The sequence below is a fragment of the Pinus tabuliformis genome, chromosome 2_2 (assembly GCF_031772625.1).
Source record: "Pinus tabuliformis cultivar Carrire ecotype Pingquan chromosome 2_2, CPIR1, whole genome shotgun sequence".
Taxonomy (NCBI): domain Eukaryota; kingdom Viridiplantae; phylum Streptophyta; class Pinopsida; order Pinales; family Pinaceae; genus Pinus; species Pinus tabuliformis.
The window spans coordinates 278,287,128-278,359,216 of NC_142300.1; the positions used below are offsets into that span (position 1 = coordinate 278,287,128).

Below are 72,089 nucleotides of genomic sequence, written 5' to 3' on the forward strand. Positions count from 1 at the left end.
TCTTGAGAATGTTAAGACGAAAAAAAGTAGAGTTGAAGATCTTGAAGTAGTCATTACCAGCAGTCAAGAACCTAGTGAAACTTCAAAAGAAAGCAGAGAAATCATTACACCAGGAGCTGATTTAGGTGATGGCATTATCAAAACAAAACAAAATGCCATTCGACAGAATTTGACAAAGAGAAACTTAGTTGATGGTGGTCGTACATTTCAGTTAAATGTCACACAAACCTATAAGGCAAGTGAAGGACAATGCCAATATCAAGTCAGAAAGCCACATCATCTGTATGTTCACAACTTGAAGACATTGATGAGGTACAATCCATATGCTCATGTGGTTAGTTATGTGCTTCTTGTTGATCCACTTCAAGTTCCCAACAAAGAAGCATTTGATAAGTCAAAATGTTTTGAATACAATTATTATGTGCTTGGGGGGAACCATTCTGTTGAAGCTCAAAGGCAATTGATGGAGGAATATCCTAATAACCCACGTTTTGAAACGATGAAATGTATCATTTATGCTGGTTTAAATGAAACAGAAGCAAAGTTAGTGGCATGGGATCATAATTCAGATAATGAATATAGGATGTCTATGACTTTGATCCAAAAGGTTAGATTTATTCATAGTGAATTCCTAGAAAAATGTGGTGGGGATAAGATCAATATTACTACAGATTTCCGAAAGGAATGTTGTATGGAAATAGGCTATCAAATTGAAGATAAAGCCAATTCAAAAAATGGAAAAGACAACAGATCTAGCGATTTATTCAGAGGTGTTGATAACATTTTCCAATTGGCATTTAGAACTGGAGATATTTGGAATTTGATTGATGACATTTTTAGCATGTGGGAAGACATTCGCATTAAAAACCAGAGGGTCAGAAAGTCTAAGCCATTGATATGTAGCAACAATAAATCAGCGCCTGAACTGAAGCAACTTCCAGACGATATGACCATCACGCCTTGGAGGGCGATGCAAGGAGTGAAAGATGAAAAAATTGTCAAAACAATATTATCTCGTGTGAAGTCGGGGGAATTATCATTGGAAGAAATGTCTGAAGAATTTCAAAAGTAAGTTTGCTGAATTATTTTTACTTATTTCCAGGATTATAGTTATCTTTTAACTAAAACATGTTGTTATTGGTAGTATTTGTTATACATATCAGTATATTAACTTTTTCTTACTTTATCTATGCAGTCACAAAGTTTACATGAAAATTCAGGAACAAATGGTTAAATTGTTGAATGAAGATAGTTGGGATGATGTTGTACGCAACTATCCAGATTCAAGTTCTACATCAACATTGAAAGCTTTTTATCTTGCATTTAAAAAGGTAACTTGATTTATACATTCAGTTTTAATCATCTGTGTACTATTTTTAATTTAAAACTTACACATACATTTGTTTGTTTGGTAAAAGATGAAGAAAGAAGATAATGGAGCACCAGACAGTTTCAAGACTTTTATTGAAAAAATAAAGATTGAAAGACTGAGAAAGCAACGTATTAAGAATGTTGAACTTGATCCAACACTTAATCATTTCATTTGGAATGGGCTAGACACTATTCAATATCAAGTAATACAAGGCGACTGTGAAGACATTGCGAAACTCGTACCAAAAAGGGATTATGCCCTGGTTATTGCAGATATTCCCCATGGTTTCAATATTCCAAACATTTGCTATGATATTGACCCTTATACTTATCAAGCTTTTAATAAAGTGGTGGCGGGATTTAAGGAAGTGACGTCATCACCATTATGGAGATTTGTGACATTTCATTCAGACACACAATTGGCAGTGTTATTGTCAAGCTTCAAGGGGAAAACAAATTCAAGGATGCAGCTTACATGGTAAGATGTTTAAAGGTATATTTGATTAATGTTGAAAAATTAATTTATGTACAAGTTAATTGAACTTTTACTATTTTATGTTACAGGCAAAAGTCAAATCTTCTTGACAATGAAGATCAACAATTTATAAATGACTGTGAGTTCATTCATATTGATAGTTGGGCAAAAGATGATAGCCATATGTCTATGATTTTTAATCGGGTGGACAGAAAGAGTCATAGCCAAATACTGACTTATGATGCTGTTGTGAGAAAACTAACATATGAAGACAAAGAAATGAAAGGAGAGATAGTTAACATTTATCAGAAACCACAATTATTGATTAACTATCTTATAGACATATGTTCAAATGAAGGAGATTGGGTTTTGGATTTATTTTTTGGCTCAGGTACGTTTTGCCACATGGAATTGAATTTCAATATGTTATTTTTTTTAATTAATATGTCATTGTACTAATTTACTTCATTATTTTTTTGTGCTTGATAATTAGGTACAACACTAGCATGCTGCCTTCAAAAAGGAAGAAATTGCATTGCAATTGAGAAAGATCCATTACAATGCAATTTCATTCAGCAAAGAATTAATGCTCTTCAATTTCTTACAGATGCAATGCAAGAAATTGGGTTGAAGAAAGGGGACTTTAGTGAATCACGTGTGGCAAAAAAGGCAAAGGAACCCCAACCACCATTACATGGAATGTATGGAAAGACACATATTGGGGGATTTGCAGACATGAAAGACCCATTAGAAGAGGAAAATGAGCAAAATGAAACAGAAAATATTGTGGAAGAGGACAATGATGAAACTCTAGAGGACGAAGAGTTTGGATTACGTGACATTCTTGATTAAATTTAAGTTATGCTTGTAACTCAAGCTTTGCAATGTTTTGACTTTGACATTTTATGAGAAGAATAAACACTCAATTAGGGTTGTTATACGTTCAATATTGGTAATATGTGATTTTTGCATTGATTTTTAAGTTAATCATTTTTTTTGAAAAAAAAGTAGTTATTATTATCTTTTTGACATGAAATTCATAAAAAAAACTATTATTTGACCATTTTTAGTTAATATTTTTGTATAAAAATTGTGATTTTGACATGTTAATTCTAGCAAAAAATTATCAAAACGTTTAGTTTTTTTGTTATATTTATGTTAAAAATGGTTATTTTTTATGTCCATTGTTAAAAAATGTTGTTTTTTAGAAACAATTATTTCATGTGGATTGAAAAATTAATTAAGGATGTCTAAATATGTAGATTATCTAAAATTCAAACTATCGACTTTCTAATTTAAAAACGCAAAACAATAAAAACCCCACTTAAAAAAAAAAAAAAATTAAGATAGAGAACAAGAAAATATGAATACAATGACGACTTCAAAAACTATCAAATTTAGAAAATAATTTTTTACATTTCACACACTAGAAAATTTAAAGTCAAAAAATAGGTCTTTTAAAAAAAGGGTGTGATGCAGAATACTCACTTTTTAAAATCAGGATGAAAATCACTACCATTCACTACCATTCTAAAACTTAATGCACATGAAAAAAATTAAAGTTCCAAAAACCATGTCCTTAAAAAAACATGTGTATTCTGCATCAACACTTTTGAAAATCGGGTCATTTTTTTGCCACCTCTACAAAACGGGTAACAGTATCAGTTCCTGTTTCAAAGTTTACATTGTTGAGGAAACAAAGTGATGGCAAAATAATTTACATGAGGTAACTACATTGAATTGTAATATGATGACAAGGTCGTTGCGCTGCGTATCGACAGAAGTAAGAGACCTGCCTACTTATGATGGTCTAAGTGAGGTAGATACCTTCTTGAATAAATTTGAAAGGGAGGTGCCGAAAACGCAACCCTTCTAGGCCTTGGACTGGGTACTGCGTGCTACACCCATGAGGTGGTTGGGTACACACAAAGGGAGCTTTGAAGACTGATGTGAGTGTAGGGGAATGATGCGATTACGATTTGGGAAGCCTAGGGTGCGACTGATATATAATTACAATTGGCAGGATGATCCGCGCACGCATCTGGCCAGGTGGGCGCAGGCATGTGGAAAATAACCTACGCGGATGCACATGAACTCTGCACTGAAATGTATGATCAATAAGCATGTGTTGGGGGGACCGATGTGCAAATGGTTCTTAATGTTGGAAAGACATTATGTAGAAAAAACAATCGCGCAGATGGTTCTCCGCACATAAGCGTTCAATAAGGTATGCCACACGCTGAACAAAGTATGCAACGTGCAACAAAGTGATTGGGACCTGCACATACCTACAGTATTATGGGCTTATAGGACGACATGCAAGAAACTGACAGGATAGACACCTTTCAGGCTTGTTTATGGAGTGGAAGCTGTAATGCTTATGGAATACATTGTGCCTAGTCTGCGCATAGCAACGCTCATAGGTATGACGGACTGCAGAGCCCTAGAGGAGAGGCTCGCGCAGTTGGAGGAGCTCGAGGAAGAACAGTTTTTCGCTGGATTTCACTAGCAGGTCCAAAAGCAGCATGAAAAGGCTTGTCACAATTGACATATTAATTTGTGCACATTGAAGGCGAATGATTTGGTGTTGTTGTATGATAGTAAGTTCGATAAATTCCTAGGGAAGCTTAGAATGCATTGGTTGGGACCGTATGTTACTAAGGAGATCACAAATGGTGGCGCAGTGCAGTTGGTAAAGTTAAATGGAGAACTCTTCCCAGGAAAAGTCAGTGGCAGTAGTTTGAAGGCGTACACAGGGGGCCCGATCATCTGACTAGCCGATAGAAGCACAGTCTTAGCACTCCAGGAAGCTGAAAGGAGGCGCGAGACTATAAACTACTCTGCCCAGGAGCTGTGCGATGTTAGGACTGTGCGCAGTAGTGAAGTGTCACAGGGTTCGCGAAAGCATGAGGGTAGCTGTGCTGCCGTGTGGTCGGCTAGAAAGTGACCGTTACAGTTACTATTCACGATGTGATGATTGGTTTGAGACCAAATGGAGCGGGTGGCAGGCATTTAAGGCAAACTTTATGGGTTAGATTCTTGAAAATCTGCCGCCAATCGAGCATTAATGGACCAAATGTGGGGGGAACAGTCGAATTCAAATTCAAAAGGCGCTATAAATTTCAAAGGGTTGTCCAGCAATAACACTTGGAAATTTGAGGACTGAGTTGTTGCGCGCATAGACATTCATGAACCCATATATGTTCGATCTTCTGAAGGCGAATTCGTTGTTTGAGAATTTAACCGAGTTGTTAAGAGAATTGTGGAATAACACTATGGCAACAACTGAGGAAGCCATGGATACCAGAGTAATGACTGCTGAGGAAGCCGCATAGGCCATGACGGAAGTGGAAGTCCCAGAAAGTGCTAGGATAGTCGCAGAAATCCTTAAATTACCGCGCACGGAAAGACCCAAGAAATACAAGCAAGCTATGGTACCAATGCGCGCATCCCCTAGAAACTCATTAAGGACTAAGTTTACCATGGAAGGAAAGGGGAAGGCTATTAATTTGAAGGCTGGTGAGGAGGAAGAATATGAAGAAATCCTGGTATAGGAGGAGGAGGGTGTAGAAATGGAGGTTGACACCTAGGGTGCAGACCCTCTTACTAGGCTTCCCGCATATGTTCCTCCGCTGAAGGGTAAAGCAAAGGTGCCCAAAGACATAGATGAGAGCAAGAGCTCTCTACAGACTCTGTTGCTCCTCGACGACATTATTTTTTAAGGAGCGCACTTGGGGCGAATGCCTGTACTGAAATTTGAATACAGGAATCTCATGGACCACGAGAAGTTCCCACATTTGGCAATCGCGCAGCTAATGCGCCAAAAGAAAGACGCGTCAACTGGAGTCGTAGAGTTGGAGCCACGTAAGTGGATGAGAGGCATAGAAAAGGTAGGATTGTTAAACCTGCTCTGGATGCCGCATTACCATCGTGCCCTAGTGACCATTTTTTTCATTAGGCAGCTGCTCTGCTTGGTGCATGATGGGTGCTTGTGGCTGGAGGAGCCCATCCCCATCACAGACCACTTGATTCACATAATTACTCGGCTCCCTTGCAAAGGGGAGGACCCAACGAACATCTCAGAGTGTAAGAGTGATGATTTGGCCATCACAGAGGCCATGAAGAAGAAGTTCAAGCTGGAGAAGAAGAAGAGAGGGTACACAATTTCCAGCATCAATAACCCTGCGGTCAAATTTCGCGATGCAAATATTGGCAAGGAAGGTTATGTGGAAGTGTTGCATGGATGAGGTGCCTGCGCCGATGGTTTCACTTGTAGTGAAATGCACAGAAGGGGTCCAGTTCAACTGGGTGAACTACTTATGAGGAGAGTTTCTTGAGAACAGTGCGAGGCACAGGAGCAAGGGAAGACTTTTCACTATGCCTAGCTTCTGTTATCCAAAGTACTAGTGGCATGGGAACTGCCTGAAGACAACCAGTTCCTGATGATCGCGCATAACGTTCCGGAGGCAGCGAAGTACGTTTCGTTGTGGGCAACCCGAGATGCGCAGAGGATAAGGGAGAGTAAAATCTTCTGGGTGTTCATGGAGATGAACATCAAAATGGGGTTTAATTGCAAGTTGCAGTTATCGCCCATGGTCTACAATAGTCTGCAGAGCTTCGTGGAGTTTAAGGCAAATTTCCATCAGGGTGTGGAAGGACCCCGTGAAGGCATGGAACAAGCTACCCTACCTGGAGATAGACGATGAAATATTTGCAGTCCTTGGGTCGTGGCTGCCGGAGTGGTGCGCTCCAGCTAGCTTCGCGGTGGAAGTAGAAAAGTTTGGCACACAACATAAAAAGGACGAGGCGAAACTACGAATGGCACAGTTGGTAGAAAAATGCAGGAACAAAGCGGCATTAGCTAAGGCCCAGGCGGCGCGCGACGCTAGTGGAAGAACAACAAAAGGCAATTGAGGAAGAGCGCGAGGGAGAAAAATCGCCTTTACCCGAACAAGAGACAGATACAAAGCAAGGTGGCATGGACCCGCATACAGCATCCACCCAGCTGAAATGACCACGCCCAAGAGAACAGGTAAGGCCATGGAAGAAGTCGAAGGTTTCAAAGACTTCTTTTGACCCGATCACCCTCACTAAGGGGGATCTGCATGACATGAGGGAGACGGTGAGGGACGTCAACGCAGAGACCCTACAATAGTTCGCAGAGGAACACCATATGGTGTTGGGGGCTCTCTAAGCGCAGATACAGGAGTTGGAGGTGCACACCCCACAGGCTGGCACTATGTCAACTAGCCTCATACTAGGCACAGCTGCGGTTGAGGAGATGTTGCACGCACAGATGACTAACACAATAGTGCTACTAGAGGGAGCATTGGTTACAGAAAATGAGGTCGACAAGCTTATGGTCAGCGGGCTGAAGGGAATCGGGATAAATGTGGCTGCGCTCCCTCGGGAAATGCTCTATGTTTTGCAGGATGTATTTACTACAGAACTACGAGCCATGGAGGGTCGCGCGCTCCAAGTAATGAGCGAGCAGCGCATCAACATTGAACGGTTGAGCCTGCAACGCGACGAGGTAGTGGCGCAGAACAGACAACTCATACAGGTGGTGGATGAAGCCTATCAGATGGTCCTGGAGTTGGCCATCCAAGTAGAGGAACTAGTGGAGGCGCGCGTCTGGAAACTAGAAGCAGAGGTGCGTGAGGCAAAGGAAGAAATGGCCAGGGTTCAACTCGAACTGAACCTTCATATAGCCGAACTGCAATTGAAGGTGCAACCCTCGACCCCACCAGAAGTTAGGGAACAGTGCACCAGTGCTATTACAATAGCCATAATCGAGGTTAACAGTGCAGTGACAGACTGCACAAAGCTATTCGTGCAGTCGTTTGAGGTTCTCACCACCCTGCAGGAGGACTCTAACATACAACACCTAGAAACAAAGGTGCGTGAGCTATAGCAGAAATATGACGAAGTAAAAGGGACCACGCAGATGGTTGCCCTTACAGAGAGGCTCGCAAGGATGCAGCAAGCAAAAGCACTCAAGGAACAAGTAGATGTTGCTCGACATAAGGAAGTCATTTTTAAGGCGCGCTTATAGTCGTGGATTGATGAGGCATACATCGTTACCACCTTCATTGAAGCAAAGCTCGAGCAGCTGCATACAATGCAGGAAAAGGTTTAGGGCAATAGTTCAGCTACAACGGTCTCTGCACAACAAGTTGAGGAAGTACAACAGGCAGCCGCTAAGTGTGTTTCCAATCTTACAGTGATTTAGGTAGAATTGGGAGGTCTTCACGCAAATATATCTGCACAGAGAGAGTGACTGGAGGGTGAGTCACAATGTTTGTGTTGGGGGCCTGTTGGGTGCGGGATCCCCCAAGGGAAGTTTTGGAGCTTAGAGCCTAGATTTTGGTAAAAAATTGTAACTCCGATGTAAAGACTCTGCATTTTGTGGGCACGGAGCGCGTAGCTTGTAAAAGACTCATAGGGTTGTCCACCCTCAAATTTGTTAATGTAATATCGACTATAGAGATCTATCCATGGTTCGCGGACCATGGGATTGTATAAATAGAGCGAGGCTCTCAGGAGACAGAATTGAATGGATCAAAGAATAATCTAATCTAATCATGGAATAGAAGCATAGTGGAAGAACAAAAGTCTAAAGTATAGTTTGGGTCGTAGGGTAGGAGAAGGCTCTGCAGCTGAGTGCGCAGAGGCCTAGTAGTCCGCAGTTGAGTGTGCGGACTCCTGCGGCTGAGCGCGCATGGCGAGTCGAGTCTGTAATAGTTGGAAGTATTAATAAAGAGAAGTTTCATATCTATTATGTGTATTTATTTCATATTTTATGCATTGAATATATTGGGTATAAATTGCACTTCTATTGTTTATATGATGCGCGAATATATATGATTGTATTGATTAAGTGAATACATGATATAATATTTGTTTACGTGAAGTTGAATAAGATCTGTAGGAAGATAAGTAAGATTCACGATGTAGATTGGGGAAATAGTGCATTTCGCTGCCATAGCAGTGTGAAAGCTTCTCAGCCCCTAGTTAGGGCTGCACGAAAGGCGATTATAACATATCGTGAGCGTGTTGAAAGTTAGAATAGTGTGTGAAGTAACCTACGCGAAGATAGGCACAGTTGGACTAAAATTGGCGCCACAGACATCTCAAGGGTGCGAAAACTTGGTTCTAGCATCCTGCCATACTACTTCAGGTGAGACTTGAGCTTGCGCTCCGCGGGCTAATGCCAAAAGGGCCAGTAGTGTACGGATTTGTTTGGCTAAATAACTCTGAACCTGGGTTAGGCCCCATCAGGCCAACAAAGGATGGGAGGAGATTTTTTTGGGTGTTAATGTGGGAATCCAATTTTCACTAATATTCCATCTTCCATCTCTGTTAAGGTTATTAGGATGAAAATAATGATAAATTTTGGCAAGGATGTGTGTGTTTTCAATGCAAATTTAATATTTGGTGTTATTGGAGTGTTCAACTAGAGCAAATTTTTTGGAGTGATTGTGTTTTATGTCAGCAGAGTGTTCTTGGATTCTAGATTTAATTGATCGCCTAGTTTCTCCCACATATGACTTACCACAAGAGCAAGGTATTAGATAAACCCCTTTTTGGCATTTAGGGTCAAGGGGATCTTTTATAGATTTTAGGTAACTATGGATGGTATTCATGGGTTTGAAGGTGGCCATAATGTTATTCTTTCTTAAGATATAGACAATCTTATCAGTAGTCCCTGAAATGTATGGTACTTTAACTTTGCCAACAGTATTATCCATGTTTTTGTTATTTTTACTTTTACTCTTAGGTCCTTTGTTAGCATTACAGAAGGCCTTAATGGCTTGATGTTTATTGTATCCATTCTTTAGGAACACATTTATCAAATGGGCCTTTTCCATTTCCACATGCTCTTTATCAAATATTCTTATAGCTCCAGTTGCTAAGGTGTTAAGAACTCCAACTTTCTGGGAAGGATGATGGTGGGAGGTGGCATGGAGATATTGCCCAGTATGAGTCTTTTTCCGGTATACTTGGTGGGATACGGATCCATCAGGATTCTGGGTGATGAGAATGTTGAAAAGGCAGGCTAGAATTCACTTCAATTTCCATGGTGAATTCTATGGAGTTTGATAGACTATTGAGGTGTTTTTTGAACATTTCTAATGTATCATGACCATGAGGCCATATTATGAAGGTATCATCAACAAATCTTTTCCATAATTTAGGTTTTAGGGGTGAAGAATTCAAGGCTTTGGTTTCAAAGTCTTCCATGAACAAATTGGCAATAATGGGGATAAAGGAGAGCCCATAGCTACACCGCAAGCTTTTTCATAAATATCACCCATGAAACTAAAAAATGTAGACTTTAGGTGTTATAGATCTAATCTGAAAATATAAGATAATAGAAATAAACCCAAGAAATAACAAGATCTTAATATAGATAGAAATGATTCACTTTATCAATCAAACCCTTAAGGTAGGGCAACACCATACATTCACTCCTTAAGGAAGGAGAACACTCCACAAGCCATATGCCTGTTCATACAATATTCCTTGACATCTTTCAATGGGGAGTCTTTAGCCTCTATATAGGCCTCATACATACAATACCATGGGTCATTACCATGGTTCCCTCAATATCATCTATCTAATACCATGGGCTTATTACATTATTGCTAACTACTTGTGGTCCCTTACATGATATGGGTTAACCACCTTATTTATTACTATGGTCCATCCCATTATTAATTATTCCCTTGGGTATCTCCCTCTGTACCCTATATTATCCCCCTAGGTATACTACATTAGGCATAACTCAAGAAATTTAGATGTTTTAGGATCAATTATCTTTCAAACTACATTCATGGCTTCTTTAATCGAGATATTGGTATAAAGTGAAGTAACATCAAAACTGACCAATATATTGTTTTGATCAAGTTTGATATTTTAAATTTCATTGATAAAATGTATAAAGTCTTTAACAAAAGAATCAATCTTTCTAACAAGGGGTTTCAGTTTTTTGGCGAGGTGTTTTGCAAGATGATATGTAGGACCACCAATAGCATGCACTATAGGTCTAAGAGGGATACCATCTTTGTGGATTTTGGGAGAACCATAAATCGTGGGAGTATATGGATTACTTTCTATAAGGTTTTTATTATCACATTCATTGCTAGCTTTGATTGAGTTGCATACTTCTTTAGTGATTTTCTTTAAAGGATTCTTATTTAACTTTTTGTAGCATCCACTATTATTAAGAAGATCAAGCATTTTTTCATTATAGTCTTTTTTATTCATTATAATTTTAGTTGCTCCCTTGTCTTCTTTTAATACAACAATGCTGGGGTTAGCGTTTAAGGATTTTAGTGCAAGGTATTCATGTTTACTGATGTTACTTCGGGGGGGTTTTGAGTTTCTAATAATAATGGAGCAATCCTATCTAATAAGTTCTTTGATACTGTCTGGAAAGTATTTAATGCCATATTCTATATGACAAAGGGTATTTTCAATGGGGATGTGACGAGGAGTAATGGAAAAATTCAGTCCTCTTTTTAAAAGTTTCAATGTATGTTCATCCAATTGGATGTCAGAGAGATTGATAACCAAGTTGTTAATTATCTTAGAAGGGTTAATGCCATGGGTGAGGGGGTTATTAATTAATGTTTCATTTGGAGGATGGAGATCCATATTTGAAGGGTGACTTGAACTGGTTGTGTTGTGACTGTTATCAATGTTGGGAGATGGTGATAAAAATGGATTCTCAATGGGCGAAGAATCATTAATAATTGAATATGGTGTGTTATCATGATGCCACAGAGTGTTGTTTTATATTGGACAGGAGAAATATTGGCTGAGAGCGAGGAACCTTGGTTTGGAGATTGTAAGGTTGTATTGTATTAGACAGGAAAATTTAAGGCCGAGAGCGAATAGTCTTGTTGCGGAGAGAGAAGGGTTGGGAGTGGTGAATATATGGACGAGAGTGCCTGTGAGTTGACAGATTCAAATAGTTTATGGTTAGGAGTTTCAACATAGAGTTGTGAAATGGGAGCTATGCCACTTTGGAAGGTTTTGTATTGAGAATATAGCGTTAAGTTAAAGTTGCCATTATTTCTATCCGTTGAAGTGAGAGAAGGTTGTATGTTTTTATTGAATTCGTCATCCATCACAGAGAAAAAGGCTACACTGTTATTGAATTCATCATTTACTACAGAGAAAGATGCTATGCGTATTTCAGAATCAGAGATTGAGTTAATTTTAGGAAGATTGTTATGGATGCTAGAAGTTAAATTGAGGTTTTTGATGATAGATTGTTATTGATAATTGATTTTAACGCTATAACCTGTGAGGGTTGGAGTTTAGAGTTAGAGATTTGGGAATTAGGGGACAAAGAACTCAAAGTGAGGGGCCGTGGGAGTTTTTATTATAACATCTCATCTTCACATACACATCTTCTAATGATCAAATCAGGTCCCATATGGAAGATATCTCCATCAATTTAAGAATAATTGGCATTGAGTTTTATGATCCATTATTTCTCGCATGAGGAAATATGTTGTGGAAACTTCCTTTTAGCCAAGTAGTTTTCTATATATGCAAACCAAGGAGTATAAGTGGAGACAACAAACAAATTTTCATCAGGGAAGCTATCATCAACATGATCACTATCTTTATTATTAGAAATCCAAGAAAGAAAATCGACAACTAAATTCTCTTTATTGTGCATGTCTACGATAGTGATATCAAATTCCTTCAACAACAATAACCATCTTTTAATAAATCTATAAGTAATAGATTTATTCATCAAGAATTTAATAGTTGAATGATATGTATGTACAAAAACTTCGTAGCCTGTGATATAGTGCCTGAATTTGCTTATAACATGAACTACTGCTAAATATTCTTTCTCAATAACAATGTAATTCAATTCTGTCGGAGCTAAATTATTACTGACAAATTAAATCACATAAGATGACACATTATCTCCTTGTCCCAAGACAACTCCCATAGTTGTATCCAATGCGCCTATGCATATGCTAAAATGAAGATACCAATTAGGCCCCCTCAATACTGGTGTAGTAGTCACTTCTTCTTCAAGGTCTCAAAAGCTAGCTGAGAATGCAAATCCCATATAATATCTGCATCTTTAGTCATAAATCTATACATAGGTGTAGAAATTTTTGTAAAGCTCTCTATGAACCTTCTATAATATCCTGCATGGCCAATAAAGCTTCTCTCTTCCTTCTATGAGCATGGTACTTGGAGGTACATGATGGCCTTAACCTTGCCTGGGTCTACCTGAATCCCTGCAAAAGAAACATGATGCCCAAGAACAATTCCTTTTGTTGTCATAATTTCACATTTTATATTGCTTAGGGCTAGATGGGCTTCTCTACAATGGATTGGGACCTTCTCAAGATTGTATAAGGCTTCTATAAAGGTTTTTCCATAGGTTGAAAATTCATCAATGTACACTTCAACACATTCATGAATTAAATCGAAAAAAAAAATAAAAAAAAATTCCAATACCACACGTTAGAAGGTTGTGGGAGCATTACATAACCCAAATGGTAGAACCTTATAAGTGGATATTTCCTAGGGATAGGTGAAAGTGGTTTTTTTCTGGATCTTCAAGTGCAATTTGGATTTGATTGTATCCACTAAAACCGTCCAAGAAGGAGAAGTATCATTTTCCTACTACAGTATTAAGTACCTGATCGAAAAAGGGGAGTGGAAAATAGTCTTTTAATATAGCCTTATTCAATTCTTGGTAATAGACAAAAATTCTCCATTTTCTAGATTTCTTAGGCATGATGACAAGTGGGGAGACCCACCTGTTGTCATATATGGGGTAAATGAAGTTTGCACCTAGCATTTTTTGCAATTCTTCTTTCACTGCATCTTTCAGGGCAAGGTTCAATCTATGTTGGGATTGTCGGAGCAGCCTGACATTCTCTTGTAGATAGATATGATATACGCATGTACTAGGAGGAATGCCATGCATGTACTTGTGTTTCCATGCAAATGCTTCTGATTTCTCTCTTAAGAATCGCATAAACTGTTCTTGTTGAGTCTGGATGAGATTGGGTTTGATGTTTAATGTCTTTCCAGGGCTTATTTCGATAGGAGTACTATAAGAATATTTCTCGTCGTTGATGGTTGACAAAGGATATGTGGGGTGAAAAATTTGTTGAAACTTAGCACTCAAAATATGGGCATAATTTGAAAGAAATTCAAAGAATTGAGTGTTATCTGAAATATAAAGGAATTGGTCTAACATATTGCCTTTAGTAGGTTCTCTCAGTTCTCTTGACTGTTCAATAATAAAGAGAGGTTGTATGATCTCTTATTCCTCATATGGATCACCCACTCAAGGAAGTTCTTATATTATAGGTTGAGTAGGTGGGTAAAGGATCAACATTTTCATGGCTACTCCATCGGATATAGTCATTTCCCCAAATCTACAACTAATAAAAGCTTCGGTCGTGGCCAACCAAGTCCTCCTAAGGATAATTGGGTGCCCATCTATGGTGTTCTTGGGCTGAATGATCAATAAATACATGGGGTTATCCCATAAATTCATGATAAATATGATATCATCCAAAACCCCCATGGGCTTAACCCAAGATCTATCAGCAAGTTCTGAAACAATGGGAGTCAGTCGAAGATTCTATAGTTGTAGTTTCTCCATAACTGGAGTAGTTGTGATGTTAATAGTAACCCCTAAGTCGATAAGGGTTGGATATAGAAATGTTATTGATGAAGACAGTGACCACATGTTGAAAATAACAACAAGAAAAGTTAAAAATAACATCAAGCAAAATCCGAGTTTAATTTGTCCTTGAATTAAATTGGGAATAAAATTGTAACTCCACATCTCATGACAACTTGTAATAGTTAACTAAGTTAATTTGATTTATTTAGCTCAGTTAATTCAAGTTGAGGGTTTAACTAGAGTCATGTAGAGTGTCTCCTACAATTAGGAGCATTAGTTTAGTTGATTTTGAGTTGTAATTATTTAATTCAGTCTAACTGAGTTAAAGGCAGTTAACTAGTTCCAATTGATGGAGGAATTAGTGGGAGCAAGGAAAATTTTAAGAGGATCCCTAAATTTATATGTATAATAAATGGGCGAATATCCATGATAAATAGGAAAAATGGAAGGTGATATTATTAATAATATAATATGTATATATAATTTTTTTGGCGAATCTCTCACTAGATTATATTATCTTGTAAAATCATGGCGAATCACTAGTACAAAATGGCGAATCACTAAGAAATCTAAGGGTTGTTGCAGTCGCTCTTTAGAAAATATCTACAATAAGCCTCTATAAAAGGAATAAGTCACAACCATATTCAAAGCCTAACAATTTGGTGTGGTTGAGAGTAAAAATGCTCTCAAGCCGCCTAGATATTAGAAACATTGCAAATGAAAATGAAAATAATAATAATAATAATAATAATAATAATATATCCAAGTGGAAACCTCATTAATGCACTTGAGATAGACCTTTGGCTGAAAACCACCATGGAGGAAACCTTAAGTCTACTATAAAGGAATTCATCCTCATGAAAACCCTATTAGGATAAATGGGGAAAGGAAATAGTGAAAACCGAAAATGGAAACAATAGTTTGACAGGAAAAATGAAAAAAAAAAGAAAAAAAAGGAGGGAAAAAAACTTTTGGTTCATAAGTGTTTTCAAGTACACAAGCACTAAATATGAATAGCAATAGGTGAATGAAGATCTCAAACTATATTGAGAAAGAAAGAATTCTAAGATACCTACACCAATAAAACAATTGGAAGGATTAATGTATCTATACAAAAATCATCACAACAAATAAACATTATACATCCTATTGCAAGTTCTATTTGCAAGAATCATCATCATAATCTTCATACTCCATGTATTATACTCCATTTCACACTTTCTCTATATACTCCATTTCATCATCCTCTTTATTATTGATGCACCGTACTAATTGTAGCAAGCACCATTTCCAAGTACCCTTAGAATTTTACATATTCACCATATTTCTTGCAAAACAATTGTATGTTTCCATTACAAAACAAAGTGCTCTTACTATTGTCATGGAAAATGATATAGTGCAATTGCTGCCATTTTTGAAGGTTATACATCATACAAATCATCGTGGATGAAAACCTTCTTCAACTATATTCGACATACACAACCCCATGTGGTTTTCTAAGAACAACATTGATACCACCAACTATATATCAAATGGACTATATTTAGTAATTTCAAGTCTTCGTGAAAGTATTTAGCCTTGTACATCAGATTCTTAGATTGCTGATACAATTGGAGCATTACCTTCAGCCCTTATGGTTGTTGAGGGCAGTGCAAAAAACTTAAGTGTGGTAAATCCGATATTTACTAAACAAGTATTGAGTCTTGACTCTTAACTAAGCAATTCAAGGCTCAATCATCTTTTCATTTTCAAGAACATACAATAGAAACCTTTACTAGCTTGTATAGTAATAGTCACTTAAGTAGTGAGCTCCAAAATGGAGAAACAAAGTGTTTGCTTGTGGGATTAATCACAGTGGCTGTAAATGAAGTTCAAGAGGAGCTCATAGGGTCTTATCAAATTATATGCAATGGTGCAAGTAAATTTTTGAATGAAATGATAGGGAGAGGATTGGAACTCACTACATTTCCTACATTGCTATTATCACATGTCACTTTAACACTCTGATTATGCATGAGGCATATAGGATTAAGAAGGAAAGGATAGAAATAATATCACAAAGTAAACAAAGGATTTTAGGAATAAAAAGATGGTGAGTAGCATCCAAGAGTGGAGGTGCAATATTCATCATCCTTCTCCTTAGAGCTATGAGTCTATATCAACAAAGCAGGAAAATAGGGAGAAGACAACTTTGGATAGATCGAATGCACCAAAGTAGGCGCAGGAAATTGAAGAAAAAATGGAAAAGATAGGGATTTAGTAGAACAAATCATCACTCATTTGGAGTCAAATAGTTGCCAATGGCTACTTATTTTGAGGGATCCTTGCTACAACAAAATTTTGGGCATTTTGGGCATTACAAGTGAAATCCATTGCAAGGATGTATCATGTGGCTTAAAGAATGGGTCGAGGGATTTGAAGCCATTGTTGATCTCCAAGTGACTTTAGATGGTGGATTCTTAATAAAATAAAAGCAAGAGTAAATTTATTTCAATTAAAGGTGGAAGCATTGGACCTATTCTTTGAATTTACGAACAAGGAAAAAAAATTCAACACCACCTCAGTTTGACCATCAATCTCAATGTGGAACAAAGTCAATATTGAATTTTTTTTCCAAACTACTTCCATGAGCAAGCCAAAAGTTGTTGAGAAACCTGGGATCCCTAGAGGACATCATTATGGTTGGGTGGCCATTTTTTTCAGAGAAGATAAAAGAAGAGTGAATCAATAGTTTCACTATAGGAATGAAAATAACTATTTTTGGTAACCATCACACTGCCAAAAATATACATTGATTTTGTAACTAAGTGATGGGTAAATCATTGATCAAATTTGGGGTGTGTTGCAACATCAGTTGCTCTCGATTACTGATCACCATTTCAAAAATATTACTGACTAGGTTATCTAATATTAGCATATGCTTCCTAACTGCTTTAAATCCCAATATTGTCTTTATTGTCTTATGTTGGGATATCCATGCCTTGGTATCTTCATTACTTCGACTAAGACATAACGAAGATGAAGTGCTCACTAAACCACACAGATATGCATAAATGGGTTATGTTTTCCATTGCTTAGAAACAATAAGAGGAAGGAATAATATCCATGTGCTCATTTCAGTTTGTAAATGCATCAAGATAATGCTCAAGTATGAAAAATATTATATGTTGTGGTCTACATAGTTCATCTGTAACACTGTCAAAACAAGATTGAGATCATTAACCATTGAGTTGTTGTTGAGTATTATCTTGTACTTACCTCAAAATTTTCAACAAAAAGAAGCAAAATGTATTTGTAAGCCTCAGGGCACCCATATTACTCATGTATTTATATTGTATATAGATAGTATATATCATGAGTTGTCAATGGAACAACAATAATGTTACATATGTTGTTCAACATAAAGATAGTAAAATTTCCCCAAGTTGTAGGTAGTTCTTGAAATCCTACTCTTTACATTTACTACACATTCCTCTAAGGCATTGCGATGGCTTCATGCATGAGTCCTGACACAGTTATTGGGATAACATATGCCCACAAAACAACAAGGAACTTCATTACTAAGGTGACAGTGGTGGTGGATCCCTTTTTGGTTGGGGGCTCTAGTGTGGCCTAACACTAGGGTACTAAATTTTGTGGTAATAGGACTAAACAAAGATAATTGATGTGATGCCCTTTACCTTTCATGTTACATACTTTGCATGTAGCTCTATATAGAGTCCATGAAATAGAGGATGTTTTTGGGGTTTGGGAGTGTGGTCTGGAGGTTGTTCTTGTTGCTTTGCAGAAAGATTTAATCCCTAACATATATAACAAAGTAGAAATATAATACAACTATGATGCTATGTATCAAGTGATATTTGTAGCTATAATGTTCATTCACAATTTTTATTTGCTAAAAGTGGTGGAGCTGATTTAGTTATTGTAGCTTTGGTTTGCTATGGTGATGATGAATAGACATATGCAAGATGAATATATGTTCCTCTCCTGACATGTAATGCCCAAAGGAACCTGTCATCAACCCAGGCTCACACACCACATTTATGTTATTATCCTTGATTTTCCATTTAGATAAAGACACTTGTCCCTTCCATTATTACTATTCACTTTGATGCATCATGTACTAGAATTTTGGTATTTAATATTCTCCCTAGTTCTTGTAAAAGGGGATTCCTTGAGAAAAGAAAGAGATAAATTGTTTTGACTTTTGAGCAATCTGAATAGGTGCAAAAGTGGAAAAATTTCTCTTTTCTTTACTTTCTCGCAATTATAGGGCTTACTGATATCCTTTAGGCAAAGTTTTCCATATATTTATACTACTATATAACTTGTACTAGATGCCTAAGCTACTAATTATTTTAGAAAACATATACTAACTAACAATGAGATGTCTTGTTGCTTCCTCCAGTCCTGTTTCATTGCATGCTAGCTCCTGTTATCTAATGCCCATGGATTTTATCATCTGAATCATTGTGTTCTTGTCCTTATTTTCACATTGATCTAACATCATCAGATTAGAAGCCACCGAAAATGCATCTCTGTTCATTGGTCTAACATCCTTTTATTAGAGGCCACTGAAAGTGCATCTCTATTCATTGGTCTAACATCCTTTTATTAGAGGCAAATTAAAGTGCATATCTATTCAGATTTTCAACTAAATTATTTAAGAAATTGCATTATCTAAAGGAGGACCAATTGTTGTTTGATTTGCACTAGAGTGCTTATAATTTCTGCAATTTGAGCTACTCATTTATGCTCATATCCATTAAATATGGAAATGGGAGTGAGAATGGAAGCTCTGTTACCATCTACCATGTCTTCATGTTTCCATTAAATCCTCCTTAATTCTAATAAATTTGACCTGTTGTGAGACATAGATGACAAGGCTCCAGATATGGGTGAAGATTGTATAGAGAGAGATTGAAAAGGCTCCAAATATGTCTTTATCAATGAGCAGGTGTGACTCAAAACTACAACTTGCAAATAGGTTGAGGAGTAAAACTCTCTCTGTACCACTTCATAGGGGCTTAGAAACAAATCCATACTCCTAGAAATAGAGTATGAACGTTGGGAAAACATGTATTACTTGACTAAAAACCAAAAATCAATAGACAAAGTGTGAACTAAATGTTAATAAGAACAACTACCTTTCTAAGAATAAAGATTGGTTGTTGAGGCCAAATAAACATATAATCCCACTTGCAGGGAGTAAAGTACAATGCTTTAAACTCAAATGTCCAATCCTCAGAATTTCAAATTCATAACTAGTATGCCCATATCCAGAGAGATTCGACATATGAGAAGTCAAACTCTAACCACAAACTATCATATAAACCCACTTCTAGGGAGTAAAGTACAACGCCATAAACTCAAATGTAAAATTCTCAGAATTTCAAATTCAAGAGTGATTGCAAATTCTTAAAAGGCCCAAACACACTTCTAGGGGTTGCAACTTATGAGTAATGTCTAAGCAATGCCAACACTATGTATGCCTATCGTGTTTGACATAGTTGTATCTATTTAGGATTTCAATTGTTCATACTGCCAGCTCTTGATATATTTCTTAACTCCTGCACACCCTGATTTCCCAAAAATCCATCTTTGAAGGGACTCAAAGTGGAGCAACATTAGCCTTAAGTTGTGTCAACTCTAGGTCATGGCCAATTTCAAGTATCTCCTTACACCAATCAACTATTTCCTCATTTTTTTCAATTAACACTGTAACAACCCCTTTCTTCTTCTTCCTTGCATGAGGTATTTAGCCAATAATGTATTGATGTTGGTGAGTTCCATATTTTCTCACTACAACTCTTATTAAGCATCCATTGAAGTCAACATCATCAATTGTCTTCAGCATATCCTCTTTAGTTCGGCCTCTGTTAACACTAATATTCTTGGTTAAACTTGCACCTTGCACTATAATTCATGCAGAAGCACTAGATTCAACATCTACATCATATGCTCTTCAAAACCTACCTGATTTAACTCCTATTTGAGGCATAGTGTTGTAGATGATCGACCTTGACACTTGCATTCTTACCCTCACATGAGCAACACTATTTCCTCATGCATGACAGAAAAACATTAAACGAACAAATATTGTATAATAATGGAGGTTGATGCAGTGCATAGCAACAAGGAAATGAAAAAATTTAAGGTAAACATAAGTGACAAGAAACAAAACTTTAAAAGGAGAGAGTTTATGAAATAATGTTGATCCCTAACTAAATATTCGTGGTGAGAGAAATGTTTGCAGTGACCTATAGAACAGTATTGTAAACTGAGTTGAAGAAATGGTGCTTCCATTAATGATGGTTTAGATTTATAATGCTCCACTGGAAATCTTGATTGATGAGTCCCAAGAATAAAGATACATTGTACGAAATTTTGATAGTGATCTAGAGATTAGTATTGTAAACTGAGTTGCCGCAATGGTGCTTCCATGAATTATAGATTAAATGTATAACATTCCATTGGAAAGTTGAGCGGTGAATGGTCATTGACATGGATTGCATATGCATAATGATGATATTGGTGTCTAGGATTGATTTGATTATGATCTAGGGGCTCTTAGTTGCTCCTAGCTAATGTTGGTGCTTCTAAAATGTTTAATGGCCCTCAGAGATTGATTTGATTAATGGTCATTTTGAACATAGTTGAATAAGTTACTCCTTTACATTATAGATTGCAAACTTAGGAGTGGGTCATGGAAAGCATTGAAAGATAAGCATTACCTATTCATGTCTGATCAAATACATAAGGGGAAAGAAGCATTGGGATCTATATGGACTTGAGGTTATGCACATTGGAACATCATTTAATGCAAATGAAAGTTCACCAACGTATAGAAGTAGTTACTCATATGTTTCACAATCCCAGTTTGGAAAACTCCCATTATTATTTTCAGTGCTTGCAATTGAAAACAACCTCTAGCAATGTGGGACTGCACTCACTATAGTTTGCACTACTTTGAACATCTAGTTGGTTGAAAGGCCTTGCATTTGGTGGTCACACAAAAATTTGAGCATTCAAGAGTCAAATATTTTGAAACAACACTTAACCCACGTTCATCATTTAGATACTATGATTCCATTGAATAATATCCTCTCCCGTTAAGACAATTAAGACTAGAAGACTATTAAATCAAAAGCTAAACAATGTTGTCAATAGGGTATATCTGATCAGTGAAAGAGGGGTGTTGTTATCACGAAAAATGGGGTTCAACTCCCCCAAGTGATATGTTCACCTCTCATGGACTGGAATGCCTCCACAAGGGGCTGCTTATTGTGTATGGGACCAGTTACAAGGCCTATGCAATTTTGGCAAAATAGATACCACCCAGTCATGGTATATTTTATAGTCCTCAGGCACATCACATCACATCTCACTGCCTTAATCCAACAATCCTTGCACTTGTTTCTTCACCCCATAAAACTCCATAACAAATTATCTATACACTTGTTTGGAATAAGTGAATCTAATAGTAATTGGATCAAATACTCCACTTATTTTTTTTGTGTTTTTGGCTCTCAAATTTGTCTCTATATACTTTGCATTCCTCTGTCCTATAGACTAAATGAGAGCCTCATTCTATAGACTCAATAAACTCAGGATGTAGATTCCTAATAGTGTAAGTCCCAATCGATCTAATATACTGACTAATACTAATATAATTCAAAACAGTAAGAGTAGTCAACTAGTCAAATGAAACACATAAAGGGTGTGTAAAGTGGTAAACTCAGTAATCAAACCCTGTGTAAATGCCTACTCAAGCTACACCAATTCTATCTATAAACCATGGATAGGGTAGTAAATTCATTCTTAAAGGGTGTGTACAATAAATTTAATAGTAGTACTTTATTTCTATTTATTCCTACCTAAGTCTTTATGCCTACTATTCCTATTACTTAGTCCTAACTGATAGAAGAGAGTCTAAATAACTGCTCAGGAAAATGAAGGATTGAAAGGGTGTACCATACAAATTATGTAGACTATTTTTTTCCAATAAATAAAATAGAAAACTCAACATCCATCACACCAAAATAGAATATGCTTCTACTGGTAAAACACATAAATTCAAGCAAAATACAGATCTCAACATGGTTCATTGCTATAATCTACAAATGGGACCAATTCTTGCCAACCTATGTGAGATGATGAATGTAACAATCAAATCTTAGAAGCCCAATTGATTGCAAATGTGTTATGTATACATGGAATCTGTGCATGTGTGGAAGTATCTTAGTGAACACACTTTATGAAACTGTGTAATTGGCCCAATACCTGGGCCCTTGAGAAGTATGGAATATTGCTTTCCAGGCTATATAGAATATCCATAGTCACATCACATAAATAAGTGCTATAAATGTTGGGAAAGCACATAAATTCAAACAAAATTCAGCTTAAAACATTATTCATCACTATAATATACACATGGAACCAAATCTTACCAACCTGGTTATCATCACTGAAGCTTAACCTAAAAGTTAATAAAGGACACTTCTGATCTTATGAGTGATGAGCCCCAAAAATGTACAATTATTTGGGCTCATTCAACCTCCTAATTTGGCTTAGTCCACAATTCTCATTTGTTTATTGCATGTTTTTGATTATTTTTATGTTAATAGAGTGAATTTGGTTAGTCATTATGCCAACAAGTCTAATGGGTGCTTTGTGTAGCCTTTTTGGTCAACTTGGAGACAAAATTGAAGGTCTTAATGAGCACTTGGCAGCCAAATTCGTGGGAGAACAAGCTAGAGGATTTGTAGGAAGGTGTCCCCCTCATTTATGGGCCCTTACCTCGAATTCTCCACCATCAGCTCGGAGTTCAAGGGCCACCGAATCAATCAACACAAGGGCAGCCAAGCAAGTCAAGTAGGACTGCTGTTAACTACAAGTCTTGGGCAGCCAAGTCCCTAACTTTTAGGAGGACTGTTGGGTCCTCAATTGGTATAAATAAGAAGGCTTAGGGCCTCATTTTGGTTAGCTAGTGGGTAGTCATTTTGTAGCCAGTTAGTCATTTTGTTTTAGCCATTAGTTAGCTAGTTTGTAGTTCGATTTTTATGCAATAGATTAGCTTTGCTTTCAGCTCATGTTCAAGTTCTTCTTGTGGACAGTTTTGATGTAACTCTTCATTTCTTGATCAATAAAGATGAATCCAGCTTTGCACCAGCTCTAAATCTCTCTTAGGAGGCTGTAGCTCTTGGGGTTGGGCCCATCTCAAGCGCCCAATACCTCCTTTGATTATCTTTATGTGTCTTTGCTGCATTCTTAGAATAAAATCTGCTATTTGTATTTAAATCTTGCATTGTTATTTGGATTTCTTTTGATGGTTAAAGTAGCTTATCATGGTTAGAATAGATTGGTAGGATAATAAAAAGAAAAAGGCTACCAAACACCTTGGATCTCACCTCCCCCTCAGTGGAATCATGAGCTGGGACCAACGTGACTTTGCTGCCAACAAAAACGCTGTTTTGCTTTTCCATGCAATTCTTAGTGTTGGAACCCTCTTTTGTAGATGCTGATATTAGTAGTGTTTAAATGCTTTAGTTGATGATTTCTTAGTGGCATAAGTTAGTTCATGCATTTCATTTCGAATAAAATGTTGTTCATTTCCTTTTGCTGTTAGGTCAGATTAGAGTGAAGTAACTAGGTCATAGGTTTTATAACTAGATCTTCGTTTTCTTGCATGTCTTTATTTGGTCAGTTTGAAAAACCACTTGCAGAGCACCTGTACCACTCCTTCATCTACTTATTCTCCATCAGCACCATCCACTCCACCCTCTACTTAGAACCCTTGCTTCACGTTTGCCATTCGCTCCCAAAACCCTAATTTTTTGTGCAACATTGCTTCACTCTCCCTTGAACAAATCCAATCGCTCCTTAGCCTCATCCACCAAGTCCTAGACCTCTTCACACCCCTATTTCACCTCCATACTCGTTCCTCCACCTTTTTCCCTCCATCCATTCTCCAAAATCCTCTTTTCAGAACATCCTGTAGAAATCTCTGAACATCCTGTAGAAACCCCTGCAGACATCCTGTAGAAGCCTGCACACTCGGTTGCCGAGCACCTGAACATTGTGGACTTCTGTGGAATGATGTTTTGGATCCCCTGGAACCTCTCCTAGCCCTCCTGACCTTTCCCAAGCTTCCTCTCCCTTCAAACCAACCCTGCAAGTCAAAACCTAATAAGAAACAAGTCATAATAACTCCAACCACTTAAGCAAAAATACAAAAACAATGTTCTTTTCGATGGGAATAGTTTAAGTTCATGCATTTCACATCACTAGAAGTAATGGCATCATTTTTAGACATTTGCACTCTCACTATTGCATCATAGAGGTTAAACTAGTCAGATTAGGGTTTACTAGGGTTTCCATGTTTTGGTTGGCTTCCAGTTCATTTTTTGCAAAGTAGATTAATTTCCTTTGAGATTGCCTTTGTCCATCATTTAGAAAGCTTCTTCTGAGAACATATAGAAGTTGGCTTGAGCCCTAGCGGACTTGTGCCAGCTGACCAAGTGACAGCTGCGACAAGAGCTAGTACTTGTGCATACAGCACCGTCGCTTCCAAGTTTGTACGAACTACCGGGTTGATAAAATTAGAGATAGGAAGCTCCAGGAGTTGTAGCATTATTGCTACAATACTGGAGCCCACCATCTTTTTGGCGCCGTTGCCGGGGAAGCGTCAGAGTATTGGTGATTGTCGCTTTTCTTCTATTTTCCACTACAATCTTCTTCTAAGTAGTTTATTTCATTTCCATTATGCAATTTCGTTTATGCAAAAGTAGATTAGCATTTCCCGCTTTCATAGATTAGCATTTCCCGCTTTCATAGATTAGCATTTCTCGCTTTCATAGATTAGCATTTCAATTCCGCAATTTCATTTCTGCAAGCGTAGATTAGCATTTCAATTCCACAAGCGTAGACTAGCATTTCATTCCTGCAATTTCATTTGAGCAAAATAGATTAGTCCTTTCCTGCTTTCATTTCAATTCCGCATTTTAATTTTAGCAAGATAGTCAGTTGCAGTTCAATCTATTTCAGTTTTTCATGTAGAAGTAGAAAAAAGAAAAAATCAACCAAAAAGATTTCATTTCATGTCTTGTAGGAGTAGAGATAAGTTAGAAAAATGATTGCACAACACCCCCACTGCTTCACACAGCCTTCTCTCTTCTTCGATGGCTGTGATTGAAGAACCCCTGGGTGGAAATCAAGACATATTTGAAGAACCTCTAGGGGAGAAGAAGAAGAAAACATTCCTCTGGAGCAAATGGCTACAAGCAGAGATGTTGGGAGCAACATCTTGTCCAAAGATGAATTTGAAAATCAAATCAAAGATTTCAAGAGTGATATGAGGCAGTTTCTTGCCATGCAACTGGATACCTTTTGGATCCAAAAGAAGCAAGAGGAGGCCAAGAGGGCTTTGGTCATCTTTTGTCCTAGGTGCACTAGAAAGCATCCTAGGAATGAATGTCCAATGCACTCCCTAGAAGTGTGTTTCATTTGTGAAGAATACCATCCTACAGATCAGTGCCCTTCCTTGCCCAGAATCAGAGCTGCATATCAAAGAGCCAAGGGAGCCACTGAATCACTCTATTATATGAACCAAAGTTGGCCGCATGAACCTAGATCTTATCAGCAGGAACTGCAAGGGACACCTGAGACCTATTATGACTCCTACCAAGCCACTTTCATGCCTTCTTGGGGTCCCCTTGCTCATCCTTCCTGGTTCACACCTCCTCCTTGTTCCTTCACAGATCCATATTATACCCAACCAGTTGCTCATTCATTTCACTCTTATGCTCAGCCACAGCCTCAGTGGAATGCACCTTATCAGGAGTGGAGGCCCCAGTACAACTCTCATCCCGCTCATTTTCCTCCACCACCTGCTCATCCACAACCATCGCCTCCTACTCCACCAAGGCAACCTTAAATACCTACCCAACCACAATGCCATCCATCTCCATCTCAATTTCACACTTCCACTCAGCTACCCATACCACCATTTCCAAATCCACGCATTGGAGTAGCTCAACCCAATTTCAAAGATGAGGCACAACATGTGCAAATGACTCCTCTTGAGCTCAATGATGTTCACCAAAGCTCAGGAAAAGCATTGCAAAAAAGATATCATCTTGGAAGCATTGAAGGATCACATCCAGCAAAAGAAGATTCAAAAGAGGAGATCAAAGAACCATGGGCTGCACTTGATGAAGAGAAGAGATCAGAATCAGAGATCGAGAAAGCCTCCTCATGGTTACCATCAAATCCTCCATGTATTCAAGAGAAAGATCAGCAAAAGAAGGAAGATGAGAAAGTCATGATAGAAGGTGACATGAAACATGATCCAGATCAGCAAAGGGACCAAGGATATCAAAGTTATATTGAGACATGGTTCCAAACAGTCACTAAGTTGTAGCAGTACTCTCTTCCTCAGCCATGTTTGATCCATTCAAAGTCAGATCATTTTGTCTCTGAGATCTGGATAGTTGTCCAAGCATGCATTTCGAGCCTTCACATCATTTTGTCTCTAATCTCGATGTGCACATGGCTCCATTGGAAGTATTCTTATACTTGAGAAGGATTTTGTTTTTCAAGTAGGGTAGGGTAGAAAAAAAAAAAAAAAAAAGGAGAAAAAAATGAAAATAAGAGGAAAAAATAAAAATCTAAGGTGAAAACCTCCTCGGAGGCGCCTTAGATTGGCTCATTGATTGAAAACCTCCATGAGGCGGTCAATGGGTTGGGAAAAAAGAGAAAAGAGAATAAGATCTCTGGGTGAAAACCTCCCTTGGAGGCGCCCAAGGCAGGCAATTAGGGTGAAAACCTCCATGAGGCGCCCTAGTTGTTTTTCAAAAAAAAAGAGAAAAAAGAAAAAGAAAAATAAAGCTAATCTCCATTGAATAATTTCATGTTGCAGCAATGACATTGCAGGTTAAAGAAGGACGTTTCATGACAGGAGGAGCACTCAAATCAAGGTCAAAGGACTTTTTCTTGTGCCTTCTACAGGAAGCTCTGTATTTCTACAGGAAACATCCTGTAGAACCTTTGGACGAGCCAAATCCAATTTCAAAAGTGAATCTGATGGTGGGAATCTGTTGATCAGGTCTACAAGCACTTGTGTGTCCATCCCGTGCCTTTATCCATCATTTTTTTCACCTCCTTGTGCTTCTCATTGTGCTTCTACAGGAACTTCCTGTAGAAATTGTGGGAAGCTAGGCATGCATTTCAAAAAGTGGTTTGGCAAGCATGGTAGCTTCCTCAAGGGTTCAGAATCCCTCATGCAATCTTCCAACTCCTCCTCCATCATCTCCATACCTGCATCACAGCCAAAATTCATTTTGTCATACCATGCAACCAAAATGCAAAGTGCCTTGAAGCAAAAACACATAGAGCAGAATTTGTTTTTGCCATAACTTGAAAACCATGCATCCATTTGACAAACCGTTTTATGGGGAATTGTACAAGGTTGATGACAACATGCCTGAGCAGTTTCATGCAATTCCGGTGCACGGTTTCCAAGAAATCAACCTCCATCACCATCAACCATTTTTGCATTTTCTCCATGACCGTGCATCCGTTTCAAAACCTGTTTCATGGGGAGATGCATATGGGTGATAGTAACCTACCCAAACAGTTTCAGCCAATTCCGATGCACGGTTTCCGAGAAATCGACCTCTGAAATCTTCAGCCATTTTCCATTTTTCTCGAAATCTGTGCATCCATTGATCACGAATTTGCTATGGGAGATGCATAATGATGGTAGGAACATGCTCACCGAGTTTCAGATCAATCCGATCTATCGTTTGGGAGAAATGGCAAAAATAAGTTCTGTTTTTGTGACCATGCAGCAACAGCAGCTTGAACGGGCAGAGTTGAACGTGGAAACGATTGCATGAAGCTCAGATCCGGCCAGAGGACACCTGCACAAGGAAAAGAAAGCAAAAATCATTAGCCAAGCCTCATGCAATCAAAGGATCAGAGCATGCAGCAGCAAGAAGCTTCGCAAGCAGCCGTTTGGCTTCAGGTACGTGACAAAACCTATTCCTCTATTGCATGAATCTAATTCAAGAACTGCATGAACGAATGGAGTGATGGAATTAAGCCACGAATTTAGGAAGGTTCACTTGATGTCCAGTTCTCTAGGAGTCACGCAGTACACGTGGACAGTTCACTCACGTGGAAATTTAAAAAACGGGTAGTGATGGACAGTTAAACTTCAGCGTGCTTGATGGATGAGATTAACAGCAGAGAACAAATAGTTAAACGCTGCGGTGGAGACAACAGTTGCATGGGCCAGCACACGTCTTGGCCACCTCACTCAACCAAAAATCACGCAGAAGTCTAAGCGCTCAGCTGAAATTCAAAGACGGTTGTTCAACTTGCACTTGCAAAGCATGTTCTTTTCACCCAAGCTGGCTACGTTGTTGCATCAAGGAAGCAATGTTCGGGTTTTCTTGCCTGGTTCCCTTTCTCACATTGTCCAACACACAGCTCCAGGTTATAGAATCTTTACCAAAACCAGGTAGTCTGTGTCAGATTCAAAGTTCCGCTGATATAAATGACGATACATCTTTGTCTTCTGATTGTTCCTTTAGTGAAGGAAGTTGCAGGGCCCTGAAAGTGGATCTGATCAAGAAATTGATCAATCATATGTGAGTGAAGGCTCAGACCTTGAAATTATGTGCAAAGATAGGTCAAGATATTCACCAAGTAGCTTGACTAGAAACTCTTGTGTGAAGTTGAAAGCTTCCGAGTCAAATGAAAATGAGTAAAGAGGTAGAAGGTCCAGTTGCATATGATGAGAATACCAACGAATCTAGGTTACAAATCTAATATACATCATATTTCTTTAGGATGGGCAGTTTAAAATGCCTCTATTCTTAGAGATTTATGCATGTTTTTCCGAGGCCTAGATTGTTTGGCTGTATTTGTCTTGGTTAATATTGTACGTATTTTTCACCAAACAGGGATTTGCATTTGTGACTTCCAAGACTGTGAAGGCTTGATTTCGTGGAGTGGTTGTTAACTTGTGCAATTTATGTCATCCTCTGCAGCAAAAGCAAAATTGTTACAAGTTTTGGCTTCATCAAATCCTCACTGCAATTAGGTCTTTAAGGCCAAGATACCTTTCTGTTTACAAATAAGCAAATCTCCAGTCTCACATAGATGAAGGGTTGTAATGAATCTATTTGAAATGTGGTCAATTCAGCAGCAATAATTAGCTTCCAATTGATATGGCATGATGGTTATTCTGTTCGTCCACATCATGCAGAAGAAAATTTATGTGAGGACTCATGATTATAGCTGGTCACCTTCACCCGTCCAGTTAACCTCCCCAACGCTGCATAGATTATCTTGGGTTCTCGGTGTTATATATCTGCTATGATAAATGCACGCCTCTTGATCTTTAGCACAATCCAAGTCCATCCAGCTTCCTTGTTCACCCATTGTAATTCCTCATATTTCTTACCTTTGTTACATAAGTCTACTTGCCAGCTACAGCATAAATGTTTTATAGCAGCACATAAGTTGCTGGATACAACGAGTCCAAATAAAAACACATTCTGCTGCATGTTTCCCTAGCTCCATATTCCCATGGGTTCTTTAGGCATCCATGAAAGCTGCCACATTATGGCAGGTGATTCATATAGCATTTTGTTGATCTTCTGCTTTGGAAACATTCCTAGCTTGGCCATGGAGGTCAACCAGGCATATTGCTCCAATTTTATGTTGTGCTATGATCCTAATTAATGGAATCAAATCATCAAATCACACTAGCTCAGAGTTACAAGCAGCAGGCAGTGAGAAAGAAGAGCAGGAAGGAGGAGAAGATGAAGGCTGCCGCCGCCCAGCTGAAAGGAGAATCGCCCACAACCAAGCGGGATACAGTGGTGCTGTCTGTTTCTACAGGAAGACAGAGACTGTTTCTACAGGAAGACAGAGAACAGTTAGCAGACTGTTCTACAGGAAGACAAAGGACTGTTTCTACAGGAAAACAGAGGACTGTTTCTACAGGAAACCAGCGAACAGTTTCTACAGGAAAGTTTGAAAAGAGGGAAGCCAAAGGAGAAATCGGCCGAGATGCTAGCCAAGGAAGCCACCAGGGCCATCAAAGATGAGGAGAGAGATTGGTTGCTCAGAGGATGAGCAACACTTTCAGTAGGGGGGTGATGATGAGCCCCAAAAATGTACAATTATTTGGGCTCATTCAACCTCCTAATTTGGCTTAGTCCACAATTCTCATTTGTTTATTGCATGTTTTTGATTATTTTTATGTTAATAGAGTGAATTTGGTTAGTCATTATGCCAACAAGTCTAATGGGTGCTTTGTGTAGCATTTTTGGTCAACTTGGAGACAAAATTGAAGGTCTTAATGAGCACTTGGCAGCCAAATTCGTGGGAGAACAAGCTAGAGGATTTGTAGGAAGGTGTCCCCCTCATTTATGGGCCCTTACCTCGAATTCTCCACCATTAGCTCGGAGTTCAAGGGCCACCGAATCAATCAGCACAAGGGCAGCCAAGCAAGTCAAGTAGGACTGCTGTTAACTACAAGTCTTGGGCAGCCAAGTCCCTAACTTTTAGGAGGACTGTTGGGTCCTCAATTGGTATAAATAAGAAGGCTTAGGGCCTCATTTTGGTTAGCTAGTGGGTAGTCATTTTGTAGCCAGTTAGTCATTTTGTTTTAGCCATTAGTTAGCTAGTTTGTAGTTCGATTTTTATGCAATAGATTAGCTTTGCTTTCAGCTCATGTTCAAGTTCTTCTTGTGGACAGTTTTGATGTAACTCTTCATTTCTTGATCAATAAAGATGAATCCAGCTTTGCACCAGCTCTAAATCTCTCTTAGGAGGCTGTAGCTCTTGGGGTTGGGCCCATCTCAAGCGCCCAATACCTCCTTTGATTATCTTTATGTGTCTTTGGTGCATTCTTAGAATAAAATCTGCTATTTGTATTTAAATCTTGCATTGTTATTTGGATTTCTTTTGATGGTTAAAGTAGCTTATCATGGTTAGAATAGATTGGTAGGATAATAACAAGAAAAAGGATACCAAACACCTTGGATCTCACCTCCCCCTCAGTGGAATCATGAGCTGGGACCAACGTGACTTTGCTGCCAACAAAAACGCTGTTTTGCTTTTCCATGCAATTCTTAGTGTTGGAACCCTCTTTTGTAGATGCTGATATTAGTAGTGTTTAAATGCTTCAGTTGATGATTTCTTAGTGGCATAAGTTAGTTCATGCATTTCATTTCGAATAAACTGTTGTTCATTTCCTTTTGCTGTTAGGTCAGATTAGAGTGAAGTAACTAGGTCATAGGTTTTATAACTAGATCTTCGTTTTCTTGCATGTCTTTATTTGGTCAGTTTGAAAAACCACTTGCAGAGCACCTGTACCACTCCTTCATCTGCTTATTCTCCATCAACACCATCCACTCCACCCTCTACTTAGAACCCTTGCTTCACGTTTGCCATTCGCTCCCAAAACCCTAATTTTTTGTGCAACATTGCTTCACTCTCCCTTGAACAAATCCAATCGCTCCTTAGCCTCATCCACCAAGTTCCAGACCTCTTCACACCCCTATTTCACCTCCATACTCGTTCCTCCACCTTTTTCCCTCCATCCATTCTCCAAAATCCTCTTTTCATAACATCCTGTAGAAATCTCTGAACATCCTGTAGAAACCCCTGCAGACATCCTGTACAAGCCTGCACACTCGGTTGCCGAGCACCTGAACGTTGTGGACTTCTGTGGAATGATGTTTTGGATCCCCCGGAACCTCTCCTAGCCCTCCTGACCTTTCCCAAGCTTCCTCTCCCTTCAAACCAACCCTGCAAGTCAAAACCTAATAAGAAACAAGTCATAATAACTCCAACCACTTAAGCAAAAATACAAAAACAATGTTCTTTTCGATGGGAATAGTTTAAGTTCATGCATTTCACATCACTAGAAGTAATGGCATCATTTTTAGACATTTGCACTCTCACTATTGCATCATAGAGGTTAAACTAGTCAGATTAGGGTTTACTAGGGTTTCCATGTTTTGGATGGCTTCCAGTTCATATTTTGCAAAGTAGATTAATTTCCTTTGAGATCGCCTTCGTCCATCATTTAGAAAGCTTCTTCTGAGAACATATAGAAGTTGGCTTGAGCCCTAGCGGACTTGTGCCAGCTGACCAAGTGACAGCTGCGACAAGAGCTAGTACTTGTGCATACAGCACCGTCGCTTCCAAGTTTGTACGAACTACCGGGTTGATAAAATTAGAGATAGGAAGCTCCAGGAGTTGTAGCATTATTGCTACAATACTGGAGCCCACCAATGAGCATGTCATATCTCTAACTAAGATTTTCAATGCCAACACCAGACAATGGAAATTGGCTAGAAAATAATTCAACCTGCTTTTTGAGATGAACAATGCTATTTTGTACCTGGAAATTGTGTGACTTAATAAATTCTATAGAATCTTTTAATTTTTTATTTTTCACAGAGCCCTTAGCCTTAATGGCTATCTGCACCCCCTCGTGGATAAAATCTGTAACCTTAATAAAGTCATTCTCAAGAAGCCCACAGGTGGTTAATGCGGGAGTCCCTATGCGTATACCACCAAGAACCATAAAACTTTTATCACCTGAAAATGTAAGGTATGAAAGTAAGCTATATCATCCCATGGAGAAAAGAAAATCAATGAATCCCTTAAATCTAAATATACAAAGAAAAAATTCATGTAACTTGGTACAAAATTCTTGTTCAGTGTGATAGAAGTAACATCCAAAACGTCCTCTACTCTTGCACCATCAATGCCCTATCCAAGCCCATTAATATATACCATGTTACATTCAACCAGCTAAATCCAATAGAAATCAATATAAAATTAGGCTGTGTGCTCCAGCATATGAACAGAGGATCCTTACCAAGGGCCTCAAATTAACTAGAACTAGGTGATTTTCACTAACACCAGACACCAAATTGTAACCCAAATCCATTAGACTGTTTGCAAGGGCTCAACAGTTTTCTATAACTTACTAAAACTATTTTACCTTTAATAAGAAACAAAATCCATTCAAAAAATAATTCACATGCATGAATTTTACAGAAGCTTAGACATGTGAGAGTGCTACACCTGTACTTGATAAGCCTTGAACTCTGCAGTTACAACCCGTTTTAAAGGAACATCCAACCCTCCTATGGTATGGTTATGTGGTCCTCCCTAGAAAGCCACAAATTATTTCATGTATCTTTTAGAAATGAAATGATACAAAAAATTGATATATCCAATATTATGATATTAGTGAGCAGGAGAACAATATGGATGATGGACGAAAGGAAGGAGAACTCAGATTGACCTATAACCCTGGAAAAACTACATTGTTGATGGTTGTCTCTAGGTTAACCCCCAATACTGGTTCCTTCTTGAAGAATATCATGCCTCCCTAGGGACCTCGTAAAGACTAAAAATCACAACCCTCCAATCCAAAAATATTTCAGAATGGAAAATATCAAAAAGATAAAAATGAAAGGAAAAAAGTGAAACAATTGACAAACAATTCAAGGAACATAATGAGTTTCATCGAAGCTTTGATCTAGTAGTGATAAGAAACAGAAAGAACATAAAAAAAATGAAAACAGGAAACTGAATCAAAGAACATGTAAGATAATCAAAAGGAAAATATACACCTCTTAACTCTATAATAACTCCTCCTATGATGGGAATGGAATATTTGTTTTAGTTCTTCGTTGTTTCTTGAACATTAATGGGATTATTTTTCTTCTACAGGAGGGGAATGGCACAAATAGATAGCATTAAGATAGGTCCAAAAAAATATCCATCTAATATAGTCATATTTTTAATCGAAAGGGTGAAGTGCAGAGAAAATTAATAACATCAACTCACCTTGTGCGTTGTAGTTGTTACTACATCACAAAATCAAATGGACTAGCCATGATAGAAGCAACAATGAGATCACTTATGTGTGCCATGTCCATCATTAAGTATGCCCCAACTGTATTGGCAATCTTCCGAATCCACAAACTTTTTAGTACTAAAAATCATAAAAAATCCAACATTACATACTGTAAGAACATATTAATAAAATTTGCTAGAATAAACATTGCTGGAAAGAGAAATTTTTGAAAGGATTGCCATTATAAGATCTGTAGAAATACCCAGCTTCAATACCTGCCTCATGCGAGGGTAATCAATATCTCGGGGATATGCACTAGCGCCAACAATGATAAGATTGATCCTGAAAAGGGTGGAATTCTTCTCAAGCATCTCATAGTCAGTGAATCCTATAGCCCAAGAAAACAAACCCAACCATTAAAACTTTGAACACTTCCCAAAAATATTGGTTTAATATTTGTCAATCATGGAACTGTTTCCCTCCTAATTATTATTAGACTAGAAATGCGAGCTCACCTGTGGACTCATCTAGACGATATGGCATTAATTCAAAGTAAATTGGTGTAGCAGATACTCTCTTTTTTGCTGTCATGAATCCATGAGACAGATGCCCTCCATGTGGTAAGTCCAAACCCTAAATGTTGCAAAGAAATTTTTCACATGTTACATGCCCAAATAGGAATGATAATCTTATCAAAGGAGGTTTGTAGTTCAGAACCATACACACCATAATGCGATGATGTGGTTGGAGGAGAGTTGTATAAACAACAAAATTAGCTGGGGATCGAGATAATGGTTGAAAATTAACACCCCATGTACTATTGTCAAGATGGAATGCTTCTAGGGCACTCTGCTAGCAAAGCCTCTCACTTTGGTCAATGAATTCATTGCCATCAGATTATCTGCATGGCATAAATCCCAATTCAACACAGTAGTGAATAAATATAGAGAAGTGTCCAACAACTGTATCCTTCATTGTGATAACAGACACTCACGCAACAACTATAGGTCTCTAAACTATAACGCTAAACTGAGAAACCATTACACACATGTCAAACATTCAAACTAAAAAGTACGGGTCCAAAAACTAATTGAAGCTGAGTTTAACAAGAAAAAAATACCAAGTGGCAAGAAGAAACTACCAAGCAGCTCAGACACAATCACAATCATGATGGTGCCATTCTTCACATTCCAAGTTATATCTTCATGCACTTACCTCTTACCAGTGAGTCCTTCTGAATACTTGTTTGTTAGATATGATCCAACAACTTCCATAACCGCCCAGGATGTAAAATTTTCAAAAGAAATAAGTTCCAATCCATTGAATCGAGACTTCTTTTCTTTCTCAATTATCACATTCATTTCAGGACCGAGCTCACTCAGAGGAGGATCTACAAAGCTATGCTTTCCCTCTGCACAAAGCAATTTACAACCTAGATAAAGAAATCACAATAAATTTAGTACCCTCGGTAACTGAGGCACGGTTTGACAGGAGCATTAATTGTATTATTGAGGTATATAATTTCTGTTTGCTGGCATCCCAGGGGAATCCAAATCAAGAACACAGTCTTTATCAAGCCATTCACTAACCATTAACTCAACAAAACTATAAATAAAACCGAGGTATTTGACATAGTTCATTAAATGAAGATAAGAAGCTTATTTGTAGCAACTAATTCACAAATGAATCTTCTAAGCACCTCCAAGTTAAACTATATTCAACTTGATCTGTGATTTCTTCACTTGGTCTTGAAATGGCAGGATGATCAATGATGTCACATAGGCTATCTATACATGTAGCAATTTCAACCAAAAACAAATACATAAATAAATAAATCATATCATGAATTGCGAACAACATGTATACCTAGGAAGTTGCAAGGTTGCACCAGCATGAACGCCAAAGGATTTCCCATTGTTAAGCTTGTTGTGATACAAAAAGGTTTATATGATGGGCACGACCTCAAACCTCCTAATTTTATGCTTTTCTGTTGCTAGGGAACCCCCAGGACTAGTTGTGAAGTTTTGGGCATCAAATTTGCGGTTGGGTTCAAATTATATTGACCCAACAAGCCCATCCCTACTACTCCATCGCCCATTATGACCTACAATGAATACATTTGCACCTGAAACAAGATCTATCCTATGGCATAAAAAGTGTAATTACATAAAAGGAATGTTGGTTTCATGCCAATAGGTCTCCTATGATGAATGTGCAGGAACCTAGTACGTAGACCATTTTTCTCTTTGCTTAGCTACCCAGGGCTTATTTCCCTTTCCAAATATCAATAATTCTTTTCCAAGAAAATATAAAATAAGAATAATATTTTACTATATTCTAAAAGGTGAAGATGCTAAAATCATGCCACAAAGTGAAAGGAAATCAAATATCTTTTGTCAAACCACCAAATATATAAAGAAAACAATAATAATTATAAAAATAAAATTAGATCTATCGATCTATGCATGAAATGAGTCAAGCAACTAAAAAAATCTGACCGAAACAAACCAAAAATTTCAAACTTGACAAAATCCTCTAAACAAGCAGCAAACAAACCGCTAAATTTTTCTAAGATATCAGAGCTAGACATCAACACAATTTCATGTACTTGAATAAGCCCATTGTTGCTTAGTTTTAGACTTCTTAAATTAGTTATTTGTAATTTAATACTAGGACACTATCTATGTGAAAAGAAATAGGTCCCAACTTCATTAAATCCGACTTCATTTCCAATCAAAGATCAAATCCAAAGGACACTAACTCGTTACTCTAGGATGGTGCTAAAGTTGAATACACAAAATAACAAAAAATAAAGATATGATAAAAACTAGACCTACAAGATTGTATTGGTCGAGTGTGACAGGGACACCAATAACTGAGACTAGAGATATTTATAGAATGTGGTAGTTACTAGTGTGTGTGTATTGTGCGATTAGTAGTATGGTGGAGAGACCTACCAAGAAGGGATGTTGGTCTCGGGAAAGTAGAGTAGGGAGATCCATAGAGCATTTATGGAAATAGGAAGATGAGAAGTGTTGTCTTCAAGTTGGGTTATGTTATGGTAGAATTTTGTTGGTGATAAGTGGTAAAAAAACACTTACATCAATAGATAAAAAGTAAATTCGGGGCATGAATTGGACTGACTCATGTTATCTCATTCCTTAATGGTCCTAAGGACATGTGGGGACCTGAATAACTTAGTACCTGAAAGACTTGAAAACATGGTTGACAAATGACTGACAAGACTATACAAAGGAATGTCGGTCTCATGACAATAGGTCTGCTACAATGAATGTGCAGAAACCTAGTACATAAACCATTTTTCCTTCGCTTATCTACGCATGGGTCATTTCCCTTTCCAAATATCAATAATTATTTTCCAAGAAAATATAACATAAGCATAGTAGTCTACAAAGTCATGCCACAAAGTGAAAGGAAATAAAAACAACTTTCTTGAAACCACAAAATATATAAAGAAAACAATAATAATTATAAAACTAGATCTAGGAATCTAACCATGAAGTAAGAACTAAAACAATTTAAGGGACTAACATAATCTTCGACCAAAACAAAACTCAAAACTCAATAAAATGCCCTAAACACAAGCAACATATAAACCATTAAAATTTTCCAAGATATTAGTTAGACATCAAGCTAGTTTCATGTATTTGAATGAGCCCATTGATGATTTGCGTTAGTCTTGTTCAATTAGTTATTTATCATTTAATAATAGTCAGACACTATCTATGTGAAAATAAATAGGTCCCAACCTCATCAAATCTAGCTTTATTTCCTGTCACAGATAAGAAAGAAACAATGTAATGATTAAATATGAAACATCAATCTTAAAATAACATGCATCAAAGTAATGTCGTTGTAATGTTACAATGAAAAATACAAATATAGAACCTATTTTTACTTGAATTTGACATATAGTAATCTTGCATGATCAATGGAACATGTATACCAAAATAAGAGTCCTAGGGTATTTCAATTTCCCAGTTCTCATCTTGGTCCTCATTTTCTAAATTATGAACATGATCTTCTCTAAATGAACTGTCATTATGAGCCTCCAAAGCATTATGTTCTATATCAAGTTCGTTAGAGAAATTTGTTATATTGTTTTCTCCCCTTCTATCACAATCTGATTGCCAAAGAGTTAGTGCTCTTTCATATGGGAAATTGTCAATGTCATACTTAGTTACATATAATCTTAAACATGTATCCACATGTTTATCAAGCTTGTTGCTCAACTTCAACTTCAAGAATGATAATGCACTAAACATTCGCTTATCCTCCACTGGTCCCAAAATCATAGTTTGACACAAATCTGGTAATTTGAAATATCCTAATATTTCTTCTTGTAGGTATTGGCTAGCACTTAAAGTAGTCCATAATCTTGTTATAGCACCATTTTCATTAGGATTCACCAAAAAAGGATATTGCTTCCACATTGTTTCAACAAAGCATCCACCTTGTTGGTACAATTTTGACGAATCTAACATACCTTCAATTTGTTCTCCATGTATCGAGACTTTTTGCAAAAATGGTCTACTAAACATTTTAATCTTTTTTGAAAATCAGCTTTTAAAGTTCTCAGAAATTGACAATTGTTCCAATATTGAGGGTACACCACACACATGGCCTCCAACATTCATCTTGAGGAAATCGTTCTCTTATCTCTAATGATAGTGATCTTGCAATTTCTATCAAATTTTGTCTCACTGAAATCACAATATTATCAAATTGGTTTCTTGACACGGGGCAATCTTTAGTGATTCGTCCCGTCTTACTAATATAATGAAAGGGAACCATATAGCCACACACTGCGATACATAGTATCTCTTTTTCATCAAACGTCAATTTTTTTTAGTATTTTCTATATTGATGATCTTAGTCCAACTTTTAAACTTTGGACCAGTAAAAGAGTCTGGCATCATATATAAATTATCCAATGCAAGACATGCTGACTTTCTCGCATTTGTGTATTCCGCAATATACATTGTGCGATTCTGAGACATTTTCACAAGGACATTCATTTCATGTAGCATAGGAATAATTCTAGCCAATGTCAATAATGTTTCTATATTAGTTAGTCGAGAAAGAAGATCTTGAGCTTTGTCTACGTTGTAGCGATTTTCATACATCAACCCTACCAAAGATTTGAACTCACTAAATAGTCTTTGAGCTAGTCCATTTAATGAGATCTTGTATCAACAACTTTCAGTAGTTTTTTTCCATCCATAACACCATCTGCAAATTGTTGAAACTCTAAATATCATTTGGGACTACGAGAAAAGTATGCATGAGTCTCACGTACAAGATCTTCAACTTTTGAAACTGATGGAAACTTGCTTACTATTTTAAATGCAAGATTCATCCTATGAGCCATACAATGAATATTAAGCATATATGGTGAAGTTGATAGTTGTAGCCTAACACAAAGGCCATTCCTTTGTCCTTGCATTACCGATGCTCCATCTGCTCCAACACATACCAACTTTTTTGCAATCATTAAATGATCCATACCACTTTCCTTCAAACCATTAAGAAAAAGTTCATAAATATTTTCAGCTGTAGAAGTCTATCTCATCTTTTTTAATCCCAAGTAGATAGGAATGCCTAATATGGTCATTAACCATATAAATGCTTACGCAAATCCATGAAGTATTATCTATAGTCGTAACCTCATCCAAAGACAATGCCAAAAACCTAGCATTTGAAATCTTCTCTTTCAAATCATCCTTTTCTACTTGAGCTAGATATCTTGCCCATTCCCAACTATTGGTTACAAACCAATGAGAATATGGAAAGTTTGGAACTTGAAGGAAATATAGAAATTTCATGTGATTTGGATACTCTGTCATAGGATGACCTTTAGATAAGATGTGAAATACAATGCTCAATTGTATCGTCTGGGATAACAAACTTCTTTCCATTGTCTTTTCAAATAGAGATATGATGGTTCCTCCACTTGCCTCAAGTTTCCTCTTACTTATTAAATATTTTTTATATTAACATGTCAACATTCCTTAGAAGATTTCCATCTAACAATATATTTCTCTTTAACATTTACAATTTTGTTTTCATACACCTTTCTTGTATGCTTTTGTACTATATCTAGCTTCATCTAAAATTTCACTACCTTTTGAGTTTTCCAACTATACACATTACATCTAACTTGTCGGAAAAGCTCGTTCTCATTTGTAGGAGGTATTTCTTCAATAAATGGAAAACTTGAGACCTAATTTTCTTGGAATTGTCTCTCTATGGTCCATTGAACTCTTTTCCTTTTCTGCGAATGGATTGTGTCACCTTCCGAGGAAAAATCTTTAACATTTTCATCACCAATTTCTGCTGAAACTGCATTTATCTCACCCTGATCACTTGAGGAACCTATTATTTCATCCATTGTATGGATATCAAATGCATTTCCACAAGAGTTAACCTCTCTTTCAGTAACAGATTGTTCAAAGGAGCTTGAATCATGATGAGAATGTGTATTTTTGGATGGAACCTTTTGAAAGTATGATAATACATCCATTTGCCTTGATGGTTTCTTCCCACGATTATCTTTTGACATCTCACTGAATATTACACAAGTAAAATTTGAAATCGATCTGCAAACCTGCATCAACAGTTTCCAAGAGTTGAGACATGCTTCATATAAATTCACTTGTTCATAGAAAATAGAATTGTAATTTGCAAAAGAATTGTTGAGTCAACATTGAAAGAACATATATCAGAAATTGAATTTTGAGGCAAAATGGAATTTCACAAAAATGATTTAAAAATGATAATGGGAAACTATTAACTTTTAAGACATAAAATATAATAATTCATTTGTATAACGTTAAAACAACATCATCCTTGTAGGTCTATCTTGGTCCTTTTGGTTTAATAGTTTGGCTTGGGTCAATATCCATGCTAGATATCTATGGGTGTGCTTTGAATCATTCCCATTCCATGCAGTCGGTTTTTTGGACAAATTCTATTAGAAAAATTAGTGACTCTTTGAATTCTGTGTAGAAAATAGAATATTAATCCTCATGGATTTGAATGTAGGTGTGATCTAGCATGGAATCCATTGTTAAATGAGTAAATTTCATATGGATTTTTTGTAGATTTCCTTTGTTGTTTTACTGTTAAACACCAACGATTTCATACACTCAATGTGGTACTGTTAAACACCAACAATTTCATATACTCAATGTGGAACCAAGAACACTAGCACTAGTTTAAATGCAACATATTTTCTGTTTTCTCATCCTCACTATGAGATCTTCTTCAAAATAATTTCAACTAAAAATCACTAAGAGAAGTAACACATACCTTTCGATCTAGGGATTGCAATTCAAACAAGCCTTAGCAGACTCCCTGAAGACACCTTCACTGGTTTTTTCACTAACTAAAGAATTTCAAACTACTTGGGATCATCTTCTGAGATTCTTGAGCGTTGGATCTTTCATCTTAGGTCTTTTAATTGATTTCCCCATATATCAGAGGCAAAAAAATGGAGTTCGATACCATATTTTACTTAATCCATGGTCATACTCCACAGTAAGAAACATAACACTAGTTGTTTTAAAAAATCATACCATTTGTCTCCTTAAACATTGCAATAGCTGGTCAAACTCATGTGATTATATCATATACTACTCAAGTTAGATATTGGATAACACTGAAAACTAAAGCATCTGTTCAATCTTATAAAAGAAATATAAAATAGCTTTGATTGAGGTATTTGAGATACTTCGAATATTTTGAGGTCATGTATGAGGCTTATTTTCCATCTGTGAAAAAATATAATGCCTTCTCAGCCTACTTTAAAAACATTGAGGTTTTTTAGATAGATTAGCTGGTCACTAAGGCCCTTAACCAATGCAGATCAATGAAAAGGAATCTGAAGATGGGAACAAAGGCCTAGATTGTGATCTTTCCAAACTAAGGAATCCAGTGAGAATGGTGGCAAGAATGCGAGGTTCAACACTGAAAACCAGTATTATATCTTTGACATGTTAATACATTGTCATAAATGTTGAGACCATGCCTTTGCTAGTGTGTAAGACTACACATCCCGTGATACATTAACTTGTAGGAGTTATGTTATATGCATGTTCTATAGAAGAGACTAAACGATTTCACTAGTTTAAATGTGGAACCAACGATTTCATACACTCAAAGTGGAACCAAAGGAATATCCTACCACTAGATTATGTATCTTGTTGCTACAACAATTTGTAAAAGGTGGAGAGAACGTGTTAGATTGTGGAATTGGATCTAGAATCCTTGGGATTTTTGTAGCATCAAACATGGGTGTTAGAAGAGTTGTTGCAGTTGATAGTGATCCACTATTCATATCCTATTCATCATGCATATTTTAATTCATTTTGGCTAGATAAAATGCAATTGTATCTCATCCCCAATGATGGAAGAAATGCAGTAGAAAGTGAAGGAACAATGAAGAGGCATCCAACTCCCACAACCTCCAATAATGAACCTACTCAATATGACATTATTACTGAAAATATTTTACTGAATCCATTGGTATATCTGAAAGGTCACATTACAAGGTACATTATGCCTATAAGGACTCATTGGATTGTCAGGCATCATACTAGATCATGTACTTCGATTATAAGTATGTTATTACAAGTTTTTAAACAATATATCACTTTATAAAGTTGATGTATGGGCCTACATTATAGGCACAGAAATATAATTTGATTGCCCCCTTATATGTTGTTTTGTGGTCCTTATGTCAAATTTGATGTATTTTACAAGCATTGTGTGGCTGAGTTGCTTCCCTAGTTTTTGTAGTTGGCATAATCTTATATTCCAAAGCAATGTTCTTTATGCTTTTTCATATTTCTTGTGAGTAGTGTTCCATTTCTTTTAAATTGGGCATGTTAAATTTTCACCAATTGGATTATTACATAATTTTCATGAACATTGGAGAGAATACTAAAGAAATGAAAGTTTTCTTTATGGAAGGAGCATGCTCTAAAACTTTTGACAGTATCTGACTTTCTAGGAAACAAATCCATTAGTTCAATAGCTCCAAAGGAAGAGTCAAATTAATTTTATGTGTGTAACTTGACTAGAGATAATGTGACTCAGGAAAAAGGAAATCTATATAATCTATAGCCTTTGTGTTTTAGCCTCAATTTTTTTGATAACTTGATAAGGATGAAGAATTGTGATTAATATTTATTTGACATTGAAATAAATTATGGAAAGGCGGGCCCTTTTTCCAAATATTGGAAGACTATAAGAAATTCTCTAGTTGGCCCTTAAGCCAACGGGTTGGATATTATTGGGCAACATGAAATATGTTGGTTCATTTAGAACTATTTTCTCCACCATGGATTTGCAATTACCCATTACTATAGATCATTACCACAAATCACAAGGGATCCCCTTCTTCCTTCTACTACTGTGATTTTAAATCCTATAACCTTTGTTCTTCCTAATGACATCACAACTCTAATTTGACTTCCCCCAGAATTCAGTTAAGGAATATTAACTGTTATGGAATAAATACCTCAAACAGTTCGCATTAACTAAGACTACACATCCTGTGATACATTAACATGTAGGAGTTATGTTATACGAGTGTTATATAGAAGAGACTAAATGATTTCACTAGTTTAAATGTAGAACCAACGATTTCATACACTCAATGTGGAACCAAGAACACTAGAACTAGTTTAAATGCAACATATTTTCTATTTTCTCATCCTCACTATGAGATCTTCTTCAAAATAATTTCAACTAAAAATCACTAAGAGAAGTAACACATACCTTTCGATCTAGGGATTTCAATTCAAACAAGCCTTAGCAGACATCCTGAAGACACCTTCACTGGTTTTTTCAATGACTAAAGAATTTCAAACTACTTCAGATCTTCTTCTAAGATTCTTGAGCCTTGGATCTTTCATATTAGGTCTTTTAATTGATTTCCCCATAGACCGGAGGCAATAAATTGGAGTTTGATATCATATTTTACTTAATCCATGGTCATACTCTAGAGTAAGAAACATAACACTAGTTGTTTTAAAAAATCATACCATTTGTCTTCTTAAACATTGCAATAGATGGTCAAACTCATGTGATTATATCATATACTACTCAAGTTAGATACTGGATAACACTGAAAACTAAAGCATCTTTTCAATCTTATAAAATAAATATTAACTAACTTTGACTGAGGTATTTGAGATACTTCGAATATTCTGAGGCCATGTATGAGGCTTATTTTCCATTTGTGAAAAAATATAATGCCTTCTTAGCTTACTTTAAAAACATTCAGGTTTTTTAGATAGAGTAGCTGGTCATTAAGGCCCTTAACCAATGCAGATCAATGAAAAGGAATATGAAGATGGGAACAAAGGCCTAGATTGTGATCTTGCCAAAACTAAGGAATTTGGTGAGAATGGTGGTAGGAATGCGAGGTTTAGCATTGAAAACCAGTATTATATCTTTGACATGTTAATACATTGTCATAAATGTTGAGACTATGCCTCTGCTAGTGCCTAAGACTACACATCCCGTGATACATTAACCTGTAGGAGTTATGTTATAGGAGTGTTCTATAGAAATGTTGTGAAGGGTAGTAAGTTCATCAGATCAGACTGGTATTACTTAGACTTAATCGAACTGATGGGATGGAAGGACTTATTAGCATAGAATTGGACTGGCTTCAAGCTACAAGTAAAGGAGATGCTTTGATCAGCTCACACTTACTGAATTAAGTGCTTAGTAGAGTAGCTACCACTGTTAGGACTTCTTATCAGCATAAGCGAGATCAGATCACTTCATCCCTCACCTCTCCCTTACTTAACTATTTCTTTACTGACTCTTTAGAGCTAAACATGTTAACCTTAGACCCCTGAATGAACCCCTTAGAAGATACCACTTGACCCTTTTCTCAAGACTACACGATTTCACTAGTTTAAATGTGGAACCAACGATTTCATTCACTCAATGTGGAACCGAGAACACTTGGATGCATAATTTGGGGGACATATCCATTGGTTGAGGCACACATAAATTGGGGAGCACATAGAAAGATAGTGTGAGCTATGCTCCACAACCGATCGATCAGCACCATACGTGATAAAAGGTTTCCTAGTATATTAGGAAAGGATTATAGCACTGAGATATATACCATCGAAAGGACCACATGGATACCCTTCAATCTTACCCTACTCATTTAGTCATACCCGACAGAGATAGTTCACCCATGTTCCCACGTGAATAGAGTCATGTATGTTGTTTACTTACAAGCATATTGACGATATTCAACCATGTTACCTATAGATAAGAAAAAATAAGTTCGCTAAGTAAGTATGCCTAGCCCAATCAATGGATTAGTAGAGATAGGGGAAAATTATGCAAATGTTGTATGCAGACACGAAGAACAAGCAATAATGTATAAGAAATGCAATAATGGGTGATTTCATATTCAAGTAGTTGGTTTGATGGTTGTATCTTACCTGACAACGAGTCAACAATTCAAAAATGGTCCAAATGGAGGATTCTTTCACAAAATCGATACCTTGTGCTGCTTGCAACGAGTCACCAAGAAATGGAAGATGATTCTGATTCACAAAATGTATACCCTGGTCCCTAGCACTACTTGAAAGGATTCACCAACTCAGAAATAAAAAATCGAGCCAACTCAGAAATAAGAAATGGAGGATTCACAAACTGACTATCAAATTTATACACCCTTGCCATTGATGAAAACCAGATTTGAAAACATGGAGCCGTATCACCCTTGCCCTCCAAATCACCTCCCAAACCAGAAAAGGGGCGATTTGCAAAAATTTAACAACCTCCCAAACCAGGAAATGGGTGATTTGCAAGAATTTAACATCGCAAAGCAGAAAATCGGGCGATTTGCAAGAATTTAACCTCCCAAACTAGGAAAATCGGGCCAAATCAGTTTTTCATGGGTTAGCTGCCCTTTTTTTGGGGGGCTAAAATGAAAAAAAACAATTAGTTTTTAAATAAAATGGGCTAACTATATCAAATGGGTGTTTTATAAAAAAAATTCCCCTCTAAAATGCAAAACCCCTTAAATTTCGCCCTTGGGCTAAAATTTGCCCTTAAACTTTGCCATGAGTGGGAGGTCCAATAGTGGGGTGTAACCCATTGTAGTGCGGTGCTACTTGTCGAAAAATGGGGTGCTGCTTGCAGTGATCAACCAGTAAACTGAAGATTTGCTCATAATTAACTCATGCATATATAGAGAAATACCTAGTTGAGATTGGAGTTTAGGGACAATGTACTATTAGTTGTAAAATCATCTAAACTAAACCAATGGTGCATGCAATTAGATGAATGCCTATGAAAATTCCACATTTCATAATTTAGGATTTTCCCCATTAAATAGGGGCTAATTCCCAAGGGAAAAATGCAAGGAAGCAGGAGTTTAGAAGGCTAGGAATTTGGCTAAGTATTGGCTAAAGGCAGTGTAACACCCCCTCCTAGGTCTACCCAAAGTAACCATGTCAACTAGGGTAAACATAAGATCAGAGGCTACTATGATAAGATTTGACCTCTTATGTGACCTTAAGGAAGTGGAATCAACGAAACGTCATAAACAGTCCTCCAACATTATTAACAAAACTCTTAGGAGATAAGTCAAACACTCAAGCAGCTTGTACCTGGGTCCCATTGTTGTTCTCGATCTCTTAGGCCATAGTCTCTCTCATGCTATGGGCAAGGGAGCGAACAACAACCTAAAGTTTCTCGCACAGGCCTGCATGCCAATGAATGTGGACCAAAATTTCCAGTTCTGTTCCAGCGACCCCAAGATTTAGGCCACTTTTCTAGCCCAAAATCCCGACCTCTACATAGAACTTGTTACAACCTTCAGAATTCATTAAAGACATGATAAAAATGCTAATCAATCAAAATCAACCTCGGGACTAAGCCTGAGCATCCCCAACCAGGACTGACATTTTGACCGAAACAACTTATGAAACATAACTAGAAAGATCACCTCATTCTCCATTGAACTACTACATCATCAATTGGGTCTTGCATACATCCATTTAATAGTTACAGGTAAATACATGAAATAACCATGACATGAACCAGTCATTTAACCATGATTATAACCAGCATAAAACCATGTAAATATCAGAGATAAGACAACCATTAAATCCACATATAAATCAGTGCAAAAGTAAGAGAACTTAAATTTTATTAATCATAGGCAAATCCGACTAGGTTCGGGACTTCCACGTACCACCCGACCATAGACATGGCTGGACCAAATCTCTCTTTTAGCCAGTCACCCCCGTGCCATATTCAAAGCATGTATATGGGATCTCATAGAACAACCAAGGGAATCCAGAGGTTAATCCACCTTCACCGTCATCAAACTGTGAGCACATCGAAACGATGCTGTAATCACAATTGAACAAAACTTGGAATGCAATCTGGAATCCATCACTATCCTTAAGTAATTTTTTGTCTCGATGTCTCTTAGGCTTTACCGTTATCTAAACCCAGATCACTAGGTCCTAAACCGAGACATCACCCCTAGGATTTACCATGTATTTTTCCAAAATTGGTCAAGGGATTCCTAGGCCTTTGAGAATGGAACTTGAGAACACCTTCGACCCAGATTCTAAAATCCATCTTACAAACCAAAGCTCAAACAACCGAAATAAACATCCCAACATACCATGCCATCCGGAAAAATGCAATGCTAGGCTGAAAACCATAGTCATAACCCGACAAAACCATGCCACTGATAGCAAGAGAACCATACACCAACATGCAAATCCATGCATCTCCAAACCAGCTAGGAAATCACACATGAAAAAGGTTACCTATAAGTATTCCTATTGAAGCTGCTTGATTATGCTTTCCTTTCCTTGATCCTTGCTTGCCTTCCTTTCCCTCTACTTTATTTTCCTTCCTTGATCTAAAGTTAGATTACTCCAAGAAAACTATAAGTGACCAAGAGAGTGAGAGTGAGAGAGAGAATAATGAGAGAGCTCCAAACTTGAACTGACAAAAGCCATGAACTGATCCTCAGAAGCCTTTTTTGCACGAGGCCTCAAATTTATTCATTTTCCATTATTTTCCTTCAATTTCCTCCTCACATGCAACATGTGACCTTTCACCTTACTTTTTTCCTAATTTCCTTTATTTTCATAAATAAATGTGCCAAAATGCCTTTGCCTTAGCCTTGCCAATTTTCCTTAGCCAAAACACACATCCAATGATGCCCACTAAGATATCTTCGCCCAACATTCAACTTGGAATAAGTGTCCCTTAACCATTGTCTTATTTTTCCTTTATTAACTTTTATTACATGAAATTTTCACCAGGGTTGTTACAGAACCCTCCCCCTTGGGGAACATCATCTTCGGTGTTAAACCACACCATGACCTTAGCGAAACCATTGAAAAGAAAACATACTGCCCATGGAGCTTTATAACTTAGCTCGTTGTGACATTTACAATGAAAGACCTACTCAAAAGAAAAACATCATGACAACATGAAAATATAACAACCATAATAATATGACACCCATACCGCTTATTGGAACTTTATAACTTAGCTCGTGGTAGTATTTACATCCATATACATATACATACATATGCCAAAACATCAGCAAGACATATGCCAAACATATACCAACATCAAACCAAAATTTTTTTGCCTCAACCGGAAAACAATGAAGGATATAGGGCCAACATCTGATCCGCCATCTCCCATGTAGCTTCTTTAGGCCCAAAGTTCTTCCATTGCACTTTAAATTTCTCTATGGCTCCGTTCATGTGCATGAGATGCTTCTTCTACAATATGCATTGAGGCTTCGGGTGGATCTCTCCTTCTTTCTCCACCTGCAATACAAATCAATCAATAACATGATCAACATCCTTTATATACTTCTTAAGCAATGAAATATGGAAAACATCATGGAATTTTACTGTTGGATGCAGTGTAAGTCAATATTCCACTGGTCCAATCCTCTCAAGGATCTCAAAAGGCCCGCAATAATGTGGTGCCAACTTGGCACATGAACCAATCCTCAAAGATCTTTTCTTGGGCTTGATGCGAAAATACCCATGCTCCCCAACTTGAAACTCCTTGAACAACATGTTCCTATCTGCATAGATCTTCTACCTGTCTCTTGTTGCCTTTAAATTCCTCTTTATAACCTGCATTTCCTACTCCATGTCTGCCAGCATATCCGGTCCAATAAGTACCCTATTCACTGGATCACTCCCGTTGATAGGAGTATTACAACTCCACCCATACAATGTCTCGAAATGACTCATCCTCAATGACTCCTGATAAGAATTGTTGTATGTGAACTTAACCAAAGGAGATACTCCTCCCATTTCCTCTGTTGGTGCATCACGTACATCCTCAACATATCCTCCAAAATCCTATTGACCCTCTTTGTCTATCCTTCTATCTGTGGATGACAAATTGTACTGAAGGCCAACTCTACACCCAAGCCTGCAAATAGCTCCTTCCAAAACTTGGAAGTGAACTTCATATCCCTGTCTGACACAATATTCTTTGAAACACCATGCAATCTTAGTATCTCTCTAATGAAAACTTGTGCTACCTCACTAGATGAATATGTAGTCTTCACTGGAATGAAGTTATCTACCTTGCTCAACCTGTCAACCATGACCATAATAGAATCATGCTGCTTCACTGCCCTCAGAAGACCTATAATGAAATCCATGGAAATGAACTCCCATTTCCATTCCAAAATCGCAATAGGCTGTAGTAAACCACCTGGATGCTTGCATTCTGTCTTTACCTATTGACAATATAAACATCTAGCCACAAACTATGCCACTTCCTTCTTCAGATTCGACCAATAATAGAACTTCTTTATTGTCGTCAACGTCTTTTGATATCCTGGATGACCCGAGTATGGATTGACTTGAAACTCCCTCAAGTTAAGCTTCTTGAGCTCATTGCAATTTGACACATAGATCTTGTCTCAAATCCTCACCAAGCCATTTGACGTGAGATAATAGTATCCATCCTAATCACTTGTACTTATACCTGCACCTGTACCTATACTCTGTTGTAACATGTGCATGATCTCCATGTATTTTTCATCCTGTTGTCCTGCTTGCAAGATCCTATCTTGTAAATTTGTTCCATAAGAGCTCATAGCTGATATATGATTTACCTGTACCTTCCTACAAAGAGCATCTGCAACCCGATTCTCCTTCCCTTTGATATATCTAATCTCGAAATCGAACTCGCTAAGGGTAGTCAACCATCTAGCTTGCTTGGAATTTAGATTTGGTTGGTCAAACAAATACCTCAACCCACTGTGATCGCTCATCAACACAAACTGTCTCCCTAGAAGATAGTGTCTCCACATCTTCAATGCATGTATAATCGTTGCTAACTCAAGGTCATGTGTTGGGTAGTTTTGCTTGTGCTCATTCAATTTCCATGACTCATAGCACACTACCTATCTTTCTTGCATGAAAGCTCCATCAAGTCCTCTCTTGCAAGCGTTTGTACACACTACAAACTCCTTGTTCGGATCTGTAATCTTCAACATTGGTGCATGTGTCGACAATTTCTTAAGCTACTCAAAACTAACCTCACATTCCTCTTTCCATTCAAAATTCTTACCTTTCCTTTGCAATGATGTGATAGGATATACAATGCATGAGAAGTTCCTGATGAACCTCCCATAGTAACCTACAAATCCCATAAATGATCTCACCTCATATACATTCTTAGGAGCTTCCCACTCCATGATGTCCCTTATCTTTTCTCAATCTACTACAATGCATTCCTTGGAGATAACATGTCCCAAGTAGTGTACCTCAGTCTGAAAGAAGTTGCACTTTCTAAGCTTAGCATACAACTGATGCTCTCTTAGCAACCTCAAGAATGTTGCTAAATGTTCGTCATGCTCTTCCTCATTTTTAGAATATACTAGTGTGTCATCAATGAATACAATAACCAACTTGTCCAGGTAAGGACACAACACACTATTCATCAAACACATAAATGTAGCTATAGAATTAGTCAAACTGAATGGAACAACAACAAAATCGTAATGCCCATAACTGGTCCTGAACATAGTCTTGAAGATATCCTCTTCCTTGATGCATACCTAATGGTATCCCAATCTCAGGTCGACCTTAGAGAACACTGCTGCTCCCTTTAGCTGATCAAACAAATCATAAATCCTTGGCAAAGGGTATATGTTCTTGATTGTTTCTTTGTTCAACCACCTATAATCAATACACAATCTAATAGTACCATATTTCTTCTTTACGAAAAACACCTGGTGCATCCCAAGGCGATACACTTGACCAATGTATCCCTTGTCAAGCATCTCCTTTAACTACAACTTCAACTTTACCAGCTCAGGTGTGCTCATCCTGTAAGGTGATTTTGATGCTAGAGCCGCCCTTGGTACTAACTCAATAGAGAAATCTATATCCATGTGAGGTGGAAACTTTGTAATGTCCTCAGGGAATACATCCTGAAACTACTACAAAACTGGGTACCTACTCAACACATCTACATCCTCAACCTCGTTACCCTTGTCACTAGAAATGTGCACTACAAACGTCACACAAGCTTTTCTGGGACTACGCTTAGCCTGCATAGTGGTAACCATCCTGACTGATGTAGGCTTCTTCTTTCCCTGCAAAGTCCTCTTTTCCCCACTATCATCCACACACTCAATGTCCTTGTCGAAGAAATCCACTTTGGTTCTGTGAAGGTATAGCCAATCCATACCCAAAATCATACTATACGATCCCAATGGCAACACATTCAAGTGTGCTGCTGTAGGAATACCATTTAAATCAAATGCACAAGCTCTTACCCAATGGTGAACTCGCTTCATTGTACCTGTAGCTAATTGTACCAACCAAGATTATGCATGCACTTCTTTTCTCAATCCACACTTATCCACCAAGATGGGATTAAGATAACTATAGTTAGATCGAGGATCAATCAAAATAGAAACAACTTGGTCACAAATCTTATCGTCCATCTTAATGATCGATGATTGATGATATGTCTGCGTATTGTCCGCAGCTGTATAGATCCGAGGAATGTTATGACTGACATCACCCACTGTATCCGCCTCCTGAGATTGTAGATATGGGGTCTACCACCACTCTGATACTACGAACAATCCTTCTTACGATGATCCTGAACACATATCCAACACTGCAATGGTTCCCTACCACCGCCTCTAGCTTTCTTCTCTCCACATCCTTTCTCTCTGTATTGAATCTCTTGTAATGAACTGCGTTTTCTTTCTCACTTGCATCTTGAGGTATTCCTCTCTTTGGTGTCCATTTTCCTTTAGCTTTCTCATTTCCTTTCAAGTCATGTTGCGGCCCAAATTTGCGCTTAGACTGCTCATAACAATGCTTCAACTTTTGAATAGCCTCCTCCAACGATATAGGCGCATCAAATTCAATCTACTCTCTGTATGCTATTGCCAGTCCACTAATGAATCTATAAACCCGGGCCTTCTCCTCCTTAAGGTAAGGCACATATCTCAATAACTCTAAAAACTTGCTAGTGTACTCATCTGTCATAGAACCCATTCACAACTCATAAAACTCGTTAGCTCTGTCATCATAGTACCTATCCGATAAGTACTTCCTCTTGAAGAGCCTTTCAAATGCATGGCAAGTCAAATCATATTCATCAATACCTTTAAAATTCTTCACATATTCCCACCAAATATTTGCTTTACCTTTGAGACTGAAAGGGCTAGCCTTGTTTTCATTTTTTCTGAATAATCATGTAATCTAAATAATTTCCTCATACCAAGAAACCATGCGTCTTTATCCTGCAGTTTCTTCATCTCTCCATCAAAGTTAGGTGGCTTCGCTTTCTTGACTCATCCGGCAAGTATCCCCTAACACTCCTCTTGTAAGGATGATAGCAGTGACGATCATGATGTCTATCAGAACTAGAACTAGAATAGTACCTATGTCCAGTATCTCTCCAATTTGGAGTGTCCACCCACCTGCCATATCTAATTATGTCAGATCTATGTGACTTGTTCCCACCATAAGACCTGTTTCTACTAGGAGACCTACTACCATATTACCCATTAGTTCTGTCCTCTTTCCCATGGCTGATCTGAAGTGGCCCCTGTCGTTGCAATTTTGACAAACTCTGAAGTAGTATTGCATTCACCTCTACTTGTTTCTCTTGTGCATGCATGATTTTATCATTGTTCGCTTTGCAACTTCTTATTTCTTCCCACAAGCTTCTGAATGTGTCTACCAAATCAGAAGAATGCCCCACACCATGCTACTCATCTGATGCATAGGGAGATTCTATGTAGTCTACCATCTTTCTAGCCATTTGATCTCCTTCCTACAAGGTGTTGGAAATAATATTGAGAGGGGGGGGGGGTGAATCAGTATTATCAAATCAATAGAAATTTTTCATTTCCATATTAAGATTCATATACACTACTTCAGTTAAGGCAAACCGCATGTATATGCAACAAGCGTATATCCAGTAGACTTATGATTTAGTTAGTTGATCCTTAATGAGTGCATCAGAACATTATTAACCATATGAACAGTAAATAGGAGCAGTAAAACAGAATAGATCATCACACACAAGAAGCACACATGAACACCATGATGTAAGGCGGAAACCCAATGTGGGTGAAAACCACCTGCTGCAAGTCATCTTAATCTTCTTTTTAATAAGAAACTTCTTTTACAATGGTTTTGTACTGGTGCAGTCTTATACCAGTACGCAGGCTTATACCTGCAGAAGGCTACAACCTTCTCTCGTTCTTTAGACTCTCCTGGAAGGGAGCTACAACCCCCTTAGCTCTTGTACTAGCCGATCCATTTACTAGTACGTAGGGGCCGACCTATTGAAATGATCCAACCTTTACTCATTTTCCAGCTGCTACTGGAAGGGAGCTACCACCCCCTTAGCTCTTGTACTAGCTGATGTACTAGTATGTAGGTGCCGACCTAGAGAAGGCTACAACCTTCTCTTTCTTCCTCCAGGTACCACGTTTCATAAATTTTCAGACTGAATACTCATGGAACACATCATCATAATCTGAAGGCCACGTTTCATCCAATTTTCATACTGGACCCATCAACAACATTGAAGCACAAAATTAATCATCACAACAATACACCCATCAACTACACCTGCATCACCAATCTCTAAATCACCCAATACTCAAACACTGAAACCCTGTCAAAAACAGAGTCACCAGAACACAGAACAGACAACATAACTCTACAACAATAACCAGATCCAATTGCAACTTCAATTATCATATCTCATAATGTATACGCTACTATGAAGAACCAAACCCGCGTACATACGCGCTTTCACCAAAGCCAACCTGCGTATAGATCTGCAAATATTTACTCATAACTTTGCGGCTGTTTCAGACATCAGTCATACCCAGATCATAACATTCATACAATAAAACATGCGTCAATAATTTAGATCTAGTCTATCCATAATCAAACCATATAATGATAAACATTCCAAGACTTAAGATCCCGATCCACCTTAGATCTTGTTCTCCATCAATCGTTGAGATTCCTCCATAGCTTAGATCAAGCAATGCATCATGAACCCATAACCTGCATACTGGATCTCATACTTCATCAGATATTCAAGACTTTCTCAATACCTTTGCCTAATGATCTTCTTCTCCTTTTATAGTCTTAGGCCTTACACAATACCATGGTCCAAAACCATTGAGAACCAATACTAGGGACCTAATAACTGGATTCAATACTTCGGACGCAATACCAAGGACCAAAACCATAGGTCTAAATACCATGGACCCAAAAATAAGCTTTCCCACATGTACGCACTTTTCCATGCATGAAAGTGCGTGCATACGCATACGCGACTTTTTATCAGCAATCTCGCGTGTATACGCGCCTACGTGTATAACCTGCGTGTATACCCTACTTGGTATATAACGAACCTGCGTATATACGCGACTCAGTACATAGTGAACCTGCGTATAACCTGCGTATGTACGCGACTTGGTATATAGTGAACCTGCGTATATACTCTTCTTTCTTCATTCTTTGTAGTTTGATCATCAACTCTTTGCTACTGACCTGCTGCACTATGATCTGTCATCTGTGTGAGTTGCCATCAAGGACAACACTTGTATCATAATGCCAACAATCTCCCCCTTTGGACTTGATGGCAAAGCTAACTTGTCATCTGATTCCTTTGAGTTGTCCTACATCCCATGTATTCTGTCACATCTGATATCTCTTCTATAGATTCATCTAGTTATATATAAGTGAGTTGTTCTTCTACGAGTGGGTTGCCATCAAGTACAACACATGCATAATAATGCCAACAATATCCCCCTTTTGACTTGATGGAAACAACACCAAATCACTCTCCCCCTTTGACATCAAGGGCAAAGGGCAGACCAAGATATTCTCTTTCCTTGATAAACATTCTGCTGTCCATACTCCCCCTGAGTACCTGCTGAAATCTCTGAATGAGCTCCCCCTTTGTATATGCCAAGGTGTACCAATCTGTCCATGCTCCCTCTGAGTACATGCTGAAGTCTCTGGTCTACTGAAGTGTGTTGTTCATGCTCCTCTTGACTGTAAGCAAGGTCTGTAAAAAGATGTTCTATAAGAAGAACATGACTTTATCATAAATGACCTTCCTATCACTAAGGACTCATACATACATCCATCTCCCAACCCAGTGGGGATATACCAATATTGACTCATCCACCAACCAAGTGGGGATATGCCAGATACCAAATGTTTGTACATGACTGAAATATTACATCATCCTTCCCATGCATAGTGGGGGTACAAATTACATCATATGACCAAAAGGGATCCATCAAATGACTATAATAGATAGAGACAAAATATTACATCATGAGTCTTGATATGACCTTTACATGACATTTATAACAGAGACCAAACATCTAAATAAGACCATGATAGTCATCAGCAACTATCATACACAATGTACGATCTGCTCCATAAGCATTTAGACCAGCAAAAAAATCATTCACATTATATCATATGTGAAAAACACCATATTCGTCTCATCAAGATCTGCATGATCCAAGTATCATCACTTTGGGAACATCTGCATCAATCAACATATGTAAGTATCAACCTATCATCATATAGGTAAGAACTCATCATCATCATGTCTCCAACAATGCAAATTTGAGTAATCATTCATGTATCCAGCACTATGTATCTTGAGCTCAAGATCATTTGTCAAGACTTCTTGATATCATCAATAGCAACAATCCTCATCCACATGAGCGCCAAGAACTATAGGAATCCTGCATCATAACTGTATTATATGATCTTTATGCATATGATGACAGCAGCATATGAGTGACTCATCATCAATTAATGAAGATGTGTATTCAAGCTTTGTACTTCTCCTTATCCTTATGAAGATCACCATGTAAGCACCATATAGGCATCATCAGAGAATCATCCACAAATATGATCTGAACATCAACTATGTAACCCCAAAAATCATATGAGATTTTTGTCATGGATAACTCATAACCATATCATAGCAAGATATATCATTTATCCATATAAGCATCATCACCAAGGACTACTAACCATAATGCCAACAATGCATTATTAAAAGCATATGCTCCCCCTGAACCTGTGCCATATTGCTTACTGTCAGATCTGATCATGCATATATCAGCAAGAAGTATCAGGGCATCATCATCATTAATTTAGGATCAAAACACTTTTAAAACATCTTACAAGTATCAAGACATTTTTACACATAATCAGCAGATTGTAACCATTATCAAACAGAGAAAATAATGGACTGAATCATATTAGACCCTTTTTCCTGAGTTTGTCCCACTGCTTTTCCTCAAACTAACATATACGTGACTGTGCAGTGTCTAAGTCACATATATACACGACTCCCCTTTATGAAACTTGCGTATTATATTTAGGATACTGAAGTTTTACACTTTCAGCTCCCTCTGAGTCTGTTATGTTTGTACATTGTGCTGTGCCACATTTTCCTGACTGTACTTCCTTCTTTTTCCATATCTTCAAGTCTGGTGAGGTTTTCTCCTTTTGGTATGGTGCCTGTACTTTGTTCCTGCATTCATTAGCTATATGTCCAAGCTTGTTACATGCATAACATCTCATATATTTCATATTCCTTCTGTAGCAATCAATAACTCTGTGACCAAACATATTGCAAGAAAAACAATATCCCTTAAAGTACCTGGAACATGATGATATTTCTGTGTGATGGTCTTGAACCATTCTTCTTCTGCATCTAGCTACAACATGTCCAAGATTATGACATACATAACATTCGACATTATTCATCGGAGGAGTAAAATATTTTCTTTGAAGAATTTCTTTCCTTGGTTGTTGATGGGATTGACCTCTCATCTCTTTGTTGATTATTTCAGATTGTGCATTAGAGTTACTTGTCTTATTTTGTGAACTACCTTCAACAGATTCATGAAAACCAAGACCAATTTTGATAGTAAGAGACCTTTGACTGCTAAGAATATCATCCAAGATCTTAGTACTATCTTTAAATCGTAAGAGCTTATCCTTTTCTTCTAAGTTATCCTTTAGAATATTTACCTCAACCTAATGTTGCTCTTATTTTTCGTGATACTGCTTCTTCATGTTTTATTCAACTTTTCTTCCTTCTTCCAACTGATGTCTTAATTCAAAGACTTCATTTTTTTTTTTTCAAGAGCTTGGACTAGTTCTTTATTCTGCTTATTTGATTCTTCAAGATCTTCCTTTAGCGAGAGGATTGTAGCTTCAAGACTTTCATAGTAACTGGATCTATCTCTAAGTTTCTTGATTGTTGTGCTCCTTTCATTGACTTCATTTCTTAATAATGTCACTTCATCCTACAACTTTTGACATTGATCTTCCTTGTCCTTAAATAATTTCCTTACCTTGTTTCCTTCCTCTAGTTGAGCTTTTAGTTTGGTAGCTTCTTCTTTAAAGGCACATTCCCTTTTGTTCAACAGATCTTGTTGATCTCTAATTTTGTCTGTAAGCCTTTTAAATTCTGCCTCTATTTGATATCTTTCTTTCTCACCCATAAGAGCAAATTCAGTTGTTCACTATCACTTTCATCATCTTCAAATGGATAGATGAGCATATCACCAGAGGATAACAAATTCATACCTGATAGTTCTTTTTCTTGTTCATCATCATTCTGAAGTGATTCTGAATCTGAAGTGCTTCTTCCACATATTCCCCAATCGATTCTCCCACTATCATAGTTCTTCTGAGATGTCTTCTTATTCTTAGGCGCTTTCTTCTTAAGCTTCTTTCCCATTGTTCTATGGATCTCCTTCAAGCGATCAAGATTCAACCAAAGGACCTGGTTTGATACCAATTGTTGGAAATAATACTGAGAGGGGGGGGGGGGGGGGGGGGGGCGAATCAATATTATCAAATCAATATAACTTTTTCATTTCCATATTAAGATTCATATATGCTATTTCAGTTAAGGAAAACCGTGTGTATACACAACTATGTGTAATGCAACAAGTGTATATCCAATAGACTTATGATTCAGTTAGTTGATCCTTAATGAGTGCATCAGAACATTATTAACCATATGAACAGTAAACAGGAGCAGTAAAACAAAATAGATCATCACACACAAGAAGCACACATGAACACCATGATGTAAGGTGGAAACCCAATGTGGGTGAAAACCACCTACTGCAAGTCATCTCAATCTTCTTTTTAATAAGAAACTTATTTTACAATGGTTCTATACTGGTGCAGTCTTATACCAGTACGCAGGCTTCTACCTGCAGAAGGCTAGAACCTTCTCTCATTCTTCAGACTCTCGTGGAAGGGAGCTACAACCCCCTTAGCTCTTGTACTAGCCGATCCATTTACTAGTACGTAGGTGCCGACCTACTAAAATTCTCCAACCTTTACTCGTTTTCTAGCTGCTACTGGAAGGGAGCTACCACCCCCTTAGCTCTTGTACTAGCTGATGTACTAGTACATAGGTGCCGACCTACAGAAGGCTACAACCTTCTCTTTCTTCCTCCAGGTACCACGTTTCATTAATTTTCAGACTGGATACTCATGGAACACATCATCATAATTTGAAGTCCATGTTTCATCCAATTTTCATACTGGACCCATCAACAACATTGAAGCACAAAATTAATCATCACAACAATACACCCATCAACTACACCTGCATCATCAATCTCTGAATCACCCAATACTGAAACACTGAAACCCTGTCAACAACACAATCACCAGAACACAGAACAGACAACATAACTCTACAACAATAACCAGATCCAACTGCAACTTCAATTATCATATCTCATAATGTATACGCTACTATGAAGAACCAAACCCGCGTACATACACGCTTTCACCAAAGCCAACCCATGTACAGATCTGCAAATATTTACTCATAACTTTGCGGCTGTTTCAGACATCAGTCATACCCAAATCATAACATTCATACAATAAAACATGCGTCAATAATTTAGATCTAGTCTATCCATAATCAAACCATATAATGATAAACATTCCAAGCCTTAAGATCCCGATCCATCCTTAGATCTTGTTCTCCATCAACCGTTGAGATTCCTCCTTAGCTTAGATCAAGCAATGCATCATGAACCCATAACCTGCATACTGGATCTCATACTTCATCAGATATTCAAGACTTTCTCAATACCTTTGCCTAATGATCTTCTTCTCCTTTTATAGTCTTAGGCCTTACTCAATACCTGGGTTCAATACTTCGGACACAATACCAAGGACCAAAACCATAGGTCTAAATACCACAGACCCAAAAATAAGCTTTCCCACATGTATGCACTTTTCCGTGCATGAAAGTGCGTGCATACGCATATGTGACTTTTGATCAGCAATCCCGCATGTATACGCGCTTGTGTGTATAACCTGTGTGTATACCCTACTTGGTATATAGCGAACCTGCATATATATGCGACTTGGTACATAGTGAACCTGAGTATAACCTGCGTATGTACGCGACTTGGTATATAGTGAACCTGCATATATACTCTTCTTTCTTCATTCTTTGTTGTCTGATCATCAACTCTTTGCTACTAACCTATTGCACTATGATCTGTCATCTGTGTGAGTTGCCATCAAGGACAACACTTGTATCATAATGCCAACAATCTCCCCCTTTTGGACTTGATGGCAAAGCTAACTTGTCATCTGATTCCTTTGAGCTGTCTTGCATTCCATGTATTCTATCACATCTAATATCTCTTCTGTAGATTCATCTAGTTATATATAAGTGAGTTTTTCTTCTACGAGTGGGTTGCCATCAAGTACAACACATGCATCATAATCCCAACACAAGGCATACTATGTTAGCTAAACCAATTATAATAAACCAATGTACCGTAGCATAATTCAGGGAGGATACATTGTCTGCAATATCATCAAATCAACGTGATACATATATAACATAATCATAATAACATATGTACATCTATCGAATAAATGCATCAACACATAAACATCCTTCTAGGTAAGGTCCAATCATCAATGCAAGGCCATATCAACAATGCATGCTATGACCTTATGCATGACAACAATCGTTATTCCATCGTACACATTGCCACATGCAACCATAAACATGCATAAGCAATGCCTAATCAACTACACATACGCATAACCGCATGTAGTCAAGCATAAGAAATCAATTCTTGTAACCAACCTACAAGACTGATACATGTAATCAAACAATCAAGAGTGCAACCCAACATACAAGGATGTAATCAAGATGCATATAATCAAGCTACGTATAAGCTGCATATAATCAAGTAACCAGTCATATACTTTTGATGTTACATTCCACAAAATCAAATCAAGTTCCTCAAGATAACCTTACTACAACTATGATCAACATAGTGCAATGCAACAAGCACATGGAACACAAGAGTAAGAGACGCACATGAAACTGATATGCATGCATGACTGACACACACCACCCATCCAGTCCAAGGGGCGAACCATGCTCTGATACCAATCTATAACACCCTCTCCCAAGTCTACCCAAAGTAACCATGTCAACCCGGGTAAACATGAGACGAGAGGCTACTATGATCAGATTCAACCTCCTATGTGACCTTAACGAAGTGGAATCGACAGAACATCACACATAGTCCTCCAACATCATCAACAAAACCCTCAGAAGACAAGTCAACCACTCAGATAGCCTGTCCTTGGGTCCCACTATTGTTCTAGATCTATTAAGCCATAATCACTCTCGTGCTATGGGAAAGGGAGAAACCAACAACCTAAAGTCGCTCTCACAGCTGCACGCGACTGTGGACCAAAATTGCCAGTTTTGTGCCTGTGACCATGGAAAATTTTAGGGGCTAATGTTCGCCCAGTGGGCTAATTTTCCATGATTTTTCCATAAAAAAGATTTGCCAATTTCCAATTTTATAAAAGACGATTCGCCCAAATTTTAGAATATAAAATTATTTTACCTTAAAAATCGCCAACATTATATAGAGACTATATATAAAATAATTATAAATTTGAATAATTTTACAAATATATCAATAAACATTTATAATTTGCATATTAGGGATTAGTGAGATTCGCCAATGTTTTAAACTTCAAGAAAATTTTCCATCCTTAAAATTTTCCTTGCCTGTGACCCCAAGATTTAGGCTACTTTTCTATCCAAGAATCTCGGCCTCTACCTAGAACTTGCTACAACCTTCAAAATTCATTAAAGACATGATAACAATGTTGATCAAGCAAAACCAACCTCAAGACTAGGCCTGAGCATCCCCAACTGGGACTGACATTTTGTCAAACACTTGGCATCAATGTAACCTATAGATATAAGATACAAGACAAAGCATAAATGACTGAAACAACTTATGAAACATAGCCAGAAGGATCACCTCCTTGTCCATTGAACGACTACATCATCAATTAGGTCTTGCATCCATCCATTTAACAATTACAAGTAAATACATGAAATGGCCATGACATGAACTAGTCATTTAAATATGCTTATAACCGGCATAAAACCATGTAAATATCAAATATAAGACAACCATTAAATCCACATATAAATCAGTGCAAAAGTAAGTGAACTTAGCTTTTATTAATCATAGGCAAATCCAACCAGGTTTGGGACTTCGACGTACCACCCGACCATAGACATGGCTGGACCAAATCTCTCTTTCGGCCAGTCACCCTTGTGCCATATTCTAAGCATGAATGTGGGATCTCATAGACCAACCAATCCAAGAACAACCAAGGGAATCCAGAGGTTAAACCACCTCCACCCTCATCAAACCGTGATCACACCAAAATCGATGCTCCGATCACAACCGAACAGAACTTGGAATGCCATCTAGAATCCATCACTATCCTTGAGGAATTTTATGTCTCCTTGTCTCTCGGGCTTTACCGCAAGATCACCTGGCCCTAAACCGATAAATCTCCCCTAGGCTTTACCATGTATCCCGACAAAACGGGTCAAGGGATACCTAGGCCTTTCGGAATGGAACTTGAGACCACCTCTACCCCGGATTCTGAAATCCATCCGGCAAACCAAAGCTCAAAAGTCGAAATAAACATCCCAACATACCATGGCATTTGGAAAAATGCAAGTCTAGGCTGAAAACCACTATCATAACCCGACAAAACCATGCCACCGACAACATGAGAATCATACACCAACATGAAAAACCATGCATGTCCAAAGCAGCTAGGAAAACACACATGCAAAAGGTTACCTGCACATATTCCTATTGAAGCTGCTTGATCATGCTTTCCTTTCCTTGATCCTTGCTTGCCTTCCTTTCTCTTTGCTTGATTTTCCTTCCTAGATCCAAAGTTAGAGTGCTCCAAGAAAACTCTAAGTGACCAAGAGAATGATAAAGAGAGATTAATGAGAGAGCTCTAAACTTGAACTGACAAAAGCCATGAACTGATCCTTTATAGCCTTTTTATGCATGAGGCCTCTAATTTCTTCATTTTACATTATTTTCCTTCAATTTCCTCCTCACATGCAACTTGTGACCTTTCACCTTACTTTTCTCGTAATTTCCTTTATTTTCATAAATAAATGTGCCAAAATGCCTTTTTTTCCTTTTAATGCCTTTGCCTTAGCCTTGCCAATTTTCCTTAGCCAAAACACACATCTAGTGATGCCCATTAGGATATATTTGCCCAACATTCAGCTTGGAATAAGTGTCCCTTAACCATGGTCTTATTTTGCCTTTATTAATTTTTATTACATGAAATTTTCACCAGGGTTGTTATAGTGAGTTAGTCAGGTAGAGGATAGAAAATACTTGTTCAAGTTGAGCTCAAGGTTGAGCAGAGCATACTGTATTTATCCAAGACTTGTCTAGGAAGAAATGAGATAAATAGAGAGAGTGCAAAGGTTTCTCATGCTTGAGCAAAGCATTTTAGTCTTCTCATATTTTTTTGATTAATGCAATATACATATAACAAGGGCTTTTAGCTATGGCTTTCCTCGGGAAATCATTGTGTAATGTGTTGATTGAATTCTTTCTCTTGTATGCTTCGTGATTTCATGATATTTTAATTGTTTCCACTGATGAGTAGAGTAGATTCAAGTCTATTTTTTTAGTATATTACAATTAGCAATTTGAATCTACAAGAAATTTCTACATGGTATTTGAGCTAGATTTGTAGAACTTTCTACATGATATCAGAGCTAGATTTGTAGAAATTTCTACATGGTATCAGAGCTGAATTTGTAGAAATTTCTACATGGTATTGGAGCTGAAATCACAATAGAAGAGAAGAATTCAAAGTTGTCCTTGCAGATTGATGGAGATCTAGTTCAGGGCAAATCCAAAAGACTCTATGTCTAGACTTCTTAATGGAGCAAGAAGGTTGCTAGTGGGCATATAAATAAGCCAATGTTTAGTGACACAAAATGTAACAACCCTCGTGAAAATTCCATGTAATAAAAGTAAATAAAGGCAAAATAATAACCATGGACGATGGGAAACTTATTCCAAGCTGAATGTTGGGAAAAATCCTAGTGATTGGGATCACTTGTGATTGTTTATGGCCAAGGAAATTGGCAAAGGCAATGGCTAAGGCTTTGGAAAGGCAAATTGGAATTTTTGGCACAATTATTTATGAAAATAATGGAAATTAGGAGAAAAGTGAGGTGAAAGGTCACAAGTTACGTGTGAGGAGGAAAATGAATGAAAATAATGGAAAATGAAGAAAATAGAGGCCTCATTCATAAAAAGGCTTCTGAGGATTAGTTGGTAACCTTTTGTCAGTTCAATTTTGGAGCTCTCTCATTATTCTATCTCTCTCTCATACTCTTGGAGACTTAGAGTTTTCTCAGAGCACTCTTGGTTTGTGTGGCGTACTTGGATTTTGGAGCAAGAAGGCAAAGGAAGAGTAGGAAAGTGCAAGAAGGAATTGGGATCAACAACTACATCATATTTTCTTGTAGGTATCAAGTTGAATGTATGTTTCCTTCACTAGTTTTGGCATGCATGGCACATGCATGTGGTTTCTTGGTTGTGATCTCTCATTGGCATGGAGGATTTTTTGGATTGACAGTAGATTTCCTAGCCTTTCCATTTTTTGAATAGTCATGGTGATTGTGGGTTTACTTTCATTGTTTGATTTTGGCTGGTTCTCATGTTTCCTTAGCTTGGGTTGAGTTATTAGTTCGTGGAAGTGCTGGTTGGGAAAAAATTCTGGAAGCCCTGTAACAACTTAGGTTGAGTTATTAGTCCTGCAAGTCTTGGTTGGAAAAACTCTCTAGAAGCCCTTGGTGGGTTGAGTTACTAGTCTTGGAAGCCTTGGTTGGACAAACGCTTGGAAGACCGTCGACAATTGTGGGTTGAGTTACTAGTCCTAGAAGCTTTGGTTGGAACAAACGCTCTGGAAGCCCAGGAAAGCTTGGATGGAGACCAATCTAATGATGGTTTTGTGATGTCCGACCGTGAGGTGGAATCACTGCTTGATGGGTTGAGGTGGCTTGATGTGTTCTATGACATCCCAAATTCATGTTTGGAATATGGCACGTGGGTGAATGACTGGAGAGAGATTTGGCTCAGCCATTATATGGTCGGGGGGAACGTGGAAGTCCCATATTGGGTTTGGATTTTGCATCATTAATTAAAGGGTGTTTCTCCTTGTATTCTTATGATAATTTTGATGGATTATATGTGGTCTATATGAATGTACTTTCATGAGTTGCTATTATGCTAGTTATGTATGTGCTTTATGGCAGCAACCATGTGTGGCTCTGATCATGTTTTTACTTGTAATTGAATGATCAATGTATCTATGACCTAATGGATGGAATGGAAGTTGATGTGTTGAGGCATTAATGGTTCTTAGCGATTCTCAGCTAAATATGAGACCACTATGCTCAGAACTGTTAACTACACCTGTAGATTACACATTTCCAATATGTATGACGAAATGCATGTCATGGCTAGTAGGAGTCCAGTCAAGGACTTGAATAAGTTATTGCTTTAGTACTGTCATTTCCATGTTATTTTTTTGATTTGAAGAGATGGTTCAATTATAGGCAGTGACTTGGGATCTGGGCTTGAAAAAGTGGGTCAAATCCAGGAGTTACTGGCATAGCACTGACAGTTTCGGTCTCTTTTCACTAGTAGGCATGCCTGTGAGAGCGACTTTGGGTTTTTGGTCGCCCTCATGACTATATCATGAGAGCGATTGAGGCTTAAGTTGTCTAAAAATTCAGTGGGAATCCAAGGTAAGTTGTCTAAAGCATTGGATTGGTTCCTGAGGGTCCTGTAGCTGATGAATAATGTTTGTATGGTGTGTTTCCATCATTTCCACTTCCTTAACATGACTTAGGAGGTCGAAACATATCATAGTGGCCTCTTGTCACATGTTTACCTCGGCTGGGCAGTTGCTTGGGTAGATGTGGGAGGAGGCTGTTAGAGAGTGGTATTAGAGCATGGGCCACCCCTCGGACTGGATGGGCTATGTGTTGGTTATGCATGCATGTCAGTTGCATGTGTGTCTCTCACACTTGCATTCTATGTGCTTGTTGCATTTTCATGATGTTGTTCATGGTTGTAGTGATGCCATCATGTGAAACTTGAGGTTGTTGTGGTGGAATGCAACGTCGTGAGTGTATGACTAGTTACATGTAGATTTATGTCACTTACATGTATTGTTGTAGTATTTTTGGTTGCAAACTTACTTGATTGGTTATATTCTTGTATGCTTGTATGCATGTATCATTCTTACAGGTTTGATTTCAAGTATGGTTCTTTCATGCTTGATCATATGTGTTTATGCATATGTGTGGATGGTAATGCATCACTTATGCATGTTCATGTTTGCATGTGGTCAAGTGTATAATGACAGAATGATGGTGGTTGTCATGCATGAGGTTGTGGTGTGTGTTGTTATTGAGGTCATGCATTGATGATTGGACCCTAGCTAGAATGGCGGTTGCATGGTCATATGCTTATGTTTTATGTTTCTATATGTTGTCATGATTATGTTATACATGTATCACATTAATTTGTTGATCTTGCAGACAAGGTATCCTCCTCGAGCTATACTAAGGTACGTTGGTTTATGGTGATTTGTTTTAGCTGACATGCTATATGTTGCAGGAAGAAATATCCAATGGCTAGCAAGATGGTTGACTACAAAGACTCTCCCTATGAATCTGAAGAGCAATATGATTTTGGGAACTCTTCCAATTTGGAACTTACACTAAGAAGCTTAAAGGAAGAAATAAGGAGTTTTAAGGAAGATAATGACATAATCATACAGACACATGAGAAACAAGAAGAGATAAATGCACTAATACTTCAAAGTTTTTCAGATTTGCAGCGACAGGGACCATGTCAGATCAACTATGATTAGGAGGGTAGAACTAATGGTGCATATGGTAGTCAGTTGCATGGTGGTCACAGATCATATAGAGATGACACAATCAAAGATGGCAGATGGTTGAACACTCCAGATAGGAGAAGGCATAGACACGTATGATTCTAGTTCTGATTCAGAAAAGCGCCATGATCATCATCGATATCATTCTTACAGGAGAGTGATAGGGGATACTTGCCGGATGGGTTTAAGAAAGTGAAGCCACCAAAATTTGATGGAGATATGAAGAAACTACAGGATGCAAAGGCATGGTTTCTTAGCAGATGGAAATTCGTTAACTTGCATGACTATTCAGAAAACATGAAAGCTATTGTGACTACATTCAGTCTCGAAGGGAAAGCAGACATTTGGTGGGAAGATGTGAAGAATGTCATATAAATTCATGAGGAGGATTTGAAATGGAGTGAGTTTGAGTGGCTATGCAAGAAGAAGTACTTGTCAGAGAGATACTTTGATGACATAGCAAACAAATTTTATGAGCTAAAGATGGGTTCCATGACAGATGATGAGTACAACAACAGATTCTTGGAGTTGCTAAGGCATGTGCCTTATCTCATAGAGGAAAAGGCCAAGATTCAGAGGTTCATTAGTGGGTTATCTATTGAATTTAAAGATAGATTTGAGTTCGATGACCCTAGATCATTGGAGGAGGCTATTCGGAAGCTAAGGCATTGCTATGAACAATCAACACACAAAAATGAGACTAAGCCAGACATGAGAGGTAATGAAATGGACAAAGTCAAATGGGACAGAAAGAGAGCAAGGCCTCAGGATACAGGTAACAAGGAGAATGTCACACCATATAAGAAGTTCAATGCATTAGATAGAGGACATGGATTCAGATTAGGAGAACAGAACAAGGAGACAGGCTGGAAGCCTATAGAGTGTTGGATTTGTGGTAAGGATAATCATAGGAGAGATTTTCTACAAAAACAGGGTGGTCGACTTCAGATATACAGTACGCAAGAGGCATAGATTGTTTGGGATGTTGGTCAGAGTATTCTATGTATCTATGCAACATTGGATAACAAACAGGTAGAGCATCGGGCATCTATAATTGAGATGCACAGTGAGTTTTGTGATCAATTTATTTTATTTTGATTGACCCTAGATCTAATTATAGCTATGTTAGTCCTAACTTGGTTGAAAAGTGTGGTTTGAGTAAGGAATTACATGTAGAGTCTTGGTTAGTGCAGTTGGCTATAGGTACAAAGAAGCGAGTTCATCATTGGTTAAGATCTTGCGCATTTTATTTGAATGGTATGCCTACCACAACACATTTGAATGTATTACCATTGGGTTCATACAATATGTTGTTGGGCATGGATTGGTTGTATCTTCAGAGAACCAAGGTTGATTGTTATGACAAATCTATTGAGTGTGTTGATGACAATGGAGAACCAAGAGTCTTACATGGTCAGAAGAAAGCTACATCAATTAGGATGGTGACAACTATGCAAGCAAAGCGTAGTCGCAAGAAAGGGTGTAAGTTATTTGTTGTGCACATTTCTAGTGATAAGGGTAAGGAAGTTGAGGATATGGATGTGTTGAGCAAGTACCCAGTTTGACAATAGTTCAAGGACGTATTTCCCGAGGCCGTTATAGAATTTCCATCTCATAGGGAGGTAGAATTTTCTATTGAGTTACTACCAGGGGTAGCTTCAGCATCAAAAGCACTGTACATGATGAGCACACTTAATTTGGTTGAGTTAAATTTACAACTGAAGGAAATGTTTGACAAGGGGTAAATTAGGCCGAGTGTATCACCATGGGGCACACCGGTATTGTTTGTGAAGAATAAAGATGGTACTCTCAGATTATGCATTGATTATAGGAAGTTGAACAAAGTGATTATCAAGAACAGGTACCCTTTGCCGATGATTAATGACTTGTTTGATCAGTTGAAGGGAGCAACAATGTTCTCGAAGATTGAATTGAGAACTAGATACCATCATATACACATCAAAGAGGAGGACATTTACAAGACTACGTTAAGGACCAGGTATGGGAATTATGAGTTTGTTGTTGTTCCATTTGGATTAACTAATTCTCCAGCTACATTCATGTGCTTGATGAATAATGTGTTGTGTCCATATTAGGATAAGTGTGTTATTGTGTTCATTGATGATATACTGATATATTCTAAAAATGAGGAAGAACATAACGAGCCTTTAGCAGCAGTGTTGAAGTTGTTGAGAGAGCATTAGTTGTATGCTAAGCTCAATAAGTGTAGTTTCTTTCAGATTGAGGTATACTACCTGGGGCATGTTGTCTCCAAGGAGAGAATTGCCTAAGATCCAAAGAAGATAAGGGCCATCATGGAGTGGGTAGATCCTAAGAGTGTGGATGAGGTGAGATCTTTCATGGGTTTGGCAGGCTACTATACGAGGTTCATTAGGAACTTCTTGCAGATTGCTTATCCTATCACATCATTGCAAAGGAAAGGTAAGAAGTTCGAATAGACTTATGAGTGTGAGGCTAGCTTTGAGAAACTTAAGTAGTTGTTGACACATGCACCAGTGCTACATATTTCAGACCTAGACAAAGAGTTTGTGGTATGCATAGATTCTTGCCAGAGAGGACTAGGTGGATTTTTTATGCAGAATGGATAGGTGGTATGTTATGAGTCCCAAAAACTAAATAAGCATGAGCAGAACTACCTGACACATGATTTGGAGTTAGGAGCGATCATACATGAACTAAAGATGTGGAGACACTATCTTCTTGGTAGAAGGTTTGTACTTACGAGTGATCATATGGGGTTGAGGTATTTCTTTGACCAGCTAAATCAGAACGCCAGGCAGGCTAGATGGTTGGCCACGATCAGTGAGTTTGATTTTGAGATCAGGCACATTAAAGGTAAAGAGAACATGGCGGTAGATGATCTTAGTTGACGGGTCCAAGTAAATCACTTGGAAGCTATGAGCTCCTATGGGACAAACTTATAGGATAGGATCTTGTAGGCAAGTCAGTATAACGTTAGGTATATGGAGATTGTGCACAGGTTGCAAAAGGGTGCAAGTATAGGTACAAGCGATAGCACATGTACAAGTATAGGTACAAGTACATGCACAGGTGTAGCTATAGGTGCACAGGGTATGAATTACTGTCTTATAGCAGATGGGTTGGTCAGGTTATGAGACAAGATATATGTATCGGATAACAATGAGCTCAACAAGGTGGTCTTGAGGGAGTTTCATAAGAAACCTTATTCAGGTCACCCAGGTTATCAAAATACATTAATTGCAATCAAAAGATTTTAGTATTGGCCGAATATGAAGAGAGATGTAGCAGAGTTCGTGGCTAGATGTTTTGATTGTCAGTGAGTGAAGGAAGAATGTAAGCATCCAAGTGGAATGCTACAGTCGATTGCAATTCCAGAGTGGAAATGGGAAGTTATTTCCATGGAATTCATCATAGGATTGCTGAAGCCAATGAGACAACATGATTCCATTATGGTTATTGTGGATAGGTTGACGAAGGTTGAACATTTCATTCCGGTGAAGTCTACATTCTCAACTAGCGATGTAGCATAGGTATTCATCCGAGATGTGGTCACATTGCATGGTGTTTCGAAGAATATTGTGTTAGACAGGGATTTGAAGTTCACTTCTAGGTTTTGGAAGGAGTTGTTTCCAGGTTTGGACATAGAGTTGGCATTTAGTATGACTTATCATCTGTAGACAGATGGACAGAAAAAGAGGGTCAACAAGATATTGGAAGACATGTTGAGGATGTATGTGATGCATTAACAACGAAAGTGGGAAGAGTATATTCCATTGGTGGAGTTCACGTACAACAACAATTATCAAGAATCATTGAGGATGAGTCCTTTTGAGGCATTGTACGGGAGGAGTTGCAACACTCCCATCAGTTGGAGTGATCCGATTAACAGGGTGTTGATTGGACCAGACATGTTGGCATACATGGAACATGAAATGCAAGTTATAAAGAAGAATCTAAAGGCAACATAAGATAGGCAAAAGAGTTATGCAGATAGGAACAAGTTGTTCAAGGAGTTCCAGGTTGGGGAACAGGTGTACCTGCACATCAAACCGAAGAATAACTGCTTACGGATTAGATCATGTGCCAAGATGGCACCACGGTTTTGTGGATCCTATAGCATTGTTGAGAGGATTGGGCCAATAGCCTATCAACTTGCACTGTATCCGACAATGAAATTCCATCATGTTTTCCATGTATCTTTTCTTAAGAAGTATGTTAAAAATGATGATCATGTGATTGATTGGTCTGTATTTCAGGTGGAACCAAATGGAGAATTCCAGCTAGAGCCTTAGTGTATATTTCTTAAAAGGTGCTCATGCTCTGGAACCGAGAAATCAAGAAAGTTAAGGTGCAGTGGAAGCACTTTGGGCCCGATGAATCTACATGGGAGATGACAGATGAGATGTAGGCTATGAATCCTTCCTTGTTTGTCGATTGAGGCAAGGCATTTTTCGCTTGGTTTTTGGTGTGGCTTTGGTATATGTTGTGGTATATGCTTTGGTATATGTTTTGATGATGTTGGTTTATGTACATATGTATATGGATGTAAATGCCTCCACGAGTTGTGTTATAAAGCTCCACTATGTGGTATGTTGTTATGATGTCAATTTTATTATGTTTTTATGTTGGTTTGCTTTCAGCAGGGTGATCATTGTAAAAAATGCATCGAGATAAATTATAAAGCTCCATCAA

The 72,089-nt window shown here is 37.8% G+C and overlaps 1 pseudogene; it reads right to left on the reverse strand.

The window, feature by feature from the left end:
• Positions 1–32,865: 32,865 nt before the first annotated feature.
• Positions 32,866–36,529, reverse strand: LOC149192390 (serine hydroxymethyltransferase 3, chloroplastic-like; annotated as a pseudogene).
• Between the last annotated feature and the right edge of the window lie 35,560 nt (positions 36,530–72,089).